At 43.9% G+C, this 72,089-nt stretch overlaps 1 long non-coding RNA gene across 6 annotated transcripts; it reads right to left on the bottom strand.

Moving 5' to 3' along the window:
• Window positions 1-41,494: 41,494 nt before the first annotated feature.
• Window positions 41,495-52,162, bottom strand: LOC109744676 (uncharacterized). 6 transcript variants are annotated; one of them, XR_012188505.1, is made up of 9 exons: window positions 51,408-52,162; window positions 50,655-50,885; window positions 45,250-50,409; window positions 45,058-45,152; window positions 43,428-44,607; window positions 43,193-43,317; window positions 42,912-43,021; window positions 41,835-41,902; window positions 41,495-41,760 (listed from the first exon to the last, which is right to left on the bottom strand). It is a non-coding gene; the product is annotated as an uncharacterized lncRNA (long non-coding RNA). The 6 variants fall into 6 exon arrangements; XR_006666860.2 differs by lacking the exon at window positions 51,408-52,162 and having other exon boundaries at window positions 43,428-43,819; window positions 44,262-44,607; window positions 50,655-51,296; XR_012188507.1 differs by lacking the exon at window positions 51,408-52,162 and having other exon boundaries at window positions 43,428-43,819; window positions 50,655-51,297.
• Between the last annotated feature and the right edge of the window lie 19,927 nt (window positions 52,163-72,089).

Below are 72,089 nucleotides of genomic sequence, written 5' to 3'. Positions count from 1 at the left end.
CGGAATGCGGTGATTTTTTCGACCACCTCGAAATCACCTCAATTTTGGCACACATGATCTCTTGCACAAACAAAGCTAGGTTTCCAAGGTTTTATATTTTTTGAATTTATACTGCCCTCTAGACTGACTGATCAAAATATCGGTCTATACCTAAAGGGGGCATTGTAAAATATTTTTTTTCCAAATTTCTTTCATAGACATGTTTGGCACATGTGGGTCACCGTGTAAAAGAAAATTTGGATGATTTGAAGGTGGTGAATAATCACCTTTGTTCAAAAAATGGCTTAAGTTAGACCAAATGGTCCCTCCGGAATGCGATGATTTTTTTGACCACCTCCAAATCACCCAAATTTTGGCACACATGATCTCTTGTACAAACATAGCTAGGTTTCCGAGGTTTTTCTTAACTTTTTGAATTTATACTGCCCTCTAGACATACTGATCAAAACATCGTTCTATACCTCTAGGGGGCACTGTAAAAGATATATTTTCAAAATTTTCTTTGATAAACATGTTTGGCACATGTGGGTGACCATGTAAAAGAAAATGTGGGTGAGTTGGAGGTGGTGGAAAAAATCACCTTTGTTCAAAAACTGGCTTAAGTGACCAAATGGTCCCTCCGGAATGCGGTGATTTTTTCGACCACCTCAAAATCACCTCAATTTTGGCACACATGATCTCTTGCACAAACAAAGCTAGGTTTCCAAGGTTTTATATTTTTTTGAATTTTTTTGAATTTATACTGCCCTCTAGACTGACTTATCAAAACATCGGCCTATACCTCATGGGGGCATTGTAAAATATGTTTTTTTCCTAATTTTGTTTCATAGACATGTTTGGCACATGTGGGTCACCGTGTAAAAGAAAATTTGGGTGATTTGGAGGTGGTGGAAAAAATCACCTTTGTTCAAAAAATGGCTTAAGTTAGACCAAATGGTCCCTCCGGAATGCGGTGATTTTTTTGACCACCTCCAAATCACCCAAATTTTGGCACACATGATCTCTTGTACAAACATAGCTAGGTTTCCGAGGTTTTTTTTTAACTTTTTGAATTTATACTGCCCTCTAGACATACTGATCAAAACATTGGTCTATACATCTAGGGGGCACTGTAAAATATATATTTTCCAAATTTTCTTTGATAGAAATGTTTGGCACATGTGGGTCACCGTCTAAAAGAAAATGTGGGTCATTTGGAGGTTGTGGAAAAAATCACCTTTGTTCAAAACCTAGCTTAAGTTAGACCAAATGGTCCCTCCGGAATGCGGTGATTTTTTCGACCACCTCGAAATCACCTCAATTTTGGCACACATGATCTCTTGCACAAACAAAGCTATGTTTCCAAGGTTTTATATTTTTTGAATTTTTTTTGAATTTATACTGCTCTCTAGACTGACTGATCAAAATATCGGTCTATACCTCAAGGGGGCATTGTAAAATATATATTTTTCCCAATTTCTTTCATAGACATGTTTGGCACATGTGGGTCACCGTGTAAAAGAAAAGTTGGATGATTTGAAGGTGGTGGAAATAATCATCTTTGTTCAAAAAATGGCTTAAGTTAGACCAAATGGTCCCTCCGGAATGCGGTGATTTTCTCGACCACCTCCAAATCACCCAAATTTTGGCAGACATGATCTCTTGCACAAACATAGCTAGGTTTCCAAGGTTTTATTTTTTTGATTTTTTTAATTTATACTGCCCTCTAGACATACTGATCAAAACATCGGTCTATACCTCTAGGGGCACTGTAAAATATATATTTTCAAAATTTTCTTTGATAGACATGTTTGGCACATGTGGGTGACCGTGTAAAAGAAAATGTGGGTGATTTGGAGGTGGTGGAAAAAATCACCTTTGTTCAAAAACTGGCTTAAGTTAAAAGACCAAATGGACCCTCCGGAATGCAGTGATTTTTTCGACCACCTCAAAATCACCTCAATTTTGGCACACATGATCTCTTGCACAAACAAAGCTAGGTTTCCAAGGTTTTATATTTTTTTGAATTTTTTTGAATTTACACTGCCTCTAGACTGACTTACAAACCATCGGTCTATACCTCATGGGGGCATTGTAAAATATGTTTTTTCCTAATTTTCTTTCATAGACATGTTTGGCACATGTGGGTCACCGTGTAAAAGAAAATTTGGGTGATTTGGAGGCGGTGGAAAAAATCACCTTTGTTCAAAAAATGGCTTAAGTTTAGACCAAATGGTCCCTCCGGAATGCGGTGATTTTTTTGACCACCTCCAAATCACCCAAATTTTGGCACACATGATCTCTTGTACAAACATAGCTAGGTTTCCAAGGTTTTTTTTTTAATTTTTTGAATTTATACTGCCCTCTAGACATACTGATCAAAACATTGGTCTATACATCTAGGGGGCACTGTAAAATATGTATTTTCCAAATTTTCTTTGATAGAAATGTTTGGCACATGTGTGTCACCGTCTAAAAGAAAATGTGGGTCATTTGGAGGTTGTGGAAAAAATCACCTTTGTTCAAAAACTGGCTTAAGTTAGACCAAATGGTCCCTCCGGAATGCGGTGATTTTTTCGACCACCTCGAAATCACCTCAATTTTGGCACACATGATCTCTTGCACAAACAAAGCTAGGTTTCCAAGGTTTTTTATATATATTTTTTTGAATTTATACTGCCCTCTAGACTGACTGATCAAAACATCGGTCTATACCTCAAGGGGGCATTGTAAAATATATTTTTTTTTCCAAATTTTGTTTCATAGACATGTTTGGAACATGTGGGTCACCATGTATAAGAAAATTTGGGTGATTTGGAGATGGTGGAAAAAAATCACCTTTGTTCAAAAAATGGCTTAAGTTAGACCAAATGGTCCCTCCGGAATGCGGTGATTTTTCGACCACCTCCAAATCACCCAAATTTTGGCACACATGATCTCTTGCACAAACATAGCTAGGTTTCCAAGGTTTTATATTTTTTTGAATTTTTTTTGAATTTATAATGCCCTCTAGACTGACTGATCAAAACATCGGTCTATACCTCTAGGGGGCATTGTAAAATATATTTTTTCCAAATTTTTTGATAGACATGTTTGGCACATGTGGGTTACTGTGTAAAAGAAAATTTGGGTGATTTGGAGGTGGTGGAGAAAATCACCTTTGTTCAAAAACTGGCTTAAATTAGTCCAAAGGTCCCTCTGGAATGCGGTAATCTTTTCGACAACCTCCAAATCACACAAATTTTGGCACACATGATCTCTTGCACAAACAAAGCGAGGTAAGTCAGTGAGCATGTGTTAAATTTCGTTGGTGATATGAAAAAGATCAAAACTAATTTCATTATGCAAAAAAGAAATGCCCACCTACCAGAGGCAGGAGATTTCATACACCACGGCCTGTATACGACTAGGAACCCAACAGTTTATGGGCCAGGATGCAGGCCCGTGGTGCAAATTACTCTTCTGCTGGTAGGCCCAACGAGGCAGAGAGCATGATGATTAGGCAAAGTACTGCCTGCATATGAGAGGAGCTTGAGTGGGGAGGCACAGCCGGGTATATAAGCTGGTGCGTCTCCCTCTCGCTCGGCGAGGTGGGACTAAACTCCCACCACAGTCTGCTCTGCCCTGGTGCGCCCATGCGGTGGGCCAGATTAGATGGGCTTTCACACGCCAGCCAGTCCCGCGTGCTGGACCACGCGTGGTCTAGATGTCTAGGTTGGCTCATGCTTTTCCTTTTGTTTATTTTTTTCCTTTTCCTTTTGTTTACATAAAAATTACCAGACCACTCAAAAAATAACATAAAAATTACATGACGCCTCGAAAAATAACATACAGAAAATTCAAAAGGTATTTTTATCAGACACAGCTTTTTAAATATTTATATTTTCTTTTCTTATAAATAAGTGACATTTTCAAAATTCTAATAAATAGGATAATATAACTTTATTAAAAATATATATTACATCTTATTTCAAATTCTCCTTTTTGCACACACTATTTTTAATAGTCCACACCCTTGTAACAGTATGAGTTTGCAATATTTGGTTTGCATTTCTATAAATCCGAAAAAATACATCAGTCATCCATGCTCTCCAATTGAAGAATATACATGATGAATACAGATGATTAATCATACTCATCCTACATATCCTCCACGTAGAGTGCAAGGAAGACGAACGCTTGTAATAAGCAAATAGATGAAGGTATTGAAGCCGGTGCAGCACTTGCTCGGGGGGCGAGGTGGGACTAAAAATATTAAGACGTGATCCTGGCACGAGATCGGCGCGACGTGGGCCGGCTCGCGCTGAATTGCTTGAATGGGTTGGGCTTTGGGGGAGGAGGCGTGGCGGACGTGGGAAACCTACGTGCATGCATGGAACTCCACAGCAGGCGGATCGTGCGGGATTATTGAACTGGGCCCGACAGGCATACATGTGGGGGGGCCGCACCGATTAATTTGGTCGGCCTGTCTCCGGGTGACGACGCGCGCGCGTGCGATAGCCCTTTCTCATGCGCTTTGGCGGGGATCCGCCTGCGCTTCGATGCGCCCTGACACCGCACCGATCCCGGAGCAGATCTCGTCAGGTCTGACTCCGCGGATCCCGATGACGATTCGCCAGCAGTTTTGTCACGTTGTGCCACATAAAATGTCCGTTTGGTTTATTTCCTGCACCGTTTTGCAGCAAAAAATTCCATCGCAGTTGTACATGATCCTGCAGCACCTGCTCACTAACAACTACTCCCTCCGTTCGTAAATATAAGTATTTTTTGAGATTTCAGTATGAAATACGTACGGAGCAAAATGAGTGAATCTACACTCTAAAATACGTCTATATACATCAGTATGTAGTTCATACTGAAATATCTTAAAAGACATATATTTAGGAATGGACGGAGTGTACAGTTGGGTATAAACACATGCATGTCGCGTCGGAAATGGAAATCACATTCTAGCAAAAATGTTGTTACAAGACCTCCATCGTGAATGAATTGTTCCATAACTGCAAACATTCATAAAAAACAAAAAAATGTTGTCTCCAGCTTAAAACATTTCAAATAACATTAGCCCTCCTACGGAAGCTCATCTCCGGTGCCAAAATCCAGTGACTTCTTCGTATTGGTCATTGGAGTTTGCGTCAGTATTGGCGACGACCCACCTTCTCCCATATTTTTACATGGTACATCAATCTAACCTAAGGAGTTCAGTTGTTCCTTTGCCTCTAGCTCTCTATCCAGAGCCTCCTCATGCTGCATGTCTTGGATGCACAGTTCCTATAAAATCATACGAACGTATTAGGACAAACTTAAGGATGATGAAGCCGTAAAATTGATGTAACATGAAGAATAGGAACCTCTGAATCCATGTCCGACCACCCCTCATAATCATCTTTCGGTGGACGATTATACACCAAATACAAATGACATGTCTTGCTGCCGTTCAGGCGGGAAATCATCTTTGCAAAATCACCGGTCCTGAAATCAGGAACATTCCTTCCGGTAGGTTGCACGGATGCTCAGGTAAGAAGTGGTACAAATCCGAATCTTTTTTATGACCATATCCAGCCACTTCTTTCATGAGAAAATCATAGTCCAATATGCCGGGTTCAAACAATCTCATCTCAATGGGTCTTTCGTCAAAGTATCCTGTCGGGACATGCGAAAGCTCACAATCCCTATGAATGTAAAATTACATTACCAGCACCTACATACGAGTATCTCACGTCAAATTTAATACATTGCAATCACCAAAGTTCCACAAATAATTTTTGATGTGCGTAGCAACATCGCGACAAAGTTACCTCGTTATTATGTGGGATGTAAACTTCATCTGCGAGGATTCGGGATTGTTCCGTCACTGGATGCTTAGCCTACGTATGAATCGCCGACATAGAGTTACACACGAATTAAATATGGTCATACAAAATGTTGGATGTGAATGTTTTCCATGGGTGCAAGGTACTTACAGGGGGAGAATTGAAGACATGTTCTTCGAGTGGAGAACTGTGGCATTCAACGGGTGACACCGACATCACTAGGCCTTTAGTGCTTGGAGATTGTGCCGCGTAACGCTTCTTGGACTGCATATGAATAGCTTACACAAAGTTACTCACAAAAAAACTATTCATACACAATATCGGTCGTGATCGTGACTGAATAGCATCGTTGCAAGGTACTCACAGGGGGAGTACTGAAGACATGCTCTTGCGGTTGACAGCTGTGGCATTGAACGTGCGATTGAAACATCGCACGGTCTTCCAGCATCTTTCCTTCCATCATGACCTGCTCCACCATAGCCTTGTAGTCCATGTCCTTGCGCTCCTGTTGCAGCCTAATGTCCATATTCGCACGTGCCTGCAACACATTCGCGTCCATGTTGACACGCTCTGACTGTATAAGGCAGTCGACAACCTTCCGGTCCTTTTTCAATTTAAGCTGCATCTCCTTGTACGCCAGCTGGAATTTCTTTCCATGACCTCGCGGTCCTGATTTAACTTTTTTTCCATCTCTTCACGCATCTGCTTAATCTTTTGAGACATATCAGCACGCTCATCCTTAAGCATCCTATCGACATACGCACGTTCTTGTTTGAGTGCCCTGTCCATCTCATCATGTTCGTGTTGGACCTTCGCGTCGATCTCCCGGCAGGCTTCACGCAACAACCTGTCGTACTCCGCCCGCTTATTGCCATGCACATGTGAATCCATGGTGCCTACAACACCAGATAGTAGAATGCGATTAATGAGATCCAGATTGTCAAAATATACGGATTCTCACTAAAACATAGGACTATTTAAATACCTCGTAATATAGAATAGCATGGTATGTGTGAGACAAACTGAATCATGAATTTCTAGCAAATGCTCTAATCTCCTAAAATCCGTATTCCTAATTTGGTATGAACAACCTCATCCAAATCAGTCCTAAATAATCCAGCAACTCCTTCAACAGCACCTCCTTTACTGTAGTATTGAGAACAAGTCTTTGTACGCCACATCTAAGTGGCTAAATCAAACATCATCTAAATCATTCCTACTAATGCAACATAGCCTAAAGGTCTTGTAAAGAAAATTCAACGACAAAAAAATATATCCATAACTAGATCGTATGATCAGGATCCCCTAACAACCAATCGTAAAGCTCTTGCATAAAATTCTTCACTCCAACCTTATGCAAATCATTCATAGTAATCCAGTATAGCAGAAAGGGCTAGAAAACACTAGTAGAAAAAGGACCTAATGTGAGACACATTAGTCCCGGTTTGATTTTGGCCCGGTACTAATGGTACCATTAGTGCCGGTTCGAACGGCTATGAATTAATGCCGGTTCGTGTTGAACCTTTAGTACCGTTTCGTGCCACGAACCGGTACTAAAGGGTGGTGGCAGGCTAGCGTTAGGCCGGGGCCTCACGATCAGCTTTAGTACCGGTTCTTGGCACAGACCGGTACTAAAGGGCTAACCTTTAGTACCGGTCTGTGCCACGAACCGGGACTAAAGGGGTCTAACCTATAGTCTCGGTTGGAGACACAAACCGGGACTATAGGGCAATTTCCAAACTCTACCCCCCCCCCCCCCCCCCCCCGTGTATCGCCATTTCAGTTTTGAAAAAATCAAATGAAAATGATAAAAACTTCAAAAAATAAAATCCTTCGGGAGGTAGTTATATTACTACATCTACTAGTTAGGAAAATTTGAAAACTTCAATTTGGACATGTTTTGCAAAAAGTTTAGGGAAAATGTAAAACGGCTATAACTTTTGCATACGATGTCAGAAAAAAAGTATAATATATCAAAATATTCAGCACGAAAATCCGCATACGATTTTGACTGCCTACGGCTTGTTTGCAATTTTTTAGAATCCTCAAATTCCAAAAGGAAAAAAAGATATGCTCAAATTTCAGTTTTTTTGGTTAAATCTGGTCAAACTGCTTATTCAAGAAGTATTAATGTTACTACATAATTATTCAAGAATATTAGTGTTACTAAATAATTATTCCAATTTTTTGAATTTTGGTCAAATCTGGTCAAACTATGGTCAAACTGTGGTCAAACTATGGTCAAACTTATTCAAAAAATATTAGTGTTACTAAATAATTACTGTTTTTTTAGAATAATAGTTTCAAACTCAAACGGTGAAACGCATGACCTAATGCTCAAGCTAAACTGCTGAGGGTTAATAGGATTGTCAGCTTACATTTGTCAGGAAAACAACAAGTGCAGACTTGGAAAGTAGAGGGAATAGAACACCGAAGTTAAGCGTGCTCAGGCTGGGGGAGTGAGAGGATGGGTGACCGGCCGGGAAGTTAGACGATTTGGAATGAGTGATCCACACTTGAGTAGTTAAGAGGGGTGATTAGGGACTAAATCATCAAATAATTCAGAAAATCGAAAATAAAAAAATTCAATTTTTTTCCAAAATTTTCAGAAAAAAATTCAAAAAAAACCTTTAGTACCGGTTGGTAACACCAACCGGTACGTCGTGGGCCTTTAGTGGCGGTTCGTCCCGAACCGGTACTAAAGGGGGGGCCTTTAGTCTCCACTCTTTAGTGCCGGTTGCAGAATCGGCACTAAAGGCCCTTACGAACCGGTGATAAAGCTTCGTTTTCTACTAGTGAAATTAGCTCCACCAACATAATATTTCCATAACCAGATCGTATTATGAACTACTGTGAACTTGCAATCACATCTAATCTCATAACGGCCTTTACTCCAAGTAAAGACAAGCACACACAATCTTGCACCAAAATAGTACCGTCGACGAAAAACTAATCCGCCAGGAACAAATACCAAAGATCTTGCACACAAATATGGCATCTCTAATCTCATCACAACCTCCTTTTTGGTCCAATCAACAGAAAAAAGTATGAATGTTTCAAGAGATGGGAGGAGACGTGGAGGATGATACCTTTTTCTTTTTACTCCGGCGTCGGCGTGGGCTTCCGCAGAGCGTTGGCGAATATCCCGCCGACGGCTACCTCTGGACACCAAAACTTTCTAGGCGGTTAAGGAGCGATATGCGGAAAGAAAAGATGGGAGGGATATGCGGTACGATGGAAGGGTACATATCTCCCGTGATATCTGACGATATATTTACAAGTAATGCGCATGGATGGCCCGTCTGTGATTTTAGGGTGGGTTAGTCGGTTGGAAGATTTGTTAGTTAGCCTATTTAGAGGGAGCACGATGCTCTAGTGCTGGTATTAGGGTTTGTTAGCCCAGCGGATGAGTCCCTAGTTCTTCTCTTACCAAAAGGATTACGACCATCGTTTGTCATTGCCGCAGTCGCCTGACACCATATCAACCATGTCGTCGTCGTCGGGAAGTTAGATGATTTGGAATGAGTGATCCACACTTGAGTAGTTAAGAGGGGTGATTAGAGATTAAATCATCAAATAATTCAGAAAATTGAAAATCGAAAAAAATTCAAATTTTTTTCCAAAATTTTTAGAATTTTTAAAAAAAACCTTTAGTACCGGTTGGTATTACCAACCGGTACTAAAGGTCCCCCATACCACAGCGCGAGCTCACGCCACGTGGTGGGCCTTTAGTGGCGGTTCGTGCCGAACCGGTACTAAACGGGGGGGGGGGGGGCTTTAGTCTCCACTCTTTAGTGCTGGTTGCAGAACCGGCACTAAAGGCCCTTACGAACCGGTGATAAAGCTTCGTTTTCTACTAGTGAAATTAACTCCACCAACATAATATTTCCGTAACCAGATCGTATTATGAACTACTGTGAACTTGTAATCACATCTAATCTCATAACAGCCTTTACTCCAAGTAAAGACTGTTGGGGATCGTAGCAGAATTTTAAAATTTCCTATGCATCACCAAGATCCATCTATGGAGTATACTAGCAACGAGGGGAAAGGAGTGCATCTACATACCCTTGTAGATCGCGAGCGGAAGCGTTCCAATGAACGAGGTTGATGGAGTCGTTTCGCCGTGATCCAAATCACCGATGACCGAGTGCCGAACGGACGGCACCTCCGCGTTCAACACACGTACAGAGCAGCGACGTCTCCTCCTTCTTGATCCAGCAAGGGGGAAGGAGAGGTTGATGGAGATCCAGCAGCACGACGGCGTGGTGGTGGATGTAGCGGGATCTCGGCAGGGCTTCGCCAAGCTTCTGCGAGAGGGAGAGGTGTTGCAGGGGAGGAGGGAGGCGCCAAAGGTTGTTGTCTTGCTGCCCTCCCCCCTATATATAGGCCCCCTGGGAGGGGGGCGCCGGCGAGGAACCCATCTGCATGGGGAGGGCGCCGGCCAGGGGGAGACTTGCCCCCCAAGGCAAGTGGGGCGCCCCCCCCCCCCCACCCTAGGGTTTCCAACCCTAGGCGCAGGGGGGAGGCCCATGGGGGGCGCCCCAGCCCACTAAGGGCTGGTTCCCTTCCCACTTCAGCCCATGGGGCCCTCCGGGATAGGTGGCCCCACCCGGTGGACCCCCGGGACCCTTCCGGTGGTCCCGGTACAATACCGGTGACCCCCGAAACGTTCTCGGTGGCCGAAACTTGACTTCCTATATATAATTCTTCACCTCCGGACCATTCCGGAACTCCTCGTGACGTCCGGGATCTCATCCGGGACTCCGAACAACTTTCGGGTTTCCGCATACTCATATCTCTACAACCCTAGCGTCACCGAACCTTAAGTGTGTAGACCCTACGGGTTCGGGAGACATGCAGACATGACCGAGACGCCTCTGCGGTCAATAACCAACAGCAGGATCTAGATACCCATGTTGGCACCCACATGTTCCACGATGATCTCATCGGATGAACCACGATGTCGGGGATTCAATCAATCCCATATACAATTCCCTTTGTCAATCGGTATGTTACTTGCCCGAGATTTGATCGTCGGTATCCCAATACCTTGTTCAATCTCGTTACCGGCAAGTATCTTTACTCGTACCGTAATGCATGATCCCGTGACTAACTCCTTAGTCACATTGAGCTCATTATAATAATGCATTACCGAGTGGGCCCAGAGATACCTCTCCGTCATACGGAGTGACAAATCCCAGTCTCGATCCGTGCCAACCCAACAGACACTTTCGGAGATACCCGTAGTGTACCTTTATAGTCACCCAGTTACGTTGTGACGTTTGGCACACCCAAAGTACTCCTACGGTATCCGGGAGTTGCACGATCTCATGGTCTAAGGAGAAGATACTTGACATTGGAAAAGCTCTAGCAAACGAACTACACGATCTTTGAGCTATGCTTAGGATTGGGTCTTGTCCATCACATCATTCTCCTAATGATGTGATCCCGTTATCAATGACATCCAATGTCCATAGTCAGGAAACCATGACTATCTGTTGATCAACGAGCTAGTCAACTAGAGGCTTACTAGGGACACGTTGTGGTCTATGTATTCACACATGTATTACGATTTCCGGATAACACAATTATAGCATGAACAATAGACAATTATCATGAACAAAGAAATATAATAATAATCATTTATTATTGCCTCTAGGGCATATTTCCAACAGTCTCCCACTTGCACTAGAGTCAATAATCTAGTTACATTGTGATGAATCGAACACCCATTGCATCCTGGTGTTGATCATGTTTTGCTCTAGGGAGAGGTTTAGTCAACGGATCTGCTACATTCAGGTCCGTATGTACTTTACAAATATCTATGTCTCCATTTTGAACACTTTCACGAATGGAGTTGAAGCGACGCTTGATATGCCTGGTCTTCCTGTGAAACCTGGGTCCTTCGCAAGGGCAATAGCTCCAGTGTTGTCACAGAAGAGAGTCATCGGGCCCGACGCATTGGGAATCACCCCTAGGTCGGTAATGAACTCCTTCATCCAGACTGCTTCCTGTGGTGCCTCCGAGGCTGCCATGTACTCCGCTTCACATGTAGATCCCGCCACGACGCTTTGCTTGCAACTGCACCAGCTTACTGCTCCTCCATTCAAAATATACATGTATCCGGTTTGTGACTTCGATTCATCCAGATCTATGTCGAAGCTAGCATCGACGTAACCCTTTACGACGAGCTCTTCGTCACCTCCATAAACGAGAAACATATCCTTAGTCCTCTTTAGGTACTTCAGGATATTCTTGACCGCTGTCCAGTGTTCCATGCCGGGATTACTTTGGTACCTTCCTACCAAACTTACGACAAGGTTTACATCAGGTCTGGTACACAGCATGGCATACATAATAGACCCTATGGCCGAGACATAGGGGATGACACTCATCTTTTCTCTATCTTCTGCCGTGGTCGGGCATTGAGCCGTGCTCAATTGCACACCTTGCAATACAGGCAAGAACCCCTTCTTGGACTGATCCATATTGAACTTCTTCAATATCTTGTCAAGGTACGTACTGTGTGAAAGACCAATGAGGCGTCTTGATCTATCTCTATAGATCTTGATGCCTAATATATAAGCAGCTTCTCCAAGGTCCTTCATTGAAAAACACTTATTCAAATAGGCCTTTATACTTTCCAAGAATTCTATATCATTTCCCATCAGTAGTATGTCATCCACATATAATAAGAGAAATGCTACAAAGCTCCCACTCACTTTCTTGTAAACACAGGCTTCTCCATAAGTCTGTGTAAACCCAAACGCTTTGATCATCTCATCAAAGCGAATGTTCCAACTCCGAGATGCTTGCACCAGCCCATAGAATGAGCGCTGGAGCTTGCATACTTTGTTAGCATTCTTAGGATCGACAAAACCTTCCGGCTGCATCATATACAATTCTTCCTTAAGGAAGCCATTAAGGAATGCCGTTTTGACGTCCATTTGCCATATCTCATAATCATAGTATGCGGCAATTGCTAACATGATTCGGACGGACTTCAGCTTCACTACGGTTGAGAAAGTCTCATCGTAGTCAACCCCTTGAACTTGTCGATAACCCCTAGCGACAAGTCGAGCCTTATAGATGGTCACATTACCATCCACTTCTGTCTTCTTCTTAAAGATCCATTTGTTTTCTATGGCTCACCGATCATCGGGCAAGTCAGTCAAAGTCCATACTTCATTTTCACACATGGATCCTATCTCGGATTTCATGGCTTCTAGCCATTTGTCGGAATCCGGGCCCGCCATCGCTTCTTCATAGTTTGAAGGTTCACCGTTGTCTAACAACATGATTTCCAGGACAGGGTTGCCGTACCACTCTGGTGCGGAACGTGTCCTTGTGGACCTACGAAGTTCAGTAGTAACTTGATCCGAAGCTTCATGATCATCATCATTAACTTCCTCCCCAGTCGGTGTAGGAACCACAGGAACATCTTCCCGCGCTGCGCTACTTTCCGGTTCGGAAGGGGTGACTATCACCTCATCAAGTTCCACTTTCCTCCCACTCAATTCTTTCGAGAGAAACTCTTTCTCCAAAAAGGACCCGTTCTTAGCAACGAAGATCTTGCCTTCGGATCTGAGGTAGAAGTTATACCCAATAGTTTCCTTAGGGTATCCTATGAAGACGCATTTCTCCGACTTGGATTCGAGCTTTTCAGGTTGAAGTTTCTTGACATAAGCATCGCATCCCCAAACTTTTAGAAATGACAGCTTAGGTTTCTTCCCAAACCATAATTCATACGGTGCCGTCTCAACGGATTTCGACGGAGCCCTATTTAAAGTGAATGCGGCAGTCTCTAAAGCATAGCCCCAAAATGAGAGCGGTAAATCGGTAAGAGACATCATAGATCGCACCATATCCAATAGAGTGCGATTACGACGTTCGGACACACCGTTTCGCTGAGGTGTTCCAGGCGGCGTGAGTTGTGAAACGATTCCACATTTCCTTAAGTGCGCACCAAATTCGTGACTTAAATATTCTCCACCACGATCTGATCGTAAGAATTTTATTTTCCTGTCACGTTGATTCTCAACCTCACTCTGAAATTCCTTGAACTTTTCAAAGGTTTCAGACTTGTGTTTCCTTAGGTAGACATACCCATATCTACTTAAGTCATCAGTGAGAGTGAGAACATAACGATATCCTCCGCGAGCCTCAACACTCATTGGACCGCACACATCGGTATGTATGATTTCCAATAAGTTGGTTGCTCGCTCCATTGTTCCGGAGAACGGAGTCTCGGTCATCTTACCCATGAGGCATGGTTCGCACGTGTCAAATGATTCGTAATCAAGAGACTCCAAAAGTCCATCTGCATGGAGCTTCTTCATGCGCTTGACACCAATGTGACCAAGGCGGCAGTGCCACAGATATGTGGGACTATCGTTATCAACTTTACATCTTTTGGTATTTACACTATGAACATGTGTAACAACACGTTCGAGATTCATCAAGAATAAACCATTGACCAGCGGGGCATGACCATAAAACATATCTCTCAAGTAAATAGAACAACCATTATTCTCGGATTTAAATGAGTAGCCATCTCGAATTAAACGAGATCCAGATACAATGTTCATGCTCAAAGCTGGCACTAAATAACAATTATTGAGGTTTAAAACTAATCCCGTAGGGAGATGCAGAGGTAGCGTGCCGACGGCGATCACATCGACCTTGGAACCATTCCCGACGCGCATCGTCACCTCGTCCTTCGCCAGTCTCCATTTATTCCGTAGTTCCTGTTTTGAGTTACAAATATGAGCAACCGCACCGGTATCAAATACCCAGGAGCTACTACGAGTACTGGTAAGGTACACATCAATTACATGTATATCACATATACCTTTGGTGTTGCCGGCCTTCTTGTCCGCTAAGTATTTGGTGCAGTTCCGCTTCCAGTGACCACTTCCCTTGCAATAAAAGCACTCAGTCTTAGGCTTGGGTCCATTCCTTGGCTTCTTCCCAGTAACTGGCTTACCGGGCGCGGCAACTCCCTTGCCGTCCTTCTTGAAGTTCTTCTTACCCTTGCCCTTCTTGAACTTAGTGGTTTTATTCACCATCAACACTTGATGTTCTTTTCTGATCTCCACCTCCGCTGATTTCAGCATCGAATATACCTCAGAATGGTCTTTTCCATCCCCTGCATATTGAAGTTCATCACAAAGCTCTTGTAGCTTGGTGGAAGTGACTGAAGGATTCTGTCAATGACCGCGTCATCCGGGAGATTAACTCCCAGCTGAGACAAGTGGTTGTGCAACCCAGACATTCTAAGTATGTGCTCACTTACAGAACTATTCTCCTCCATTTTACAGCTGAAGAACTTGTCGGAGACTTCATATCTCTCGACCCGGGCATGAGCTTGGAAAACCATTTTCAGCTCTTCGAACATCTCATATGCTCCATGCTTCTCAAAACGCTTTTGGAGCCCCGGTTCTAAGCTGTAAAGCATGCCGCACTGAATGAGGGAGTAATCATCAACACGTGATTGCCAAGCGTTCATAACATCTTGGTTCTCTGGGATTGGTGCTTCACCTAGCGGTGCTTCTAGGACATAATCTTTCTTGGCAGCTATGAGGATGATCCTCAGGTTCCGGACCCAGTCCGTATAGTTGCTGCCATCATCTTTCAGCTTGGTTTTCTCTAGGAACGAGTTGAAGTTGAGGACAACGTGGGCCATTTGATCTACAAGAGATATTGTAAAGATTTTAGACTAAGTTCATGATAATTAAGTTCATCTAATCAAATTACTCAATGAACTCCCACTCAGATAGACATCCCTCTAGTCATCTAAGTGAAACATGATCCGAGTTAACTAGGTCGTGTCCGATCATCACGTGAGATGGACTAGTCAAGATCGGTGAACATCTCCATGTTGATCGTATCTTCTATATGACTCATGCTCGACCTTTCGGTCCTCCGTGTTCCGAGGCCATGTCTGTACATGCTAGGCTCGTCAAGTCAACCTAAGTGTATTGCGTGTGTTCCGATGCCATGTCTGTACATGCTAGGCTCGTCAACACCCGTTGTATGCGAACGTTAGAATCTATCACACCCGATCATCACGTGGTGCTTCGAAACAACAAACCTTCGCAACGGTGCACAGTTAGGGTGAACACTTTCTTGAAATTATCATAAGGGATCATCTTACTTACTACCGTCGTTCTAAGCAAATAAGATGCAAAATATGATAAACATCACATGCAATCAAACAGTGACATGATATGGCCAATATCATTTTGCTCCTTTGATCTCCATCTTCGGGGCACCATGATCATCTTCGTCACCGGCATGACACCATGACCTCCATCATTGTGTCTTCATGAAGTTGTCACGCCAACGATTACTTCTACTTCTATGGCTAACGCGTTTAGCAATAAAGTAAAGTAATTTACATGGCGTTATTCAATGACACGCAGGTCATACAAAATAATAAAGACAACTCCTATGGCTCCTGCCGGTTGTCATACTCATCGACATGCAAGTCGTGATTCCTATTACAAGAATATGATCAATCTCATACATCACATATATCATTCATCACATCTTCTGGCCATATCATATCACATAGCACATGCTGCAGAAACAAGTTAGACGTCCTCTAATTGTTGTTGCAAGTTTTTACGTGGCTTGTATAGGTTTCTAGCAAGAACGTTTCTTACCTACGTAAAACCACAACGTGATATGCCAATTTCTATTTACCCTTCATAAGGACCCTTTTCATCGAATCCGTTCCGACTAAAGTGGGAGAGACAGACACCCGCTAGCCACCTTATGCAACTAGTGCATGTCAGTCGGTGGAACCTGTCTCACGTAAGCGTACGTGTAAGGTCGGTCCGGGCCGCTTCATCCCACAATGCCGCCGAAACAAGATAAGACTAGTAGCAGCAAGAAGAATTGGCAACATCTACGCCCACAACTGCTTTGTGTTCTACTCGTGTATAGTAACTACGCATAGGCCTGGCTCATGATGCTACTGTTGGGATCGTAGCAAAATTTTAAAATTTCCTACGCATCACCAAGATCCATCTATGGAGTATACTAGCAACGAGGGGAAAGGAGTGCATCTACATACCCTTGTAGATCGCGAGCGGAAGCGTTCCAATGAACGAGGTTGATGGAGTCGTACTCGCCGTGATCCAAATAACCGATGACCGAGTGCCGAACGGACGGCACCTCCGCGTTCAACACACGTACGGAGCAGCGACGTCTCCTCCTTCTTGATCCAGCAAGGGGGGAGGAGAGGTTGATGGAGATCCAGCAGCATGACGGCGTGGTGGTGGATGTAGCGGGATCTCAGCAGGGCTTCGCCAAGCTTCTGCGAGAGGGAGAGGTGTTGCAGGGGAGGAGGGAGGCGCCAAAGGCTGTTGTCTTGCTGCCCTCCCTCCCCCCCCCCTATATATAGGCCCCCTGGGAGGGGGGGCGCCGGCCAGGAACCCATCTGCATGGGGGGGCGCCGGCCAGGGGGAGACTTGCCCCCCAAGGCAAGTGGGGCGCCTCCCCCCCCCCCACCCTAGGGTTTCCAACCCTAGGCACAGGGGGTAGGCCCATGGGGGGCGCCCCAGCCCACTAAGGGCTGGTTCCCTTCCCACTTCAGCCCATGGGGCCCTCCGGGATAGGTTGCCCCACCCGGTGGACCCCCGGGACCCTTCCGGTGGTCCCGGTACAATACCGGTGACCCCCGAAACGTTCCCGGTGGCTGAAACTTGACTTCCTATATATAATTCTTCACCTCCGGACCATTCCGGAACTCCTCGTGATGTCCGGGATCTCATCCGGGACTCCGAACAACTTTCGGGTTTCCGCATACTCATATCTCTACAACCCTAGCGTCACCGAACCTTAAGTGTGTAGACCCTACGGGTTCGGGAGACATGCAGACATGACCGAGACGCCTCTCCGGTCAATAACCAACAGCGGGATCTAGATACCCATGTTGGCTCCCACATGTTCCACGATGATCTCATTGGATGAACCACGATGTCCGGGATTCAATCAATCCCATATACAATTCCCTTTGTCAATCGGTATGTTACTTGCCCGAGATTCGATCGTCGGTATCCCAATACCTTGTTCAATCTCGTTACCGGCAAGTCTCTTTACTCGTACCGTAATGCATGATCCCGTGACTAACTCCTTAGTCACATTGAGCTCATTATGATGATGCATTACCGACTGGGCCCAGAGATACCTCTTCGTCATACGGAGTGACAAATCCCAGTCTTGATCCGTGCCAACCCAACAGACACTTTCGGAGATACCCGTAGTGTACCTTTATAGTCACCCAGTTATGTTGTGATGTTTGGCACACCCAAAGTACTCCTACGGTATCCGGGAGTTGCACGATCTCATGGTCTAAGGAGAAGATACTTGACATTGGAAAAGCTCTAGCAAACGAACTACGCGATCTTTGAGCTATGCTTAGGATTGGGTCTTGTCCATCACATCATTCTCCTAATGATGTGATCCCGTTATCAATGACATCCAATGTCCATAGTCAGGAAACCATGACTATCTGTTGATCAACGAGCTAGTCAACTAGAGGCTTACTAGGGACACGTTGTGGTCTATGTATTCACACATGTGTTACGATTTCCGGATAACACAATTATAGCATGAACAATAGACAATTATCATGAACAAAGAAATATAATAATAACCATTTATTATTGCCTCTAGGGCATATTTCCAACAAAGACAAGCACACACAATCTTGCACCAAAATACTACCTTTGACGAAAAACTAATCCGCCAGGAACAAATACCAAAGATCTTGCACACAAATATGGCATCTCTAATCTCATCACAACCTCCTTTTTGGTCCAATCAACAGAAAAAAGTATGAATGTTTCAAGAGATGGGAGGAGATGTGAAGGATGATACCTTTTTCTTTTTACTCCGGCGTCGGCGTGCGCTTCCGCAGAGCGATGGCGAATATCCCGCCGACGGCTACCTCTGGACACCAAAACTTTTTGGGCGGTTAAGGAAGGAGCGATATGCGGAAAGAAAAGATGGGAGGGATATGCGGTACGATGGAAGGGTACATATCTCCCGTGATATCTGACGATATATTTACAAGTAATGCGCATGGATGGTCCGTCTGTGATTTTAGGGTGGGTTAGTCGGTTGGAAGATTTGTTAGTTAGCCTATTTAGAGGGAGCACGATGCTCTGGTGCTGGTGTTAGGGTTTGTTAGCCCAGCAGATGAGTCCCTAGTTCTTCTCTTACCAAAAGGATTACGACCATCGTCTGTCATTGCCGCAGTCGCCTGACACCAAATCAACCATGTCGTCGTGGAGCTCGATTAGGTGCGCGCTAAGGGGCCGATCAGTTGATGTGCCCCTAATCCCTTGCCCTGACTGTGGCGAAACGGTTAGATTCTATCTCTCCAGTACCGAAGAGCACGATGGTGATTTGAGTTCACTTGATTCATAGGATCCGTGTGATTTTTGGCGCTGGGAACTAGAGTACGTGGATCATCTTGTTGGTACAAGTGTCCTTGTTGGTGCTTATGCCCTTGATGCAATGGTTGCGACACAGGATAGAAGGGAACAGCTACAACGCGCAAAAAATAGTGGGAAAAGAATGCATGTACCAAGAGTGGCAACATTGGAGGCGGGACAAATTACAGTCAGTGCAATGTGGCAACCATTACGAAGCACCAAGCTTATACGATGTTAGGACTAGGGAGACAAATTGCTTTCGTGCTGAAGCTGTTGACGGCTAGTGTAATGGTGTTGTGTGTGTTGTGTGTGATGTTGATTGTGAAGAAATAATATATCTGTGATCGTATCAAGGCGATTATCATGGTCACATGTAATAACAGGTTAATAAGAAGAGGTGTTCTAACATGATACCTCTTACACCCCCACCCCTCTTTTAACATGACAGGTAAGAGTAAGAAATAAATCTTACACGATGATTGCATGAAATAGTTGTTTTGATTATTTCTTACCTTCTTGACTATTATGAGAAAATAAGGGGTAAGACGGAGCATGTTAAAATTGCTAAAAAATAATGAATAAACCGAGTTGCAATGAAGGCAATCGAATGGAAAAAGGTAAACGACCATTTAAATTCTTGCCCACTATGTTGTGCACGAACACAAGAGTACCATGAAATAAAAATAAAGTACGCCATTACAGCAATGACTTAAAAATCCCTTAATTTATTTTCGCACACTACGTTTTACCAAAACTATTCTAGAGGCACATCAGGAAGATGGGAAACAAATAGATAAATCCCATGATCTCCCAGGTACAGCAACATCAGCACCTTCTGTCCTAACAGCAAGATTTTTTCCTTCTTCATGAACTCGTTCCATTTGTTGACGCAGACACGACTGTCAATATTAGAAATTGTGTATGTACTTGACACAGTACTGTGTGGATTACAAACAATGGTTATGGCACCATAGTCCTCCATTTCTTCGGGGACAACACGATTAGGCAGTTTCTGTTTGAAAACAATATTTGTTACATCAACGCGTGGCAACTTATTGTTATGTAGTAAAGGAAGAACAATTAATTTGGAACAAAGTTAAAAACATACTGAAATGACACAAAGTAAATGAAGAACTGAAAGATGGTTACCGAGAAGTTCTTGTTGCAATCTGACCATGTCAACGTATGGAGGAATGCATATGCTCTTCCTTGATCATAGTTTCCAGCATCATGACGCTCCACTAACTTGTCAAGGTCCATCACTTGGCGTATGACATACTCCATCATTCTCTAGTTTAAGCTTGCCCCCTCAGTTACAGCGACATTGTCAATAATATCTCTTTTCTCATTGGACAATTGGTAGTATGCTACAATATTATAGCAAAGACAATCTAATTTATTATATATGGTATATGATAAAGTTAGAGTAATAAAACTTGCAGGAGCAAAAAAGTATCTTACTCGGATGTATGATAGGAAAATTCCCAGTTGTCACAACGCTACTTGGTACTTCTGAATTGTCAGTACTGAACGTAATCTCCTGACCCACATGTAGCGTGTAAACTCTAACAAATTCCTTCCAAGACTCCCCTGAAATGTATGTCAACTCATTGTTATTGGTAATCTCACATGGGAATTCAAACCCTTCATTGGTACTGAAATTTGCTTCAAAGTTCCCATATTTTCCCAAGGGCACTCCAAATTTCTGCGTGAAACTGTATCTGTCGTAGCAGGGGTTTACCTGAGTAGCATATGTACGATTGTTAATATATATGAACTGCCTGTTAATCTAAAGAATTTGTCCAATCATAGATGACTAGCATAGTATAGTTCACTACTTCTTAACAGTATTATCATATAACCCCATAGAATATTTAATTTTACATGCACGTACACAAAACCATTTTATCATCTAAGAAATCAACATGAAATATAACTCTTTTTGCAGTAAACATTACAAACAACTGACTGAGTACAAAGGGTCCGAGTACAATATTCGTTCAATATTACTGCCTCCGTCCAAAAATTTGTGGACAAATTTTTGTACACACGGATGTATCTATGCAGAAAACATGACTAGATACATGCGTATCTACATGAAGCTAACACATTAATTTTGGATCGGATGGAGTACTAAATTTCTCATGATATTTGCTATGGGTCATGTCAGACTGGATCTTACTGTCTTGTTTGCAAATCCCGCACGCAGGGTGGCGGTACAAAACTCCCTCATACGATGCTCACCGGGGCACAAACCCTTGGTGTCCAAACAAACGCCACACTGCGAATCGAGATTAATTTCATTACTAGTACGTACAGTCTTAAAGATTAGTGCTAGCAGTTGAATTCAGATCTGACAGATTCTATAGTGCAAATATGTACCGCGCTGATCTCCTTAACCATTTTCGCTCGATAGAGGGACGTGAGGAGGAGGGGGCGAAAAGAGCAGTCACTTCCGACCCCTAAGCTGGCGATGGCGGCGGCGGCGGCCGGAGATTTTGAAAAGCGCGTACGCCCGGCGTCTCCGATCTTATATTGGAGCGGTCGTGGCGGTGGTAGGAGGCCCCGATGCCACGGGTGGTTAGGAGGAAGGCGGTGCAATCATGAGAATTCGGGAGGGGTGGCGTGCGTGAGTTATGGGATCTTTTAACATATATCATCAAGATTAAAAAAGAACATTATGTTGTGCTAAAAAATACATTTCATAAGGGTGAACTAGGTTTTTGGTTCGAAACAAGTATGAACGATATATAATTCCAAAATTGGCCTTGTCCATTTTCCAAATAAGTTTCACAACTATACATGCCATGACCAATGCAAGCAAGCATGCAAAATGGTTTTTAGTTTAGCAAAGTTTTTCATTTTCGGACGAAAATGACAGAATGTGGCCGCACGTGACAACACTTGCAATCACTGCCGAAAATGGTTCAAACTAGGAATGGAGGCGTACAATGGCCATGAATTGTCACCGCAAAAAAGTTTGGTTGACTTAAGATATTGAACAAACCATCGGGCATTTTTGGAGGGTGCCAGGCTAGCCCGGAAGGGCGAGTCCGGGAGCACCTCCATGTTAACACCACATACAAATGATTCCAACTTTTTTTCATGCCCTCCCATGAGCAAATCATGCAAACATGCAAATATGGTTCTCAGTTTCGACAACTTCTCCAGGTATTGGGATTTTTTTATCGAAAATGCCCGAAAACTGGCCCCACGTGACATTAGTTGCAAACTTTACTAAGAATACTTCAAACTTGGCATGGAGGACTAACATGACCATGAGTTGTTACCCCAAAATTTTTGTGTTGATTTAAGAAAGGTCAACAAACCAGCATGTGTCTTCTCAGAGGATGCCATGTTAGCCCAAAGGAAGGGAGCGTATTGGAGCACCTCCGTCTTTACAATATCCACAAATGATGCCAACTTTATTTCATGATCTCCCATGAGAAAATCAATAATGCATTCACAATGGTTTTTAATTTGGCCAACATTTATAATCCTTCTGCAATTTCGAAGCGAAAAAGAAACATCGCCTGCATGGTCTACCCCCCTAGCCACACATCGAAAGCAGGGGGCACATGACGCATTACACTTTGTTTGTCTTATGGTGGAACTAGTTGACACACCAAGCCTAGTTGGATCATTGGCCTACACCGGATTCCATGTCGTATGAAAGCTCGGGCACATCAACTGCTCCCGTCTAGAACCTTCGAACTGCACTGTCCACTTTGTGAAGCAAGTACAACATGAAATTTGTGAAATTCCCCCAACCTTTTAAAGTGCATCTCATGACAAAATCAAGCAAGCATGCAAAAATGCTATTGAGTTTACACAAAATTTTGCATGTACGGTAATTTTTTCGGCCGAAAATACTCGAAAACTGGCCACACGTGAATCATATTGCAAACTTTACAAAAAAATGGTTCAAACATGGCATGGAGGCCTAACATGGCCTTCAATACTCACCCCAAAAAGTTGGGTCGATTTCATACATGTCAGGATAGTACTACAGCATCTGCTCTCAAAGGGTGCCAGGCTCGGCCGGAAGGGCTTGTGTCGGGGAACCTCCATGTTCACACCATCTTCATATTTTGTCAAATATATTTCATGGCCTCCCATGACCAAATGAAGCATGCACGCACAATGGTTGTAAGTTTCTACTAGATTTTCCATTTTCTTCCATTTTTCGGTCATAAATGCCTGAAAAGTGGCCGCAATTGCCAAAACTTGCAAATTTTGCTGAAACTCATTTTAATGTTGTCATGGAAGCCTGTAATGTAACATTTTCCATTGCATGTCATAACTTGGGTTCATTCCACATGAAGCATGATCTACTTGGTTTGTACATTCGACAGTGTAGCACGAAGGTTCTCGACGGAGGCAATGCGTGTACCGCATCGACTCCATGGATGGAATCCAGTTTGAACCAATGTTCGCACTTGGTATGGTGTCAATTAGGTCTACCCTTAGGCAAACAAGGTTGAAGGCATCATGTGCTACCACTTTCGATGGTTGTCTAGGGGGGTAGACCGTCTGGGAGGAAATGAAAAAATCATGAAAATCATTAGTAACCTTGAACGCAATGTGCATGCATGCTTGATTTGGTTCATGGGATGGCATCAAAATAACTTGGAATCCTATGTACATGGTGTATTGAAGGAGGTGGCCCGAGACGGGCCCTTCCGGGCTATCCTTGTACTCTTCGAAAGCACATGTTGGTTTATTGACCTATATTAAATGACCGCCAAGTTTGTAGGGTTACAATCTATGGCCATGTTAGGGATACATATGCCAAGTTTGAAAAAAATTCATCTAAGCTTGCAAGTTTATTCATGTGTAAATCTTAGTCTAAACTGAGAAGCATTTCGCATGGCAGCTTGTTTTGGTCATGGGATTCCATGGGAAATACTAGACATCATTTTGTATTGTAGATGATCTACTAAACATGGGGGTGCCCCTTGCGGCCTTGACTGGCACCCTCCGAAATCACATGCTGGTTTGTTGACCTACCTGAAATCAACCCAACTTTGCAGGGTCGCAAGCCATGGTAATTATTGGGGTACGTTCAAATTTCAACCATTTTCAGCAAAGTTGCAAGTTTTGTCACGTACGACCAATTTTCGAGCATTTTCAGAACAAACAACATATTTTACCACTTAAAAAATGCATTCCTTTCTCGACAGCACATTTGTTTTTTTTGGAACATTACATTTGTTTTGGCCAATTACATGCTAATGTTTCAACCTCCCATAACTCACGCCGCCCAGATCTTCCGAAATCCCACGATTACAGCTCCTCCCTCGTAATCACCCGCGGCATCCAGGTCCCGTACCACCTCCCACGACCGCTGCAAGATCAGATTGTAGCCGCCGCCCGCCGCCCGCCGCCCACCGCCCACCGGGAACGTCGCCTGAGGGGTCAGACGACAGTGGTGTTGTCGCCGCCTCCTACGCGCGTCAACGCGCCGTTGCTCCTGTTGCTGCCGTCGAGCGGCACACATCCACATCTAGTGTCGGACGCACTATCCGCGTGGAGCATTGGGCCTCCACCGTCGACGACAGAAGGTTACGTGATCATAGCTCTTTTTAATCTTTCTCAGACACGCACGTCTACTAGTAAAGCCCTAATAGGTTTCCCACAAGTTATTCCAGTCGTCAAGATTACCTGATCATAGATCTCCTTAATAACTATCTTGTAATCAATCTTGGCACACTACACGAACGTCGGAAGAGGTAATACCACAATAAGGGTATCTCTTTCATGAAATAACACGTCGTATGTTTATGCAATCCCAAAACCCTAGTTGAACTGTCCCAATGTTATGCATGACCAAAATCTGTAGTGTGCTTAACGTTACATGCAGTTCATATTATTTAATAAACTCATCCGTGCCTGCGTATAAGATTTTATTTTTGTTACACATTTCTCAACATGAAGGTCAAATAAATTGAACCGGTTTTGCTTCTGTTCCATAGGTGCCAGTAAAATTGAAACTACTGTTAAAAGTGCTGCTAATGGACAAAAACACATCTCCCAAATGACCGATGAGGTACGTAAATGACATTTCGTTTGAAAACTGTACTTGCAGACCCTTCTTTCATACTCGATAAAATCTATTGCCACTTTTGCAGGAAATCTTGAGGAAGCACGGCCATATGAAGTTAGTGTGCTCACCGTCAAGGCTCGCCAAAGTCATGAAATTGTTGTCATCAAAACACATAGAGAAAATCATAAGCGATACCGGTCTTGGGTGTCTAAACATGATTCGTGAATTTAAACTCCAGCGCATTATGTTGATAAGACTAGCAAAGAGCTTCAATAGTGAGACATCGTCCATTACCATAGGTAAAACACCCATTCCTATCACCGCAGAAGACGTGCACTATATATTTGGCCTTGCGATAGAAGGGGAGGATATTGATGAAAAGCTGGAAAGCACACTGGATCCAAATTTGTTTAACACATTTCAAAACAATGGGAGCATTGATCTGGCTGACCTTGAGACAAAGATCTTAAGTTCCAAAACTCCGGACAATGATTTCCTGGCGTGGTTCGTTCTATTCGCTATTGGCACATTTTTAGCACCAACAGGACAATGTTATGTCGACGCGAAATACCTTAAACTTGTTGCGGATACTAAAAGCCTTCAGAGATTGAACTGGGGATGTTTCACAATGAAACACTTGTTCAAGTCCATACACAAATTTAACTCTCTTGATCAAGTATCTCTACGGAGAAATCTACCTCTGCTTCAGGTTAGTGCAACATCACTAGTTAACATTATACAATTGTTTTTCTTTTCTATATCTCTCTATATTGACGAAGTAATTTATTGAGAAGATTTGGTACTAGGAGCACATGCGTTCCGGCAAATTGATGTATACCCCTATACCCCCACCATTGGTCGCACGATGGGACGAATGCACGTGCGTAATAAGAGCAGAAGCTTACACCTCAGGAGGTCTTCATAAAGGACTGGTGTGTTTCTAGATTTGACCCATGTATATATCCGGTTATTTATTTGCTACTACTGATTCATTGTACCTGATTCAAAGGTCGTGATGGAAATTTGTGCTCGACAACCAAAGGCCAACAATAGAAAGGATCCAGGAAGCAAAAAATTTGTACGTGTGGATGAAGGTGATTCATCTCGAGCACAATCACTAGCTCAAATTATGAGTAGCCACCAAGTAAGCCCAACAAAGACAATTTTCTTTTTCTAAGATCAGTAAAAGGTCGCACCGAAACTCATTCATTTTGCTTTCTTCTGAATGGGGTGTTATTTCGTTTGCACGGGTGGAAATGGTAGTTGCAGCCCTGAATGCACGTTGTGCTGAGCAAGAAAAGAAGATAGGCAGACAATTAATGGAATTTCAGCATAGATTTGACGCGAAATTCCTCACCCTGAGCAAAGAGTTAATCAACATTAAGATAGGCTCTCGCTGCTCGAGGACGAAATTAAGGACTTAAGGAGGGAACTGAAGGTATGTCATGTTGTGCATTTTTTATTGTTATGAATATGTTCCTCCATATTCATTATTGTTATAATTGTTACAGGAATTAAAAAACCAAACTAAAGTCAGCCGACAATCCGAGTCACAGAAAGCAGGTGTCGAGATAATAATTATGGCCCACCACATAAGTAGTATTACCAAACTAATTATAATGGAAAACCCTTCCTATCAGAAGTCTAATAGAAGGTATTGCACGTCCCACCAATAATTCCTCCCGCATTAATCTCACATGTCCCCGTCCCCATCTCAGCTGCTCCCGATTCATCTGCATCCCCGAGCTCAATACTTCCCTGGTCGCTCAGATCTCTCTGCCATGAACTAGCCATCCCCGCAGCGGCCATGAGATCCCGCAGGTGGCTATGCCTGGCATCATCTATGACGCGCACAAGTGAGCTCCCAACCCCCTCGCTACTCTGGTCGTCTCCATTAGGTTCGAGCCAATCCTTCAGTCCACCACGGCGGAGCGTTGTTTCGGTTGAAGGACGAAACCAGCATGCGAGGAACATTGCAGGATGCACCCGCCTCCTTAGCATGCAGCATACACTCATTGGACCTAGGGAGTCCTCTAATCTTTGATTCTTTTGTTCATATCATGGTTTACCTTGTCTGATCCGATCCTGTTGGCCGCTCGCCGCTTCAATTCGCTCCGCCAGGATCAATCGACCATGATGCACGTGCCTGGCAACCAGTACTTCTGTTCTGCCATCCTCGTTCGCCGATGCTACCATGGCTACACCACAAGATGTGCCTCCCTCGTCACAGACCACGACTACATCATGGCCACCGCCATGGTCTCCTAAAACATGTCCCTACCTGGCCGTCCGAGCGCCTTCCAGCACGCCCCTATCATGCCCCTATCACCTACGCTACATCACGTCCTTGCTTGTGTCGTCGTCCCTCCCCCGTTGTCCGTAGCATTCGATTGCTCATGGGAACCTCTAGGGAAAATAGTTCATCAGCATCCATTGCATGAAAGAATGCTTCCATAGCGTGAGATAATGTTTTACGTGTGCTTCCTAACTTTGCTCCTATAATGCTTCTTTGGTATTTTGCTAGTACTGTACTCCTATATAATGCTTCGATAGTAATCCTAGCATATTTTGGCTATCATGCTTCCTATTTTCGTTAGGTGCAAATTCTATTAAGTTTGGAAGCAATGGTTGATGCATAATCTTTGTATGTAGGAAGCAATTTCTTTGGAAGCAATGTTTCTTCAACAATGCCATGAGAAGCAGTGGAGGTAGTGAGAAACATTCTTGTACTCTTTTTTACTTGCTATTGCATTTTCAAGAGATTTGTTTGTATTTTAAGATCGTCATCACGCTTCCTATATTTCATATATATATGATGATTGGCTTTTTTTTCATTTTCCTTGTTGAGTAATTCTAATCAAATCCAATAAATATCCAAAATTGTATATGCTTCCTCTCAAGATGAATTGGTGACACCACTTTCATCATGCTTCCTACTTATAGAGCTTCCGCATTATACTATACTAGTAGAATGCCCGTGCGTTGCTACGGGCAAGCTATGGGCGAAATATAGGAACATGAATCAAATTGATGACAAAGTGACATGAGTGAAGTCCTTCGCCTTCTATCATTTTTAGTGGAAACTATGAGAGCAACTATGCATTAGTCGTCTAATTTTGTCGGTTGTAAAACTTGATCAGTTTCTTCTTCCTCCTCTTCACCTTCCTCCTTCCGACCCCACAGCCCATCCTCGGACATTGGTCGCGGCCAGTGTCAATGTTGTGCGCCACCCTACCCGAGCTGCCTTCTCCATCGGTTCACGTTGCCCGACACTGGTCACGACCGGTGTGGATGCCACCCTGCCCGAGCTACCTTCTCAGTTGGTTCACTATTGCCCCTGATCCACCCTCCGACACTGGTCATGATCGATGTCGATGTCGCGTGCCTCCCTGCCCAAGCCGTCTTCTCCGTAGGTCCACTGTTGCCCCTGACCATCCCTCTATCCCCACCCCTTCTTCTAAAATTTCATGGTCATTGTCAACTTCTTGCTTTCGTCCCCATGACCCACCTTTTGACAGTGGTTGCAACCGGTTCCAATGTTGGGTGCTGCCCTGCCCGAGCCGCCTTCTCCGATGGTCCATCGTTGCCCCCGACCATACATCTACCCCCCCCCCCTCTAAGGTACTGGTGAGCACCCACACTGCATGATTGGTAAGGATACCTTTTTGTTGTCAAATTTTCAAGGAAAAAACTTAAGCATTTTGACTTATGCAAAAAAATAAGTCGAACGCCAAATGCTACACTTAATTTTATTTTTTTCACCGACGAAGCATTGCTATCCCGTATCGCATGAAAATTGTCGATCACACTTGCTACACTAACGTCAACATCTACAAAAGAATATCAGAATTTTGGCTTTTTATTTACTATTTATTTTAATTTTACTGTTTATTAGGGACCATATGCTCCCCGTAGCCAAAATTCCGTGTCCAGATCAAGTGCCAAAAATGTCAGTACCATATTAACGCATTGGTGTTCTTAATCCAAAAAAAAACGGACACGTACTTGTACAGGCAGTCACCTGAGATATGATTATAGGTGGTACTAAAATCTGTCTTCTTGCAAAAATAGTAAACGAACGTTACAAAGGTCATTATACATGAAAAATGTTCTGTACATTACAATACATCATCGTATATGAAAATGTTTAGTGGAAGTATTTGGGCATCACATTATGAGATGCTAAATTTTGAATGACTAACCATGATATGTCGTGAGAATTTGGACCATCACATCGCTCTGTACTCTGCCAGCTTGAACTGAAACATAACGTGCTACACACAGACTGAAAGAATCCGACCACTTGCATCAAAATTGGGACATGAAATAACATGACCAAAGCCCAAACAAAACTGGTTGTCTCTAGTAAGTTTTACTACAACGTACGATGTAAACTCCTCTACAATTGAGGCGTCAAAAGAAAAATGCTCCCAGGATCTAATCAGATCCAGCGAAACCAAGAACCGTCTGCATCACAGTTCAGGGGTCAGGGTATTAACCTCACCTAATAAAAAGATGAGCGTAATGCCCAAGTAAAATTCCTCCAATTCATTTCCCTAGAAAAAAACTTTCATTTGAACAATGGGCCTGATATCATACAAACTGATTAGTTATCACGAAATTAATACAGAAATATTACTTACCAACAAAACTTAAAGAGTACTTCTCAAAAACCAAAACCATGGTCTGAAACAATCAGAAAGTTTCCTACTCATAGCTGTATAAAATTATATCTCCTCCTCGACAAGTTCAGAATAGAACGTACTCAAGTACAGTTGTTGTTCACCAAGCAGAACACGAACTCACTATCTCAAACCATGCCTCAAACAGGGACATACCAATCGTTGTAAACTTGTCATACTAATTCCATGGATATTCAACAATTAACTCAGCATATCATGGAAACATATGCCGATTTGGAAGTAGTATTTCAGAATTTTTGCCTGAACTACCCAGGAGAACATGGAAATCTGGTATTCATGAGATGATGAGAAATTGTGTTCGTGAGTTCCCCAGATTGGGAGGTTCTTTACGGATGCATCCTACCGGCCCGGTCATTGGATTTTGCTCACCTCTTGGCCATGGTGGGTAGAGAGAAGCTCTACCGGGATTGGCAGGCAGTCGCCCGCGTTGGATCAGCCAAGCGGAGGTGCACGGGGATGCTGATTGGAAAGGCTAGGGCAGGCCGGCTCCACGGCGTGTGAGGCTGTGAGCACAGCAGGAATAGCTGCAGCGGTGCTCGTCGTGGATGGTTAATTATGCAGTCCTCGTCATTGCTGCCGCCACACCTCCACGCAGCCCGCAACCTGTACATGTGACAACCAGAGGCAGAAGTGCAGCACAAAACAAATAAGGACAATTGTGAGTTGCTAGGGTGGCGTCCATGAAGTGGAGCACGATAAGCGCTAGGCCAGCGCTCCAGGTCATGTTCAGGCAGAGCAGCAGTGCTGCAAGCATGCTGAAAGTCCTTACTCAAGAATCATGAGTTGTACAAAAGTACAAATAGCGACAAACCGCCGCCTCCCCTCGGCCAAACCCATCCTAACCTTCATGGTTTTTTCCAGCACCGTGATGTTGAGTTTTCTCGACGAACATACCTTTGCCCGCAACAACCCATCTAAGGTTTTGGAATTGATCACCTGGCTCGTCCTCAAAGAGCATCCCTTGGTCTTCCTTCTCCATCAAGATGAGCCCTCTCAGTCCCAGCCTTGCTGCGTGGCCTGCATCCTCCTCCTCCTCGCCTTGCCGAGTGGTCTGCATCCTCCTCCGCGTCATATCTCATGAGGATCGGGACACCCTTCATAGGGGATGCATTATCTTGTGCGTCGCCATCGCCCCCGTGCGACAGCCAAGCAAGAGTGAGACGACCAACACACGATCTGGCCAGCCAATGGATCACGCCGTCGTAATCCTTACGGCCGCCAGCAAGAAACCGTCCCTGTGAGCGAAACCCTAGCAGCCGTGATCGCCTCCCGATCGCACATGTAACGCCTTGACCTGGTGCACGTTGGCTTGGTCTAGCGACAGTTGGGGATCGTGAGTTCGTGAGGGGTGTGTGGGGTAGGGCTGTTTAGTTTTGTGGTTTTTTCCTGTAAACCGGAGGTGGAAGTGGGACGCACCATGAAAGAAAATCGGTGACCTGGGGCGATCGATAGGAGGAGGTGGTCGTAGGAAGGGAGGTGGGGATCGAACGAGGTCGAACCATCACGACGTTCGATCCCCCTTTAATAGTAGAGATATGGTTCGTCGGTCTAGATAGTTGCTTCCATCTCTCAACCAAGTTCTGTGAATTTTGAATTTTGATGATATAAACATGCATCCCCGTTTTGGTTGCAGTCTTAGTTGGTTTTCATTTCCAATTGTCCATGCTTCCAATTTAAATGAGCCATATTGTGATAGCACATTTGTATGCTTCCTACTAGTTGGGGTTTAAAACCGTACTTCATACTCTTGATTATTTCTCATGCATGTTGCGCACAGTCAATCCTATGTTTCTTGCCCGTCATGCTTCTTAAAAATGCTGCTATAATATGATTTTGAACATGCTTCCATACTTAGAGATGTTTGTATTAGCTGATTAATTGGCACTTTTGATTTCAGCTCATGGCTTTGTCATCATGAAGTAGCTTCATATAGATTGTCACTACTAGGGAAAAGGCTAGCAGCAGCACGGGTTATAGGTATATCAATAGCGCGGGGACAGGCGCTACTAATAAGGTGCTATAGCTAACCCGTAGCAGTAGCGCGTGCACACCCGCGCTACTGCCATACAAGTGTAGCAGCAGTGCGCTTCGTGGAAGCTCGCTACTGCTAATAGCTCTAGCGCGCTTTGCCTGGACGCGCTACTGCTACCGTGGCGCTGCTGCTAACTTTTCTCCACTCGCTACTGCTAATTTTAGTAGTTTTTTTTCTGCATATTTGTTTTGTATTTGAATAGGCTTTATACAAGATTCTTTAGCAAATACAAATGTCATCATGATACACATACAAATGGCTGCGAGACCATAAATATAATCATAGCATATACATACAAATAGTCTCATCATAATCATCATCCAATACAAAAGTGGTATCTCGTCATCATCTCGAAAATAGCGATACATGCAAGTCTCGAATACTTGCAACTACAACGTCATGCATCTTAACAATGGTATATGGGAGAAGAGCTATCACTATGAGTGAGAGCGGAACTATGCAGTACATGAGGCGGCGGTTACGAGTCCTCTCTCGCGCTAGCGTGAACCTCAAGTAACTAGCTAGCTTCTCCTTCTTGTCTGCTTTTGAAGCCTTTATGGCTGGCGCCCGAGTCCCCATTCACTTGCGCCTGGCACTCAGGCCACTCATTGTACACCCCAGGAACCTTCCCTTTGTACACGGCATAGCACCGCCATCTCGCCATCAAGAAACTAGGTACCTGTTAGAGATGCATGTTCATCAAGAGGATGTACAATCATACGCAACAAAATATATTAGAGCAACACGAAAAAGAAAGGGTTAATTAGCAACTAGATGCAACATACAGTACGCAAACTAATTAACTAGAGGTACGCAGGTCATCGTACCCAAACAAACAAAGTAGCGTTACGCAAGTTCGGCAGGGACCGTGGACATCACAAAGTTTCATTGCTACAAAAAGTATACAAGTTCAATCGACACATATCATCATCATCGGCATCGTAAATCACTAGAAGTTCCATCCTTCCATATCATCAAGGACGGACCCTAGCTTCTTGAACGGCGTGAGTTCTTGACGTTGCATGCCTATGAGAGTTCGGACGTCAGCTTGCGATATAGGGCCGTGGTGGAACATCCCCTTCTCATCGACAACTTCTTTCATGATGATCGTCGCAATGTCCCTTTGGATGCGAAAGAAGTCATCTCTAAGTTTATAATCCGCTTCTCCATGAGATTCTAGCCACTTGTGGATATGTTCATCATTTCTGCTTGTCATGCGAAGCTTTTGGTGATCCATGTTGAACTCAATCATGAGATGGAGGATGTAGAATCCATCCTTCTTGCTTGGTTTTGGGACATGGATGCAGCTGAAGTTAGTTTTATGCGCGAAACTCATCTTCTTGTTCCTTTGTTTCCTGGTCTGCATGTGGCCACCTCTAATGCTGAAGCCTTGGAGAGCATCATCTAGAATATTCATTATGTGGGTGTAGTCCTTCTTATCGTAGTCTCTGGAAGGGTCGAAATACACGGCGTGGGAGACTCGTGGGTAAAGAACGATAAGGACGGCGCGCCCGTTGCTGCGGGGAAAAGACACCTCAAATTATTCTCCATATGAGCGAGAAGGAATGATTGAAATGTACGAAAGGGTTGTCCGGAACTGACTTACTTTGGATGATAAGGCAGGAAGACAATTTCCTAGTCCTTATTCTGTACCATGAAGTTTTGGAGGTAGTCCCTAGCAGTTTCACGCTCAAAGTCGCCGAGACTCAAGAAAGACTCGTGCATGTAGTACGGATCCGCCACACAGATTTGTGAGACTTCTTCTCTCTTCATGACGGAGCTCATATGTAGCGCAAAAAGGCGGATGATTGTAAAATCGAGCCGCCTTGTTAGAAACATCTCAAAGATATGGTCAAACCGCAGGAAGAACACCTCCGCGGGCCGTGTGTCGACGTAGCAGTTCCTCTCAGGCACACGAGCCGCGTATGTCGGATATCCTGGATTCTTCGAGGCTAGTAGGCTTTTCAAAGTCGACGGCACATGGTCGTGCAGTCTCCTGAGATCCCCTGATAGTGCCTCCAGCAGTTTCGACGGTAGCATCGACTCGCCCGTGAGATGGAACATGGCCGCACCTTTCACGGGTACACGCTCTTCAGAATCCATCATCTTGCTGCTATGTGCTCTGGCTTGTTTGGAGGCAGCTATCTTCCCCGATCTCTTCCTCTCCTTTTTCTTGGGCACACCTTCCAGACCCTTCCTTAACCCCTGCCCCAGTGTTCCCAGGCTAAGCACTGTACGACCCTCGGCTAGTTGAGCCTGTGTTGAGGCGGCATCTTCAGGCGTGTCCTGTGAGGATTTCATGAAGAGAGACTTTTTGCAATCCCTGCTACGACCTTCCTGCTCGGGCAGATCATCCATGTCCTCATTAGCATGCTGATAGCCCGATTCGTCATATGGTTGACTCATCATATCTATGTCACAGTCATACGCGTTTGTATTGAGGAAACCCATTGGGTCGACCTCCGTCTCATCATCCATTATATGTTCTACAGGACCGATTACATCAGCCAGTACTATTGCACCCCCTTCATCACGTCGTCCGCCGCTCTCACCCGACACTACAGGAGCTGGTAATTGCGTAGGCGGGGTGGTGGTCTCCGCACATGGTTGTTGATGTGTGGTTATTGGTGTGCTCTCGGCCGGCTCCAGACGAATAAGATTCTTCGGCCATAGCAGCACCCAACCCTTGCAGCTTCCAATCCGCAGCGGGGTCTCGTCGTCCTCTCCCACAGGCTATACTGGAGGAGGCAAATGCTCGTGCCCCGATTTTACACTGGACAAGTTAACTCTGAAGTGCCCAGCGGGGATCGGGTGGTTGTGGAACGTGGGTTGCAAGGGGTTCATTATCATCCCCTTTCCCACGTCCACCTTCTGGCCTTTGATCAAGTAGAGTATGGTGCACAGGGTTTCTTCGGCCTGCAAACACATGTCTGTGGCGTAAAACATCCGAAAGGCAACGAAAATGGAATATTCTATGTTGGTGCGACATGTAATTACCGTGATGGCGTCGAGCTCAGCCAAAGACGAAGGCCCACCTAGCGCGCCAGAGACTGAGGATGGGCTGCTATGAGCGGGAGCGACTGCGAGAGGAGGCCTGGTTGCGTGAGCAAGTGATGGTGCGGTGTTGTTGTTGTTCACGGAGTTGCTCCCGACGAAACTGGGCAACAGGAAATCATGTACCGTCTTGTCTGGATTTTCCTTCGTCCAGTTGATGATAGCTGGAACCAAGTTAGTAGCGAAATCATTTATGCAGGCAGTTACAGATGCATTGACTGCCTGCAGTAGCAACTCATGTTTCTCCTCGGCTGTTTTTTTCGCGTCCTGAGCTGCTTTTTTCTCGACCGCAAGCTTCACCTTCTCGTCGATGTCCGCCTGACTAAACTTCTTTTTCTGCTTCTTGGCCTCTGGGCCCTCGTTGTAAAACACCTTCCACATGGCGCCGTCTCCAGCACCATGCACACGACCATATTGCGGCCGCTGGCCCAAAGGGAGTCCCTTAAGTTTGTTCAAGGCCCGGTTGAGAGGGTGTCCCACTTGGGCCTCATAGGAGAAGTAGGGCTTTCGGCTGCAAGCTGGTGTTGCTTCTCCTGCAGAAGGAGCGTGAACCGTTTAGGAATGTGTAGTCGACTAGATCTGGAGCTAAATGTAAGGTGGTAAAAGAATAATTACCAGTAGTCTAATCAATTTCCTCATGATCTAGTCCATGTAAAAAAAACCTTCTTTTCCTTGTCCAACTTGTAGCGGGCCCTGATGAAGTCACGCTCCAAGGGGTTGGTGAACTTGGTGAAGGGGTCTGGAATACCCGCGGCTTCACGTTCCGCGTCCTCCTTATCCCATATGGGCCTTTTACCGAGGTAGCCACGGTTTTCGAGGCGATGCTTCCCCGTGTTCCTTTGCTGAAGGCTCTTGAATTTCGCAGCCTTAGACTTGGCTGGCTCGGTAGCGCAAGTGTCCTTGAACTTTTCGAACTCCTCTACCGTAAGTGTCGGATTTTCCTCCAGAATCTTGGACAGGGGTTCCCCAGCCTCAATAGCTCGTTTCACCCTCCCTTTCCAGGAGGCCAAATCATTGCTGAACATGCCCATGGCGTGATTGCTAATCTTTTACATCTTCGGATCATCCCACGGTTCTTCTATGTTATCATCCCGGTCGGGGAACTTGAATCTCTTGTGCAACTTCATCAGGAGCAACTGCGTCAAATGTTCTTTACTCCTTAAGTCATCGTCGTTGATGCTCGCGCATTCCCGTACGATGCATCCTACTTGGTTCCCATAGCACTTGCGAGGTTCTTCCGGCTCTAATGGCTCAAACTTGCCAGGTGCCATCTTTGTGATCACCAGTCGTCCAATCCCTAGTTTGTTAGGTTTTCGTATCCTCAGCTTCTTCTGCTTCTTCTTTTCGGTAGCGGCATCGGCGCCGGTACCTTCCCCGCCGGTCTCGGCGCCGCCATCGGCGCCGGCGCCGTCGGTGTCGATGTCGGCGTCAGTACCATCATCGAGGCCGACCTGCAAACCTTGACTTTGCATTTTCTTAGCAGTCAAATAGTCAAGGTACTCTTGTTCACCCTCATAATCCATCTCGTCTGCATCTAGGTCAGAAAGCCCAGTTTCTTCGTTGTTCGACATGTTTCCTATGATTAAGTCTCCTCGTTTAATTCTAAAACTATGAAAAAATGAGAAATGACATAAAAAAGAAATCTATGTTTGCCGGAATGTCGTTTCCGAGCACTCGATATGCGTACTATCTAGCACAAATCATGCCAAAATTCACGAAAAATTTCGGCATGACCTTTGCTAAAAAATGGACATATCGAGCGCCTGAAATTCACCGGAACGGAAATGAATCAACAGTCCGGCGTAACATAGGCCACTCGGATCATTTACCCTGCACATAATCATCATGTCCAAATGACATGTCCAAATTTCCAAATATGACATGTCCAAAACATCACATGTCCACATATATAACCTAATTAACCATCTGCCCTAACTAAAACCTAACTAAATTAACCAAAAAACCTAGCTACCAGAGAGAGGAGGAGAGGTGGGGGGCTTACAGAGGGTGCAGACCCGACGACGGCCGACGTTGGGAGGGGTCGGGGTCGGGGTTGAGCGCCGGGGCCGGAGCCGGGGTCGGGGTCGGGGTCGGGGCCGGGGTCGTGGGCGAGAGCCGGGGTCGGGGCCGGGGCCGTGGGCGAGCGCCGGGTTCGGGGTCGGGGGCCGGAGCCGGGGTCGGGGTCGGGGGCCGGAGCCGGGGCCGTGGGCGAGTGCCGGAGCCGGCGCCGGGGTCAGTCGGGGTCGGGGGCGAGCGCAGAGGCGCGGCGAGGGCTCCGGCGGCGCGACGGGGGAAGAGAGAGTGTGGGGATTTGGGGGAAAAGAGGCGAGATGAAGAGAGGAATGGGGATTTTCGGGGTTAAGTGGGCATAGTAGTAGCGCGTTTAGGCAAAACGCGCTATAGCTACTCGAGGTAGCTATAGCGGTTTCGTGTAGAAACCGCTACTGCTACCTTGACTAGCTGTAGCTCTTTTCTGAAAAACGCGCTGCTGCTATAACCAGTACCTATATAACAGTTTTCCCGTTTGTTCCTTCTATTTTCTTTTCCTTTATTTTCTCTCACTTTTTTCCGAGAGCAGTTAACTAAGGGAATTGAAGGCGGTATATATTGCATCATTTGACGGTTAAATATGTATACAAAATAGGAACATATATATTACATCATTGGACCCATGCATAATAATGGCTAAGTGTGTATACAAAATAGGAACATATATATTACATCATTTGACCGATAACATACGGTTCCTCAGCGTTGACGTTTTCGTTTTTGAGTCAGCTTCTTTCCCTTCTTGTTCATTGAAGAATAATTGAGCCCCTCATTGTGACTTTGCCTTTTCCATGGAGTATGATTTTTCTTAGGTAATGTAGTATTGATTCTTCCTTTGACGTATACTTCATCATCATCATCATCTTCCCTCACTGGGTTGCCGTACTGATCGTAGTCTTCCTCGTTGGTGACTCCATCCATTCCAATGATGTTCCTTTTGCCTCTCCTCACGACAACACGGCTGGGATTGCGCGGGTCGGTTATGAAGAAGCATTGTGTCACGTGCTTAGCGTGTACCCATGGCTCATTTTTTGCGATAGCGTTCATGGTAGCGCTCTTGGCGTCGGGTATAGTCATGGTAGTGAAAGTCCGGTTTTCTCTTTCGACATTCTTAGCCCATCTAACACGGAACATCATCGTGTTGCGCAGTCCAGAGTAGTCAAGCTCCCAGATCTCCTCGACCCTTCCGTAAAATCTTTCAGTTGCGCCGTTGTCGCTGCCGCCGGTCATGCATTCCATCGTCACCCCTGAGTTCTGATCATCATTGTCCATATCTTTGGCCTCCATGTAGAACGTGTATCCGTTGATATCGTATGCCTGATAGGTTAGGAGGTTGGGCGAGGGGCCATGTTCTAAGGCGTATATGAGCAATCTGTCCTTAGAGCCCTCCTCTGGGGGATTGGCAATAATATGCTCTTTGAACCAATGCAGGAAAGTGGAGTTGTGCTCTCTAGTAACTTCAGCGTCCGTCCTGCATACCCCCCGGTCACGATACTTCTTTGCGATAATTTCTTTGTGCAGTGCCACGAAAGGATCTACCTCGTCTAGGTGTTGTAGCACTACCAAGTTTGCTATGTCAAAGTCGCTGCGTCGATCTGAGTATGCCACGTGCAGTTCCCTACGACCGTTGGAGTGACCTTCTCCTTCGATCCTCCCATCGTGCATGTTAACGGGCAAACCAACACTAACATCAGGCGGCTGGTCTGCGCCATATAGAAAATTCTCGCAGAAAGAGATGCACTCTTGTGTCAGATAGCCCTGGACGATGCTTCCATCCGGGCGGGACATGTTACGAACGAATCCTTTGATGATCCCATTCATCCTCTCAAACGGCATCATGTTGTGCAGAAATGACGGCCCCAAGTCTATTATGTCGTCCACAATATGGACACACAGATGCACCATCACGTCAAAGAACGCGGGCGGGAAGTACATCTCAAGTTCATTCAGTATCACAACAATCTCTTCCTGTAGCCTTCGGAGCTGTTTCAGACTGATCGACTTTCGAGAGATGACGTCGAAAAAGTTGCAGAGACCAATAAGCGTGTCACGGACGTGCTTGTCCATTATCCCTCTAAGGGTAACAGGTAGTATCTGCGTCATCATCACATGACAGTCATGGAACTTCATCCCGCTGAACCTTTTCTTGTCCGTGTCTAGATATCTGCTTATCTTGCCACAATAACCGGAACTAACTTTGACTCCGGTAAGGCACTTAAAGAATTGATCGATCTCAGCCTGACTTAAGGTGAAGCAAGAAGGGGGGCAATAATCCTCTTTCTTTATTTTCTTGCCCTTCTTCTCCCGCGCCTCTGTCTCCGTATCTGTCTCGTCTGACTATTTACGGGGCGGCATGTGCAGATCTTCCCTGATTTTCAAATCTTGCAAGTCTTTTCTTGCCTTCGGCCCATCCTTGGTCTTATCCGGCATGTTCATCAGTGTCGTGAGCAAACTCTCAAGGACATTCTTACAGATGTGCATTTGATCAAGGCAATGAGGTGTATCGAGTTTGTGCCAGTACTCCAAGTCCCAGAACACAGACCTCGTCTTCCATACCTTCAGCAGCGGCTCCGGCGCCTTTTTCATCGTCTTTCCCGGCGCGGGGCACTCCTTCCAGTTTTTCAACAGCTCATCAATTTCGGCACCGCTCCGCTTACGTGGAGGTCCTCGATGCTCAGCGTGACCATTGAATAGATCTCCACGGTTTCTCCATGGGTCGTCCTGTTCGAGCCATCTTCGATGCCCCATGTACACGATTTTCGCAGACCCGCCATCTTTCCTTGACGTTAGCTGCTGAGACGTCGTATCATCCATGCACCGCGTGCATCCGCAATATCCATGCACACCTGGCCTGCGACATATCCGTAACCGAGATAGTCGTGCACCATCGTGATCAACGCGGCTCTCATGTAAAAATACTCGCCTTTGCTGGCGTCCCATGTCTTGGCCGGTGTTTTCCATAAAGTGTCTAACTCCTCTTGAAGTAGCCCTAAATACAAATTAATATTATTTCCTGGTTGTTTCGGCCCTTGAATAAGCATGCTCATGTGAATGTACTTCGACTTCATGCCCAACCAAGGGGGAGGTTGTACATCCAGACAAACACGGGCCATGTACTATGGTTGGTGTTCTGGTTGCCAAACGGATTCATGCCATCGGTACACGCGCTGAGCACGATGTTCCTTGCATCACATTCAAAATACCGATAGAAGCTGTTCAACGCTCTCCACTGGCTTCCATCCTTGACGTGTCTCAGCTCCGGATCATCTCCATCGTCGGGCTAATTCCTGTCTGCATGCCAGCGCATTAGCTTTGCTTCCTTGGGATCTACGAAATACCGCTGGAGACGGGGAGTGATTGATACGTCTCCAACGTATCTATAATTTTTGATTGTTCCATGCTATTATATTATCTGTTTTGGATGTTTATGGGCTTTATTAAACACTTTTATTGAACTTATGCATAGGGGTTGGCACACGTTTTCGTCTTGACTCTCGGGTAGGAACTTTGGGGCACTCTTTGAAGTTCTTTGTGTTGGTTGAATAGATGAATCTGAGATTGCGTGATGCATATCGTATAATCATACCCACGGATACTTGAGGTGACATCGGAGTATCTAGGTGACATTAGGTTTTTGAAAGATTTGTGTCTTAAGGTGTTATTCTAGTACGAACTCTATGATAGATCGAACGGAAAGAATAGCTTCGTGTTATTTTACTACGGACTCTTGAATAGATCGATCAGAAAGGATAACTTTGAGGTGGTTTCGTACCCTACAATAATCTATTCGTTTGTTCTCTGCTATTAGTGACTTTGGAGTGACTCTTTGTTGCATGTTGAGGGATAGTTATATGATCCAATTATGTTATTATTGTTGAGAGAACTTGCACTAGTGAAAGTATGAACCCTAGGCGTTGTTTCAACAGATTGCAATACCATTTACGCTCACTTTTATCACTTGCTACCTTGCTGTTTTTATATTTTAAATTACAAAAACCTATATTTACCATCCATATTGCACTTGTATCAACATCTCTTCGCCGAACTAGTGCACCTATACAATTTACCATTGTACTAGCAAAAGGGCCCATGCGTTGCAACGGGATAATAAAATCGTGGTCTTCAAATCAGGTTTCAAATATTCGCACTCCATGCATATACCCGTATTTGAATATTTGCACCAACGGGCACGCACGCAGACGTAAGACACGTGCGTTCTAACATGCTCACAACGTTTGATGTTAGACTTGATCCTTGATGCGTGTATTATTTTTTTAAGTACATCCTTGATATGTGTATGAGAAGGAAAAGAAAAGGCCAGTCTAACAATGAATGAAAAACTTAAGGGCCCTGTGACGTACAAATAATTCGAAGGAACGCTTGTTTTTTCTTTTACGGGCAGCTTAAATACAAAAATGATATGTGAATTATCATTCTAAATGTCACTCGCGTAAGCTATCAATCCGAGCAGATTGAAAAAGATACATTCGAAAAAACTGACTTTCATGTTACTTCATATTCAGATGATAGTGGGCACTCGGAATATCAAGTGACAAATAGACAGAGCAGAAACATGAAATCACTCAGAAGAACTTTCCTAACAATGCACCAAAAGAACTGTTGCCTCTGTTACCTGCACAAAGGAGGCGTTCAGATACTGATGCAACACAAGAATATATAGCAAACAAAGGCAAACTGTTGTCTTACTTGCTGCTGGCCACCACTGCTCTCGTACATCCCAAAGTTCTTGGTTTCATCTAACCGATATGGTTACCCTGGTGGACATGTAAATAGGATAAATGATAAATTTCTAACCACTAATCATTGGCAGAATGCTAAGTACTCCCTCCGTTTCAAAATAGATGACCCAACTTTGTACTAACTTTGTACTAAAGTTAGTACAAAGTTGAGTCATCTATTTTCGAACGGAGGGAGTATTTCTCAGCTCAACCGCTCCACACTTTTGATCTTCTGATTACAACTAATGTTAACTAAACACTAAACGTTTTGAATAACTACTACTAATATAATCTCTCAGGTAAAGTTTTGCATAGACACAACCATCTGAAAAGAGTCCAAAGAGTTTAGGTATGTATTGAATCAGAACTATTTGGTCATATATGAAATCTCAAGAGCCTTTTGTTTATTTCAAACGCTTGAGACTGAAGCCCATTCAAAATATCACACATCTGCTTGTATTCTTTTTTATGTAACTTTATATAGAAGTGGTTTAAGTCACGGGAAGTTAATAGCCGAAAGTGATTCTAGATATCCCCCGTGGGTTTGCATAAGTAACCTCCTATCAGATCCGATAATGTATCAGGATCGGACCCCCTCTCTGCTGGTTGCCAATCTAAGGGTTTGCAAAGCATCGGAAGATTGAGTTTGATAGGGAGCAGATTTATGTTCAAATTGCACATAACATAACAAGAATTCTCTATATACCCTTGACCTTTCTTAAGAACCTAGTATAAAAAAACAGTAAGTCTATCTGTTTCACACCAATGTTTCTTCCAACGAAGGATCACTCCATTGCTATACCAAACTGAGGCTCTTTCTCTTTGCTCTACAGAATAACGAAAAGGGCTCTACGCCCCGCTTTATAAATAAAGCATCACACCACACAATCTTCCAAGGATGCTATACAGAATAAAGCATTACCTTACGAACAATTTTAGAGGAGGACACTGACCAACAAATATTGCAGTTAAAAATTTCAAGTTGTGACCGCTGGCACTCCCCGGCTTGGTTGTGATGGTTGTGCACAAGAGAAGACCAAATTACCTGTAGTAGATCGGACAGATCATGTGAAATATTTTCTTCTTTCTCGAGCCAGAGTGGTTTCGGGGGGCTGGTTTTAAGCTTTCCAATACTCCTTTTATCTCCTCTTTGTACTACACACACATGAATCAAGAAATCAAAATCAATTGAAATTGGAGGAAGCAATGATATTGGTACGTAAAATAATGACCGTTTATGTGCCTTAGATTGAAAAACAACATAAAGCCTTGAGTAGCCCATATGTTCGAATATTATGGAAAGAGGCACCCTCATGCTTGCATTACCTCATAGTGTTGTTTTTATACTCATTCAGAAAGTTGGCTGGAATAACTGTCCAAAAAGATCCAAATTTCTCCTGAAACATAATGGAAACACTGCTGGCACCCTGATCTTTACTGGAAAAAAAATTCTGAAACAACATTTTAATAGGGTCACCTCCATCATTTCCTAACGGATATATGGGCAGCTCATCCGCTTAAAATGTATAGGAATTCTAGAGAACAAAGCAAGTATCTATACCTGAAGGTGTGTATGAAACTAAGAAATTCTTCAAGTTCGTGTATTTGGAGATGGTTGTTGGTATGTTAGACTGTCAGGCCATCCAAGTTCATCAGCTTCAGAACCCCCTTTTGAGTCACATCTGCAAGTGTTGGATGCCATGATGAAAGCAGTCACATTCCATGGAACATGCCAGCGGAAAATTGTGTTGGACGGTGCTCATCAAAGATGACGACGAAGCAGCAACGCCGCCGACCCTCGATCATCTTCTTGCATAGTCACGAACAACCATGACTCTGCCCATGATGAATAATTGTTTTTTGACGTGAAGTCAACAATGAAAAGTTGGGACTGCAGGAACCATGCTGAATCCATTTTCAAGTGTCTTCTATAATATACAGGCACCAATTTAGCTGCAAAGTTCTCAAATAGACATTTACAAGAAATATGGTAAACATATTATTAATATATCAAGCTGAAAACATAACTTCATATGGAATAGAAAGTTTCCGGAAAATACTGATCCATTGACTATTTGCTGAATGTGCACTAAATCATAATGCATATTCAAGTGTTGATAAAATACAATATTCAAGTGTAGATAACGTCAGTACATATTTTGATTTACTGAGAGCTTAAGGCAAGTGGCATTCTTTTAAAACTAAAAATATTAATACCATGCCATTTTAGATGCAGTAGTTTTATGCATCGGTACCAACACTCCAGAACAAAACAAAACACAATCTGTTTTAGAAACAAAACTACAGAACACCCCAGGTAGTAAAATAAGTTGGCTAAGTAAATGTGAAATAAATAAGTAAATGAGGAATAAAAAGACAACAATTTTCGACATACTTGACATCGACAGCACTACGAAATGTCACCTCACTGTCACCATTGCCTATTGTCTTACTGGAACCGTCGAGCTCGGAGCATAGACGGATGGGGACGTCGACCGGGGAGACTCACGGTGGCCGTTGGGACCATGCTGGCGGCGGCGGCGCATCCCGTAACTCTAGAGAGGGACGGGGTATCGAGAGCGAGCGAGACGGGATTTTGGAATTAGGCATTGACGACATTAATAGATGGCTTCTAAATATCATGATAGAGACGGAGATAGAGATAATTGAGAAAGAGGCGTCCCCAGTAGCTAGCTCAACCAATGTCGAACCCTGTCGTCGCTTGTTGATGCCTCAAACACCTGCAACATGTAGCAGAAAAATCTGAGAAGGAAGCGCAGCAGCAGCTCCACCGATGCAAGTGTTGGCTACCGTCGCCGGGGGGGTGCAAGGGTGGGATGCAACAGAGCACGGATCAATTAACACATAAACTGTACCAAAAAATGAGCTCAAACAGTAGCAAGTTGGTGAGCACGGGAGGCACATGGACCTCAAAGAGTACCATTTTTTTTTTCATCTTTCAGTAGCAGCTCCCTAATTCAAGATTGAACAATTCAACTAACAACTGCAGTTCAGTCAGGCATCAATTCAACTTACAAATTTATGGTTAACCTTGCTGTTCACTTCAAGGAACAATCAACACATAACAGTATAAACAAAATTGACTCAAACAGTAGCCAATTGAGCCCAAACAGCGGTAAAATGCCTCAGTGGCCACGAACAAGAGCAGAGTGAGGAGGGGGCGAAATCACCTGAAGACAGAAAGGAGGAAGCTCCATGGGTGTTGCGTCCCGAGCTGCAGCAAGGCAAGGTCGGCCCCTCCTTCCTCAAACATCCAATCCTTGCCCTGCACATCTCCCATGGAGGATCAAACCAGATATTAGAGAGAGGGGGGGGGGGGGGGGGGGGGGGGGGGGGGGAGATAGGGGAGGGTATGAACTCACCCCATGGCCACCGGGAGGAGGAGCATCATCCTAGAGAAGGAGCTGCGTGTGGGGGCGTGGTGGGCGTCGGAGAGGAGCCGCCAGAGGCGCCGGAGCCATGCCAGTATGGAGGCGCCCGAAACCCTAGCCATGGTGAGGGGGCCTCGCCGCCGCCGCCCCCATGCGTCTCCTAGACTTGGGAGGGGAGGAAGGTTGCCGGGGAGGTCGAGGCTCGAGGGAGAGGGAGGAGTTGGAGAGATGGAGACCGCTACTCCCGGCGTGGAATTTGGCCGCGGACTCCACGAGGAAGGCGGCGCCGCCGCCGGCGGGGGTGCGCCCGCTCTTGCGTGCGGATGATGAAGGGTGATGCGTTTTTTGAAGGACTGCGGGGTGAATATACAAAACTATAGGGAGTTTAATGCAAAATCGAAACATTTTTCAAGATTCACTAAAATAGGGACTGCGGGTTCAGTTATCAAAAACTACACGGGTTTTTCTGTAAAAACTCAGCGACGGTGAACCCGACAGCTCAATCCGTGCTTTATTATTACTTAGCAAAAATGTCCGTGCGTTGCATCGGGAAAAAAAATCATCACACCCCGTAACCATAGCCAATTACACGAATAATTTTTTGACTCATGACCCACATGAACTAATCTCAACATGAAGAATTATGCTTTCGGCCGAACCATCTTTGCAAAATGGCTAACAAATGTTTGCATTGTTTGGTTTGCGGGTTTGTTAGTTTTATTACCACATCCACTGTAGCAGGTGTACTTATTGTCCACTGTTAATGCAAGGCATATGTAGTCTGAGAAACATAAGGACCCGGAATCTATTGGGTTAAAAAAAATAAAAAATAAACATTGTGACCAGCTTATTAACCAAGAACCCAAAAATGGATAATTAATTTCCTAAAGTTAGGACATTTTCTTGTGGATCTGTAACAATCTTCCCAAAATCTAGAACAATTCTATCCTAAACCCAAAACTTTTTTTTCTTAAACCTAGTACATTGTCCGGCTTAATAAAAACATGTCTTTTCTTAATAGAGAAATGTTCTTAAAAATGTCATATTTTTGGGGGGTTCAAAAAATGTCATCTAATGAAAAGAGTCGGTGCATTGCAACGGGGCAAACATCTCACTTTCTCCTAATTATTCTTTGTAGAGGTTCGTGTTGCCTGGGGTTGTGGATTAAGGCATCTTATGTTCCTAGTCATAGATGTATACTGAATGATGGACATATTCAGGTGTTGTAAGAAATGTTTAAATTTTGAATTAATCAGTGGTCAGTAATTGTGGCTACCGGGTAGTAACCACGAAAATAACATAGACCCCCCAAGATCCATGCCCTCTATTTTAACACGGCACCCCACCAGTGTTGCCACTTAACCTTCATCCAAGTCTACTTTATGGTGTAGTCCAAAGTGAGCAATGAAGCGCAGTCCAAAGTGAGCAATGAAGCGAAAACAGTGTCACTGTGAATAGCACTTGTTTATGGAATCAACAGCTAGCTAGTGGTTGTAGTTCAATATTGTAAATCAGTATGTTATTGAAAAGGTCGTTCAGTCTCACTGGAACTGGAATATTATCAAGGATTAGTCTCTATGTCTACTAAATTTACAGCCCCGCAAACTACAAGAAAAATGAGGCATTCTAGTGAGCATGCATCTAATTAGATTAGTATCGGATGTAATGTAATACTGGAGGGGGCACATTCCCCTCACCTTGACCAACCTGATTATTTTCTTTATTGGTAGGATTTCTCTTAAACCTTATAGCTTATTTAAATTACTTCAGTATAAATTAGGTGTTAGGCCTACCACATAAAGTTAACCTAAAGGCTACAGCAAAAATCCAGAATCAAGCAATGATGAACCTGGCAATAAAGCTAGAACCACCTGTCCTGAAACAGATCTCAATAGGCAAAATAACTAACTTATGGTGTACACAAGATTTTATCAGATCAAACAACTTAGGTGGTAAGCAGAGTTGTTAATCCAAATTTCCAGAATTTTACATGATTGAATGCTGTTGTATAGACTAACCATGACTTAAATAAAGCTACTCGGTGTAAAACGAACCTTATCAAGCGTTGGAGAGAGAGAGATCTCATCCCTGCGCCTCTACCACGGCTCGTCAAGATGAGCTGCTTGAGATCAGACACAGCTATAAAAGAATAGGGCAACAACACATAGTAAGTTTCCTCTGCACTCATATTTTTAATATATAACAACACCCATGATGGAGTCTTCGAATCGCAATAATGGAGCGTCACAACACCCATGATGAATTCCCAACATTCCGGTGAAACCATCTAGCCCGGGCACCTTTTCAGGATGCATATCAAATACGGCCTATTTTATTTCCTCTTCGGTGAAGGGCGCTCTAGTTCCAGCAGCTTACAAGGTTGAAAACCAAGAGCGTCAAAATTCAATGTAGCGGTCTTCTTCAGAGAGGGCCTGCAACATGGCATTGGGTGCAGCCTCACACCACGGTTGGTTATACAGGAATCAATTAAGCCTGACAAGAATTGTGTTGAATTGTTCATTTCTCCATGTGTATCAGACCCCTGTTGAGATTACCATTGTTCTTATCCTTAGCTGCAGCAATCATATTGAAATCGCCAAGAACAAGAGCGGGCCAGGGCAGTTAATCCCAATTTGCTGCAGGTCAGCAAGAAAGTCCATCTTGTCAGAGAAAAATTGGGGGCCATAGACGTTAACCATCTGCCAAACTAACCCGTTTGCTCTGCTTTCACATATAGCAGAGTTGAAAATTTTGGAACATTGGATAGAGGAAACCACAACGTAATCTGCCCAGGCTATTAGCAACCCTCCACTTGCTCCATCAGATGGGGAATAGGCAAATCCCGAGAAAGAAGCACCACAAATCTCCTTCACCAAATTAAGATCAAACACGGACATTTTGGTTTCTTGCAAACAGATCATACACACATCATTATGACTAACAAACACACTGACAGCCGCTCTTCTCGCCGGGGAGTTAAGCCCCCTGACATTCCACACAAGGAAATTGCCACTAATAAAAGAAACACAAACGACATGGGTACAGGCTGAGACAAACAGTGAACTGAGACTCAGGCGATTGTATTCTTCAGAATCTTCTTACCCCCAATGGCATGAGTTGAAAGCTGTGTCAGGGCGTCGATCTGGGAGATGGAGAGGGGATCTTGAAGCAGTCAGCATAGCAGGAGAGGAGATCCGCGGGGTTGGCGACCGGCTCCTCAAATTGGACTCCAATGCGGCGGCACATGAGCCGCTTTGCCTGAGTGAGCGACTGAGAGAACATTTTACTACCCACGAAATCCATAGGAAGAAACGATCGAGAGAGGATCTAGTAAAACGACGACTCACATCTCTTGACGGAATTAACAGTCCAGATTGGACCAAAGAAGAACAAGCGATGGATTCTGGGGAGCTAAGACCTGCGGATGTAGATGACGTCTGGTAGATTGGCCCGGTGCCTTCTTCGAAGTTGCAGGAGCAGCGCCATCTCCGCCTAGACCCGTGTCCAGAAAGGATGACCTCGAAGTGCAGCCACAAGCCCAGGACGAGCCGCAGGGCAGGATACGGGGGCTGACGGGGAGGGGCAGGGAGGAGGCCGAAGGGCTGGAAGGAGGAGGCAGGGCGGCGAAACCGGATGGAGGAGAGGGCGGGGCGGGAGCGGTGGGGAGGTGCGCGAGGTTTCGAGAGGATGGCGAGAGAAGAGATTAATCCAGAGAAGAAGACCGGCCGCTGCCACCGGCGCCATGTCCATACGGATTGAGCAGAGTAGGCATCGAAGAAACTGTGGGCCAAGGCCCAACTGGATCGCAGCCCAGCTAAGCGATCAAGAAAGAAGGTAGCGGTCAATCGAAGAGACAAAATTTAGTACCACCTCGAATATGTTTTAAATTCAAACTGAAAGCGTAAAATCACCGGAAAAAGCGTATTGTGACGGTGAACCCGACAAAGTCAATCCGTGCTTTACTATTACTAGTACAAATGCCCGTGCGTTGCACCGGGCAAAAAATAAAATATAACAATGTATTATTGTTTTAAATCCAATTATTGCAAACGTTTTCATCCAATTTGCAACATTTTTAAAATCTGAAGATACACTATGAAAGGATATAAAGGAGCATGCACAACATGCGAACAGCTGTGCGAGAAGATGCAGCAAGAAGAAAAGGATGGATCTGAATCTGATATGTCGCACCGTGTAGCCAGTCTCAGAAAATCTAGATAGGTGCCTTCCTAACTAAATACGACTTAGAAAAAGAAGATTCGCTAATGGAGGAAAAAAAACATCACTGTCTTGCGTGCTTGCATATTTGGTTCGTTGGATCCAGGTGCTGCTCTTAAAAGTGAGGATTTGCAAGCATTTAAGACCTTCTGCTCTCTGTGCCACATTTTAAAGATATACATAACCTTGTGAACCCTTCTAGATGTTAGATAGATACTACTCCCTCCGTTCCTAAATATTTGTCTTTCTAGAGATTTCAACAAGTGACTACGTACGGATCAAAACGAGTGAATCTACACTCTAAAATATGTCTATATACATCCGTATGTGATAGTCCATTTGAAATCTCTAAAAAGACTAATATTTAGAAACAGAGGGAGTACAACCTAACAAATATTCATCGATCAATTGCAGTAGTTGATGTCTAGTATCATTTGTTTGAGTTAATCAATGAATTATATGTATCAATATTTAAAATGCTGCTTTGAACGTATCAGCATACCATGGAGACAGAGAAAAAATGACTTTACATCATTCCACTTATACGCCCTTGTTCCGATGTTGATTTGACACCAACCTCTCTAGTAGACAGAGAATCCCTGTAAATAACAGCCTCTCGAGTCTCAAAGTACATACACATAAAATCTTTCTCGAGTAATTTTATTGTTTCCATAATCAATCATGAACCTACTGTATCAACATGAACAGTCAATAGATATTAGTAGTGTAGACAGAAATACATATCACGTACTCTTGCCATCTCATCACATACTCTTGATATCTCTCGCACACATGATGATCACATATTGTTGCTTCTGATTGCTTCTCCCTCAAACAAATACATCTATACGAATTGGGCTGCATATAATTAGGAGAATGTTATGGACCTCAAGGTGGGTGCAGGAATTTATCAGCTCAATCTACCTTCCATCACTGAAAAGACAGAAGAAAAAATTGCTTAGTTGTGAATTTCTTCAAGCATCTAATAAATAATTCAGACTAAAACTTGAGAACACGACATCATGTAATCAACTCGTACAGGGGACCAAGTTGAAAATCGTGGATCAGGAATATAGTAGTAAGGGGACCAAGATGACATTTGTGGATCAGGAATATAGTAGTAAGGGTGATCTGTTGGATATTCCTTGCATGTTCATCATATCCCCCTACAGTCGTACCTTTTTTTGCGTGGACGGTCTATAAGAAAAGACCCATCCGTGGCCCAGTAGGGCAGCGAAGACCGGGCGAGGCACAAGGAATTTTTTGCCGTACGATCCCGCAGCCGTAGCTTCAAAAGAATGTATTGTCTGCAGGAGATTGTTACTCGCGCTCACTCCAATTCTGGTGGCAATTCCGTGAATCAAATCTATGCCCCCTTTCATAGCAATGAGCTCTAGAACCTTAACCATCTAAGGGAAGATAATTTTTCATCAAAGTTATGAACATACCCAATTTGAATGTACCTCATCAAATGAAAGGTGCATAGACGTTTAACAGACTCAAGGTATGAAGAATCATAGAATTCAGAAGATGGCTATGCATACTATGTAGTAATGTCGCATGTCTTCAGAAACCTCTATCTACTTTTCAGTAGGAAAATTAGCTACTTTCCAGACTTATGTGCTCGACTTGATAACTTATAAACACTCTCGGTCATTAATCTATTTCGCAGACTTCAGCACAATACCTGTATAAAATTTATAGAAATTCTGTTCAAAAAATGTTAAGCTAAGTCGGCAATGCATATGTTACCCATCTTATTCTTCGACCAAAAGGAAGTAACAAACTCCTATAAGTATAGATGAAAAGTATGTTATGAGCACCATAAAGACAAAAATTATCAAAGGGAAGCGTAGTTTTGCACAAGTTACCATTCATGCACCTTAAAGATAAAAAATAGAGCTAATAAAGGATTGAGTCGGTAATATCACCATCATCTCAAGGTTCTTCCACTATCTTCGTCCTTCCCACCTACTCACGAGCAAACCCACTGCCCCACCCAAATCCATGTCATGTCTTCATCGACCTCACAACCAAAGTACAAATCATCAAAAATTGAATCACCACTCTGGCTGGATGCTATAAATCTCGTTTTCCCTTTCAACTGAGCTCTACAATGTTGAAATTTCTAAATCCACGTGCTTTCCTTTTTCTGCGTTTCCACTGTCTTCGTGAAAGTGAAACTAACTTACTGAAACCGGACATGTCCTCCACAAACCCAAGGAAGCTCTAAGTATGCTAGTGACCTGTTTATCATTCAGCTTCTTAGAGTAACTTTGCCCTTCAACAATGTTGCACGCCTGCGGTCAATTTGTAGAATACACTGAACATCCGATGTCTAATTAAAATATGAGCATCCAATGTCTAATTTGTAGTAAACAGCGAGCATGGATACAATGCCTACGTAGGCAAATATACAGGCCGTGAATCACTTCTAGACTGCAGGTGCCAAGTAGTACTGCAGATTGTAGTTGTATCTTTGCATGAAGTACTGAACAACCGACATTCTGTTCCTCTCTCATCAACACGAAATCTAACAACAAAGAAAATGATAGAATAAAAATGAAATTAGAAAGAGAATAATAATCATGAATTGATAATAAAAGGGACTATGTGGTATGACATTCGTAACAAAAATGTGAACATGAGCAGGGATAGATCTTTGCAATGTTACAGAAATCAAATGCATGGGACTTAAAAGAATGTTCTACACAAATTATTTATCTAATTGATTCCAATGTCACACCAACATCAATGAGACAATGAAGAAGAACAAGCCAAAAATCTATAGGCAAATCTTTCTAATGTTCCACAACACTGATTAGTCGCCCCAGAACATAGTGATAATTCTGAACAAACCAAACAACACCCAAATCAAAGCATGAGATGCAAGGAAGAGAGATAAATGTCACCCATCCTAGCAGGTCACCACATCGTGAAGCTTGATGCAAATCTAAAAGTAGAGACTCCAATTCCTCTTAATCCCCGAGGCTGACACTACCAGTCCACATCAAACGTCGCTGGTGTATTTGGTGCAGAGACTTATTCTGCTCTGCAGGACTGCCATCTACCGCTCAATCTAGCTCTATGCTGTGTGAGTTGGCGACCCCGGCCATCGCCTTGGCGGAGGCGGGCGCTCCTCTAGACCCCGCCCTGGCCGCTGCTTGGATGAGGTGTAGGAGTCTAAGCTAGTGCAGTGCAGGAACCAAGTCTCCACCTCCTTCTCGAGTCCCTTGACCATGCGACCGCGATGGCCGGCAGCCAGGGCAGCAATGTACCAGAGGTGTTGCGGGTGGAGACGCCGTGCTGGACGGTGTAGGCAGCGAGGCCGCTGGTTTACTCGTGGCCTCGCCTGATCCTACCTCACCATCTGTAGGTGCTCCGTTTGGAGATGGAAGGATCCATGGGAGGAGGGAGGGGCGTCGTGTAGGAACGATGCCACATCATCAGCGAGGCGGCCGCGGAACCCCAGCGACGGCCGAGAGCAGTTGGGCGGCGGGCACGGCGATGCGATGGGGTGCCGAGTGCGGGGTGGGGAAGATGTCAGCGGCCGCGGAACCCCGGCGACGGCCGAGAGCAGTTGGGCGGCGGGCACGACGATGCGATGGGGTGCCGAGTACGGGCTGGGGAAGATGCGGGTGTTTTTTTAGCGGGCAAGAGTCCCGGTGGATGCCGCGGCGGCCATGACGCACGTGCTCCACGTCCGAGCAGCGGCGAGCGGTGATGGCGGCAGCGGCGAGCGGTGATGGCGGCACCGGCGGCGTGCGGGCGGGGTGATGGCGGCGGCGGTGGCGTGACCTTAGCCCTCTTCTCAACCGGGGATGTTTGATTTAGGATCGCGGCTTCAATACAGATGAATAGAGGGGTTCAACGACAGAACGACCGCGGAGCAATAGTACCATCTCGGATGTAGAAAATAATATAGGTGAAAAAAACTGAAAGTGCAAATTCACGGAAAGAAAGCGTATTGTGACGGTGAACCCGACAAAGTCGATCCGTGCTTTATTATTAGGGAGAGATTATTACTAGCACAAATGCCCGTGCGTTGCAACGGGAGAAAAGTTTATATATATATATATATATTCAATTATGTGCAAAATACATCTATTGTTCATGAAAATTGTGCACGCAAAAAGATCCCTTGTGTTGCAATGGATATTATAAAAAAAATTGAGAGTTTCTGTTACTCAATAGTTTACCTCGTTGTGCACAATCCGCTTCTGCCTCCCTTGTCTTTACTTTGGTGTGAAACTGCTGGCATGCAATGCTGATTCTTAAAAAATAGAAAATGATACAATTTAGATATACATGTGACATTGTCCCATAAAGTTTTCACCATATTATCGATCAAGTGTATGCCACTTCCATATATTTGCACGAGCAATTGAGGGAAAAAAATCATTGGGTTTGGATCAAACTCTACTACCTTTACTTTCCAAGAAAAGAACTTCCTTTCAAAATTCAAATGCATAATTACCACTCACATGATGCTCAATGTGAGCAAATCTTTGTATAAATCTATGCAAAGCCAAATCACTAAAGTTACTCATCAGGATGCAACGATGCAATTTCAAAGCAGAAAATGAAATATAATTTTGTAGCACTTGCTTGACAAAAAATAATCGGCCGCCCCAACAGGTTTTTGGAGCTGTTATGAAACCGGGTCCCTTCTATGTCTTGCATATTACATAACCGGGGTCCTGCTATCTGCATATCTGTCTCTTGGTGAATAAATGGAACTGATATAGCAACATCCTTTTTAGGCCCTGATTATCCGCGTGCACATTATTGGCAGAAGTGTTCTAGCAAAAGAGCCCGTTTGTTGCAACGGTTATAAAATAAATATCAGAGTTCACGTGATATTTGAGAGTTTATCTGCTGTGGTGAAATACTGAGCTATATCTCTCAATCCGTTAGATTCTTCCTCGTCTTATCATGAATTCATATTTTATACTTGCCCACTTTGAATATAAGATGACCGGTTAGACAGTAAAGAGTTTACAATGTTTGGTGCTCTTTTGTTCATACGCTGTCGTCAGCAATAGGAGCGCACCGATTGCGCCAACGCAACAACTTCCCTTGAAACCATCATCAGGGCTCAAGGAGGATCAGGATTGAGGCACGCAGAGCTGCGGGAGAGTTGGTACAACGAAGGGGAGTAGCCACATGAAGGACCAAGGAAATGGTAGTCGTAGCCATCACCACACGCCTCTCTCCCTCTCTTTCTAGCCGACGATGGGGGCGAAATAGGACGCGGCCCCTCCTTCACCCAGTTCGTGCAACATGGACCGTTGTCGTACTCTCTCAACTCTTCATCCATCCCTCTCTCCTCTATATCTCACCAACGGCACCGGTAACATCTAGGGCGGAGGAATGTATTGATGACCAGCTAGTCCACAAGAGAGCTCCAAATATAGTTTCCTTTAAGAAATATTTCTTTCTAATATTCCAGTGAAACGTATTTTAATTACTGTAACTACTAATGCATTTGTAAGATATGATAGGCATGAACATTAACGAAAATCCGTTGGTGCTCCCGGGAGCGCGTGCTCCTGCACGCGAAAAAATATTTCAAAGCGTGAAAAAATTCCAAACAAAAATTTGACGCATACATCTCGATATTATATGTGTGCACGTCAAGTTTTAGAGAAAACCGATATTTTTGTGGCTTGTGTAAAAAGACAAAAGGATGTCTTGTGAAAAACAATTTTTAACACCGGATTTTGTCTTTTTCACATGCGACACATAAGTTATCGGTTTTTCGCAAAACGACTTTATGAGCATGTACAATATCGAGATGTACGTGCCAAGTTTTTGTTTGAAACTTTTTGACATTTCAAAATATGATTAAAACACATTTTAAAAATCAGGAGCACGCGCTTCCATGTGCCAAAACGCCACTCTCTGAACATTAAGCCTTAGTTGTACAAACAAATAGCAGCCAATCCAGCTTTTAATCGATAAGAAAAAGCAGTAGGCCATCGGCAAGTGCGTGCCTTATCTAATCTACAAGATGGTCATCGCGCGGCCTCTTCTCCATCCGATTAATCTCTCCATCCAGCCTACGACCTGCCCTGCGCTTCCGTCGGCGAGCTCCATCTCCTCCGCAGTTTGTCTCGCCCCCTTCTCCTACCATGGTCCTCCTCGCCTGCGTGCGCCCTCAGTCTCCTGTGCCTCCCCTTGCTCGCCGTCGCCCAACGGGGTTCACACCGGCGAGGTGAGTGAGCTCCGCAGCCGCACGCCTCTCTCCCCCACTCATCTCTGATCCCCCTCTATCGTCTCCGACCTGCCGGAGCGGCATGGACGTCCCGCCGCATCCTGTTGGCTATGGGTCGTCGCATCCTGCTGTCCAGCACCACTACCCGGCGCCGTCCTACTCCGCCATGGCCTCCCCCTCATGCCGCTGTTGTGCTTCTGGCCATTGCTGCCAGCCTCCACCTTGCCTATGCACCACCGAGCCGCCCTGTTTCTGCCTTTCATGGCCGTTTGTTGATTTCCTTTTCCCTTCCTTCGTTCCCTTCTCGATTTCCGGCCACTTGTTGATTCTCTAGGCCGTAGGTATATAAACCGGCGAGATTAGATGTAAAAGAGCAAGGTGGGATTATTTTGACTGTAGAAAGACCCTCCTCTAGCGTAACTGTAGGCTAGCACAATTGATTGCGGCATAGACGGGCCGGGAAGTTGCACAGGGATGGGCCAGGTCAAAGCAGCCCAATGCAGCGAGCGTGGACGTGGAGGCAAAAAGTTGAAGCGGCTTAAGAAAAATCAGTCGGGAAAGTCGGCAAAACCAAAAAACCGAGGAGGCAAGTTGGAAGGGAAAGTGTCGATGAAAGGGGAAAAAATCTACTTTTTGTCTCCAGCGCAACATAATTCTTTTTGGACCAAGAATAGAGAGGCAGTCCAAGCAGGGAAGAGAGGATGAAAAAAAGTAGAGGCATACCTATATATTCTTTCTCTCTATGATAAAAAATATAATCATTCTCGCTGATGTTTCAATCCTTTATTCTCGTCATATAGTGAAGAACATTTCACACCATAAATGAAATAATTTTTGATTGCAATCAGGCAATGAAAGCTAACCCACCTTCCTGCAATTTATGCCCTTGATCAAATAGCATGCACAAGCAGATTTTTATTGTAGCGTTATGAGCGCACAATTTGAGGCCGTGTAGGCGGGCAATGGCATCAAATATCCACAACAAAAACACATATAGTAGAACTTAACTAAAAATCGATGGCCAATGATTGACTTGAATGATCAGGAAATCAAATCTACATGGCGCAAATCAAAAGAGATCATTAATCTTCTTAATGTAAGGCTGTCCTAATAATCAATTAACGCACGATAACCGATCAAGAACAGTTAACTCATTATGTACAGAGCCAAGCTCCCTGCTTGCTCTCGGCAGCAATTACCAATAAAAAACACGGCCCCATCCATCAGTATGCATATATATGATCGTAAAAAGATCTATCAAGATCCACCGTCCCAAGAGCTTGCATGTAGCATTGGGCATATGAATTTTTACATCCAGTGGCACCTCAGAAGTCAAGAGTATGCACCCAATACTGACTGCACAAGATACTATGAATTTCAGAGTGCATGTGATGTACAAAACATGGCACCACACAAAAATTCAGAGAAAGAAATTATCAGGGAACATGGCAGCACTTGGGTCGCATGCAGAAATTCAGAAAACAACCTAATTAATAGGCAACACATAATTTAGAAATTCAGAGTAGGGTTGCGCACAGAGTTAGAGAGAACGTGGTTACTCCAAGTTGTTAACTCCAATTAGCCTACAACCAGAAGAGGCAACACAACCAAGAGAGATTAGGAGGGGGCGCCATGGGTGATGAGCGAGGGGAGGGGTGGACGTGCAATGTTCAGAGGGTCGTGGAGCGGTCAGGTCGAGCAGGCTGTACGTTGCCGTCTTGAGTGCGCAAACTGGGGAAGGGGAGTGCCTGAAGTGCGGCTCGCAGGCAGCCATCTCTGCTCGTTGTCCTCGACCACGGGGATGCTTGGGCATAGGACAACAGATGCGGAGCTGGTCTGAGCGCGGCGCATGGTGCATGCATTGAAGCCCAAGGTCCAGGCAGGCCATGTTCAGAAGCTCATGCACTGCCCGGCTGCCCCAACAACCGACCAAGAATGATCCGATTTTCTCCCCACAACTGCGACGAATCCATCTATCCATCCAGCAGTCGTGGCGCGGGTAGCCCGTGAGGGAGGCGAGGACCTTGAGCGGGTGTAGGTAACACGGTCGGGCGTGGACATGGACGGGGACGGCATCAAGGCAGCCTTACCAAAGCACAGTTCCGCCCCAAACTCGACAACCCCGTTGCCGGTAGCATGCACATACACTTCAAACGGGTGCTTACGTGCCGTGCGTGTGCCTCGTAGGTACAGCGCCACGGGCAAAGTTGGGAACCACCATTGGGCTCAAGCGTCGGCCATGGCTGTACCTCGCATCTGGCGCTGCCGTCTCCCTTCTCGAGATCAGCGGCGGTGAGCCTCGGGTCGACCGTAGATGGCCTTGAGGATGCGTCCCCCGTCGGCGCTGTAGCACGCGAGGTCCAGTAGGAGCCGCTCCGTGTTCTCCTCGTTGAACGCGTCGGCGGCGAGCCTCCGGCAAGCGGCTCGAGGATGCGTTCTTTGATTTGTTTGGGTTCTAGTCTCGTGGTGCGATGGGAGGAGGAAATCATGGGTATTTGTGAGAAGGAAATCGTAGAGGCACCCATGGCTTCGTGTTGGAGAAGGTCTCGTATGAAGATCCGATCCAAAACGGACAGACATTTTTTTCCACTTATCCCCCTGCCATCTCTCCTTCCCTCCGCCCTCTCTCTCCCCTACGCCCCACTGCCGCCCGACCTCGCCGGACGCCATCACCGGAGTAACCACACAGGCCGCCCCCTGCCATCTCTCCCTCCCTCCGCCCTCTCTCTCCCCTCCACCCCTCTGCCCCTACTCCTTTTCTTCTACTTCCTTCCCCTCTCTGTCCCCTGCAACTTCCTTTCTCTCAATCCCTCTCTCGCTCGCCGCCGATCTACAGGAGCTTGCCGCCGCCACCAGATCCCGGCCCCACCGCTTGAACCTGCCGCTTGCCGGAGATTATGCCACCGCCGTGGCAGGTTCCCCCTGCTCCCGTGCGCTGCGGAGTTGGAGGGATGGGGGCGTGGCGGCGGAGGGCGACTGGAGTCATGCGGGAGACAGGGCTCGTTGAATCGTGTTTATATTTATATTAGTACCACTTTGTTTATATTACGATTACGATTTTGTCCATACAAATTGTAAAAGCGTATTATGACATGAGAAGAAAGCGTATTGTGGCGGTGAACCCGACAAAGTCAATCCGTGCTTTATTATTAGGGAAAGATTATTATTAGGGAAAGATTGGGTGTGTTGGGGACACAAGAGACTCTTTGTTATTTGGTTGCAGGGTTGTTTAAGAGAGACCATCTTCGACCTACGTCTCCCACGGATTGATAAACCTTTGGTCATCCACTTGAGGGAAATTTGCTACTGTCCTACAAACCTCTGCACTTTGAGGCCCAACAACGTCTACAAGAAGAAGGTTGCGTAGTAGACATCAAGCTCTTTTCTGGCGCCGTTGCCGGGGAGGTGAGTGCTTGAAGGTATATCTTTAGATCTTGCAATCGAATCTTTTTATTTCTTGTTTTATCACTAGTTTAGTCTATAAAAGAAAACTACAACAAATGGAATTAAGGTTGCCTCATATGCTTCATCTTTTTAATGTCTTTCGTGAAAATGATTGGAAGGAAAATTGTGCTCAAGTGCGAAAAGAAGATTTACATAGAATGCTTGGCATAAAATATGTGACTGATGAGCATGATTGCAATGTTGTTAGTATGAATTCCTTGAATACCCATGATACTAATGATATGCAAAGCCACAAGCTTGGGGATGCTATGTTTGATGAAGATGATATTTTTAGTCCCCCAAGTTTTGATGAGCAAATTTATTATGATGAAAGCATGCCTCCTATTTATGATAATTATTGTGATGACACGTATGCTATAAAGAATAAAGATAACCATGAAACTTGTCGTCATGATTTTAATTTTCACTTGGATTATGCTTCACATGATAGTTATTATGTTGAGTTTGCTCCCACTATTCCGAATGAGAAGAATTTTGCTTATGTGGAGAGTAGTAAAAATTCTATACTTGTAGATCATGAAAATAATGCTTTAGGTGCTGGTTATATTGTTGAATTCATTCATGATGCTACTGAAAATTATTATGAGGGAGGAACATACGCTTGTAGGAATTGCAATAATATCAAGTTTCATCTCTATGTGCTTAAAGTTTTGAAGTTATGCTTGTTTTGCCTTCCTATGCTAGTTGATTATTTTTCCCATAAGTTGTTTGCTCACAAAATCCCTATGCATAGGAAGTGGGTTAGACTTAAATGTGCTAGTCATATTCTTCATGATGTTCTCTTTATGTTTCAATTCTTATCTTTTATGTGAGCATCATTGAAATCATCATGCTTAGCTAGGGGCGTTAAACGATAGCGCTTTTTGGGAGGCAACCAAATTTTATTTTAGTTTATTGCTCTTTGGTTCTGTTTAGGAATAAATAATCCATCTAGCTTCTGTTTAGATGTGGTTTTATGTTTTAATTAATGTTTGTGCCAAGTAGAACCTTTGGGAAGACTTGGGTGAAGTCTTTATGATCATGCTATAAAAAACAGAAACTTTAGCGCTTACAAGATTAGCTTCAACGTTTTACTGGAGAGTTCTATTTAGTTGATTCTTTTTGCAGATGATTACTAGACAAATTCCCCAGGTCCACCAATTTATTTCAGAATTTTTGGAGTTCCAGATGTTTGCGTTAGTTACAGATTACTACAGACTGTTCTGTTTTTGACAGATTCTGTTTTTCGTGTGTTGTTTGCTTATTTTAATGAATCTATGGCTAGTAAAAGAGCTTATAAACCATAGAGAAGTTGTAGTACAGTAATTTTAACACCAATATAAATAAAGAATGAGTTCAATACAGTACCTTGAAGTGGTGTTTTGTTTTCTTTCGCTAACGGAGCTTACGAGTTTTCTGTTAAGTTTGGTGTTGTGAAGTTTTCAAGTTTTTGGGTAAAGATTCGATGGACTATGAAATAAGGAGTGGCAAGATCCTAAGCTTGGGGATGCCCAAGGCACCCCAAGGTAATATTCAAGGATAACCAAGAGCCTAAGCTTGGGGATGCCCCGGATGGCATCCCCTCTTTCGTCTTCGTTCATCGGTAACTTTACTTGGAGCTATATTTTTATTCACCACATGATATGTGTTTTGCTTGGAGCGTCATTTTATTTTCTTTTGTTTTGCTTGCTGTTTGAATAAAATACCAAGATCTGAAATTCTTAAATGTTAGAGAGTCTTCACATAGTTGCATAATTATTCGACTACTCATGGATCTTCACTTATACCTTTCGGAGTAGTTTGTTGTTTGCTCTAGTGCTTCACTTATATCTTTTAGAGCACGGCGGTGGATTTATTTTGAAGAAATAGATGAACTCTCATGCTTCACTTATATTATTTTGAGAGTCTTTAGAACAGCATGGTAATTTGCTTGGGTTATGAAATTAGTCCTAATATGATGGGCATCCAAGAGGGATATAATAAAAACTTTCATATAAAGTGCATCGAATACTAGTTGAAGTTTGATTCCTTATGATTGTTTTGAGATATGAAGATGGTGATATTAGAGTCATGCTAGTTGAGTAGTTGTGAATTTGAGAGATACTTGTGTTAAAGTTTGTGATTCCCGTAGCATGCACGTATGGTGAACCGTTATGTGATGAAGTCGGAGCATGATTTATTTATTGATTGTCTTCCTTATGAGTGGCGGTCGGGGACGAGCGATGGTCTTTTCCTACCAATCTATCCCCCTAGGAGCATGCGCGTAGTACTTCGTTTCGGTAACTAATAGATTTTTGCAATAAGTATGTGAGTTCTTTATGACTAATATTGAGTCCATGGATTATACGCACTCTCATCCTTCCACCATTGCTAGCCTCTCTAAATACCGCGCACCTTTCGCCGGTATCATACACCCACCATATATCTTCCTCAAAACAACCACTATACCTACCTATTATGGCATTTTCATAGCCATTCCGAGATATATTGCCATGCAACTTTCCAGCGTTCCCTTTATTATGACACGCTCCATCATTGTCATATTACTTTGCATGATCATGTAGTTGACATTGTATTTATGGCAAAGCCACCATTCATAATTCTTTCATACATGTCACTCATGAGTCATTGCACATCCCGGTACACCGCCGGAGGCATTCATATAGAGTCATATTTTGTTCTAAGAATCGAGTTGTAATTCTTGAGTTGTAAGTAAATAAAAGTGTGATGATCATCATTATTAGAGCATTGTCCAAGTGAGGAAAGGATTATGGAGACTATGATTCCCCCACAAGTCTGGATGAGACTTCTGACGAAAATAATAAATAAAAGAGGCCATAAAAAAGAGAGAAGGCCCCAAAAAAAGAGAGAAAAAAACAGAGAAGGGGCAATGCTACTATCCTTTTACCACATATGTGCTTCAAAGTAGCACCATGATCTTCATGATAGAGAGTGTCCTATGTTGTCACTTTCATATACTAGTGGGAATATTTCATTATAGAACTTGGCTTGTATATTCCAATGATGGGCTTCCGCAAAATGCCCTAGGTCTTCGTGAGCAAGCGAGTTGGATGCACACCCACTTAGTTTCTTTTTGAGCTTTCATACACTTATAGCTCTAGTGCATCCGTTGCATGGCAATCCCTACTCACTCACATTGATATCTATTGATGGGCATCTCCATAGCCCATTTATACGCCTAGTTGATGTGAGACTATCTTCTCCTTTTTGTCTTCTCCACAACCACCATTCTATTCCACCTATAGTGCTATGTCCATGGCTCACGCTCATGTATTGCGTGAAGATTGAAAAAGTTTGAGAACATCAAAAGTATGAAACAATTGCTTGGCTTGTCATCGGGGTTGTGCATGATTTAAATATTTTGTGTGATGAAGATAGAGCATATCCAGACTATATGATTTTGTAGGGATAACTTTCTTTGGCCATGTTATTTTGAGAAGACATGAATTCTTTGTTAGTATGCTTGAAGTATTATTGTTTTCATGTCAATATTAAACTTTTATCTTGAATCTTATGGATCTGAATATTCTTGCCACAATAAAGAAGATTACATTGATAAATATGTTAGGTAGCATTCCACATCAAAAATTCTGTTTTTATCATTTACCTACTCGAGGACGAGCAGAAATTAAGCTTGGGGATGCTGATACGTCTCCAACGTATCTATAATTTTTTATTGTTCCATGCTATTATATTATCTGTTTTGGATGTTTATGGGCTTTATTAAACACTTTTATATTATTTTTGGGACTAACCTATTAACCCAGAGCCCAGTGCCAGTTTCTGTTTTTTCCCTTGTTTCAGTGTTTCGCAGAAAAGGAATATCAAACGGAGTCCAAACGGAATGAAACCTTTGGGAAAGTTATTTTTGGAACGGAAGCAATCCAGAAGATTTGGAGTATACGTAAGGGAAGCAACGAGGAAGGCACGAGGCAGGGGGGCACGCCCTCCACCCTCGTGGGCCCCTCGTGGCTCCCCTGACCGACTTATTTCGCCTATATATATCCATATACCGTAAAACCATCGGGGAAACAGAATAGATCGGGAGTTCCGCCGCCGCAAGCCTCTGTAGCCACCAAAAACCAATTGGGACCCTGTTCCGGCACCCTGCCGGAGGGGGATCCCTCACCGGTGGCCATCTTCATCATCCCGGCGCTCTCCATGACGAGGAGGGAGTAGTTCACCTCGGGGCTGAGGGTATGTACCAGTAGCTATGTGTTTGATCTCTCTCTCGTGTTCTTGATTTGGCACGATCTTGATGTATCGCGAGCTTTGCTATTATAGTTGGATCTTATGATGTTTCTCCCCCTCTACTCTCTTGTGATGGATTGAGTTTTCCCTTTGAAGTTATCTTATCGGATTGAGTCTTTAAGGATTTGAGAACACTTGATGTATGTCTTGCATGTGCTTATCTGTGGTGACAATGGGATATTCACGTGATCTACTTGATGTATGTTTTGGTGATAAACTTGCGGGTTCCATAACATTGTGAACTTATGCATAGGGGTTGGCACACGTTTTCGTCTTGACTCTCCGGTAGGAACTTTGGGGCACTCTTTGAAGTTCTTTGTGTTGGTTGAATAGATGAATCTGAGATTACGTGATGCATATCGTATAATCATACCCATGGATACTTGAGGTGACATTGGAGTATCTAGGTGACATTAGGGTTTTGATTGATTTGTGTCTTAAGGTGTTATTCTAGTACGAAGTATATGATAGATCGAACGGAAAGAATAGCTTCGTGTTATTTTACTACGGACTCTTGAATAGATCGATCAGAAAGGATAACTTTGAGGTGGTTTCGTACCCTACAATAATCTCTTCGTTTGTTCTCCGCTATTAGTGACTTTGGAGTGACTCTTTGTTGCATGTTGAGGGATAGTTATATGATCCAATTATGTTATTATTGTTGAGAGAACTTGCACTAGTGAAAGTATGAACCCTAGGCCTCGTTTCAACGCATTGAAATACCGTTTACGCTCACTTTTATCACTTGCTACCATGCTGTTTTTATATTTTCAGATTACAAAAACCTATATCTACCATCCATATTGCACTTGTATCACCTTCTCTTCGCCGAACTAGTGCACCTATACAATTTACCATTGTATTGGGTGTGTTGGGGACACAAGAGACTCTTTGTTATTTGGTTGCAGGGTTGTTTGAGAGAGACCATCTTCAACCTACGCCTCCCACGGATTGATAAACCTTAGGTCATCCACTTGAGGGAAATTTGCTACTGTCCTACTAACCTCTGCACTTGGAGGCCCAACAACGTCTATAAGAAGGTTGCGTAGTAGACATCAGTGATCGGTAAGTACCATACAACTTTCTGGGGACATTTCTTCCCGGCCTTCTTGTATTGAGAAGCATTGCACACCGGACAGCTTGTTTTTTTTCGCGTGCTCCTTCCGAAATTATGCAATCGTTGATGCATGCATGGTATCTAACATGCGGCAGATCAAGAGGGCACACGATCTTCTTGGCCTCATCAACACTAGTAGGACATAGATTCCCCGCGGGAAGAACATCCTTTAGGTACTTGAGATGCTCATCGAGGCTAGTGTCGGTCCATTTGTTTTTAGCCTTCGTCTTCAGGAGTTGGAGCGTGAAACTCAAGCGGGTCACCTCAGGATTCCAACCATCATACAATGGAGTGTTCGAGTCTACCACCAGTTGCTCTAGCTTAGCCTCCTCTCTAGAAGCAGCTCTCTCAGTACTCGTCTCCTTGCGAAGCAATGCTAGAACATGAGGGCCCCGCACGATTGAACTTAGTACCGACGAACTCTACTGCGTGGAGTCCACATTCTCTCCGCCGCCATGTCCGGCCCCTTCTACTCCGCCATGTCCGGGCCCTTCTCCGCCGCCATTATCGATCATCTCTTCGTCTTGCCCCGTGTCGTCATTGCCTGCCCCGTCGGCGTCCTCAACATCGTCATCCTCATCTTCAATTATCCACCGAGTATAGCCATCCATGAAACAAGTCATGAGCAGGTGCGCTTCGACACGACCATCGTCATAGGGGTCGAGCCAAACTATTCCTTTGCATTTTCGACACGGACATAAAACCTCTGTCCGGTTGTTTTCTTTCATGTCCTGCACCGCCGACCGGAACCACCTGTCCACTGACCATCATGAACGTCTGCACGGTAATACTAAACAAATTGATTATAAAAATGCGTGCATGCATCAAAGTCATACAAAAATTCGGCATGACCTTCCCTAAAAATAGGACATATGTAGATCTAGAGTTTGCCCGGAATTCGCCGAGACGGAAATAAATCGACATTTCGGCAAAACATAGGCAACTCAAAAGCACAATTTGCCGTCTACACATGCCACACACACAATTTCCATCATATTGCCCAATTATCATATCACACACACATACACATATTTCCATTTTGCAAAAGCATGAAATTTTAATCACCTCTATCTGGAGATTGAGCACACGGTGGAGATGATGATGTAGGGAGATCAAAATTGCACAAAACTCTTCTTGACAAAGAAAGATCTAGTTAGAGGGCAAATAGGTCACTTAACTAAATGCTACATCTACCTAGCTAGCTAATTTGGGAGGAGACAAGTTGGAAGGAAAAAGAGAAAGGAGATGCATTAATGGAGGTGGTGTAGTTAGCTAGGAGTAATGAAGTGAGAGAAAGGTAGGTAGAAGAGGGAGAGTAATGGGGGGAGAAGTATTGAGGAAGAAGAAGAGTGAGAGAGGGAGGATGTGGGAGGTAGGGGAAAGGGAGGAGAGGAGATGGGGAGAGGGGAGGTGGAAAAAGGTGGTGGGTGCTGCGTCTTAGCAGTAGCGCTGGAGGACAAATGCGCTACTGCTAAGAGCGTAGCAGCAGCGCGCTACTGCTAAACGGGCCAACCGTGTGGACAATTTCAAAATTAGCAGCGGCGACATGACTAAAAAGCACGCTACTGCTATTGCATTAGCAGTAGCGCGCTTCGTGACGCCGCGCTGCTGGTAAACTTAGGTCTTTGTGTTCTGTCGGTGGATTTTTGTAGCAGCGCGGTTTAGACATCACGCGCTACTGCTAAATTTACATCAGTAGCGCGCTTTTCCTAACCTCGCTGCTGCTAATTAGCAGCAGCGCCTCTTTTTGTGCTGCGCTGCTGCTAAGATTCTGTGTATAAGGTTTTCCCTAGTAGTGTGTGTCTGCAGGAGCTGCCATATGGTATTTCGTTTCAATGAGATTGTGAAACTGGCCAAGCCACAATGGAGAGCCCTTGTTCCCAGACATGGTTTTTGGAAGTTGAAAATATTTATGCGAAGTCGCATTGTTGTATGTTTTTGAAGCAAACAAGACTAATGCAGGAAACTAAGAGTTTGTGCGGTCGAAGCATGGTGTACAATGTGGCATTTCAAATTCTGATTGATAAAAGATTTGCATTAATGTAAGAAATTTCAACTATGAGCTCTTGCAACATGATCATAGTGGTAGTAACCAGAGGAGGGAAGCACATTTCTAGCATGTAATAGTTGTGAATACAAGGAAGCAAATCTGCAGGTCTTCGGAAACATGTTTATGAAAATACGAAGCCCTGTAATGTTGTTTATAAGGTACCAAAATATGTTACCTAAAAGGCTACTAGAAAATTGAAGAGTTGGTATGAATTTTTTAGGTCATACAAATCACATAGAAGAACGAGCGATGTGTTGTGATATTGGTGAATTAATTGGAAAAGCTAACTTAGTTCAAAAAATCAGGCCTGATTCTTGGTAGTAGTTATTCGAGACCAAATCAAACGGAATCAAATTTTTAGATGCATCTTTTTTATGGAAATAAATCTCAACTGCATGGGAAGCAACCTTCATTGCATCGGAAACAAAAATGTTGTGGATATATTCTCCCAAAAATAAGAGGGAATGGATACGCAACAGTGAAGAATAAAATGGAAGCACTTATTTCCAGAGTGATTTTTGGGAGAGTAGTTTGCTTTAGGAAGCAATTAATTGTCGCATTAGCTGGAAACAGCCTGAGGTGCACTCTTTCTTGGGGGAAATCCAACGATCCAGACTCTCTATATCTAACGGTAGAATACTAGTCTGATGGATGCTTAGGAATCACTAGTCTGATTCCTAGCGGCGCCCAATTATAATTGACCTTTTTTTGTTGTTGTAGGAACAAGTCAATATCTGCAGTGATCCCTTCATGGCGACTCCTAAGTTCGACGCATCCACGCCACGTACTTCGACTCCAACACCAAGTGCCAGACACGTCCTGCCAAACAAGGACGATCCTCGAATAAGACCGTTGAAGCCTCTGTTTGATAATGATTACGTGCTCACCGCTGAGGACAAAGAGGCAGCCATTTCCATCCGGGGAACACACGGCCCTGTTGAAGTCGTTCAAATCGGAGACATTCCCCTAAGAGCGGAACAACTGAAGCCAATTTACGATAAGAAATACATCTATGGTGATGTAAGCCCCTTGTACTCCATTGTACATCAACTATTTGAACTGTTGGCACATCATTATATGATTACAAATTTGGCAGGTTATTATGGCGTATGCTCACATCAGCGGAGTTGAGACTGATACTACCTCGGTCATATCCCTAATGAAACCAAAAAGCTTTTACAAACAAAAGGGGTTATTCCAAAGGGCCGTGGAAGCTCGTGGGTTCAGCGTATTGCAAATAAATTTGTAGGATGCCGGAAGGTACCCGTTTTCCTCACTTTCATATATCGTAATAGATAGTGTAGATGAAATATTTCAGGGGTCCCCCGAACCATAATTGTTACCTTATCTACATTATTCTGTGGAATGAGTCCTCTTTGACTTTACGGCAGGTCCACATCCCGTTGAATGTGCATGATAACCACTGGATGGCAATGGTATTCAATTTCGACAAAAAAGAGATTCAAATCCTAAACTCCTTGAAAAATCAATTTGACGAGTCCAAGGAAACTGCTCTTGTAAGCTTTATCTTGCTGCCTCTTTACTGTCGCATGGCACATGAACTCCCAAATCACCGTAACCCTTCGTAATACTCGTATTATGCTAGGTGGAGGCGATTCAGGCCTGCATGAACGAAGCGGTGAAGGATGGCTTGGTAACACCAGCTAAGCCCATCAAATTTACCGACTGGGAAGTAGTACGCTATGACGACATACCGCAACAGAATGACGGGTACGTATGACCTCCAAAATTATTCCTTGCCGACACGTCCAACTTCACTGAAACCTAAACTAAACACTGCAGGCATTCATGTGCGTTTTTCACACTGAAGTACATGTTGACATGGAACGGTGAAGTATTTACCGACAAAGTGGAGTAGGTGAGCCAAACAATATATTTTCTTGTAGAATATCTTATGACTGAACGCTATGCTGACATATGTGTCGCTTATCAAATGTAGTCACAGATAGATATATTTAGCTGGAAAATAGTTTCAAGCTTGCTGCGTTCAGATTGCAACAGTCTTCGCATGGAAACATACAAGTACCCCATAACGGTTAGCGAAAAAGCACGAATATTTTATTTTATTCACATGTGTCATGACGCTACCGAATGCACTGATGTCTGCTGTACAGGCAGAGACGTATGAAGCCCACGTTGCATCGCAACCTATGGCTTCACAAGACGATGTCCAAGAAATTATCAGTACTGTTGAGTGCAAGATATCAGACACGTCGAGCTCCCCAAAGGATCCTGACACCCCGAGCTCCCCAAAAAAGCGGAGAGCACGTGGACGCCCGAGGAAGCTTGTCGATGAAGAGCAAGCTAAAAAAACAAAAACGATGGAAGATCTCAGAGTCAGATTTGATAGCAAGACCATTGCTAAACAAGTGTCTTCTTCGATATCAAGACGATCACGCAAGCCATCACAAGCTATATCGAGCCCATTCAAGTTAACCAAATGGTACTTTAGGTACATACTGGGTAGCATTGTAGTTAGCAGTACTTATGATACATTTTTCATTTACGATTTGGTGATTGAAATTTATCAAACGTGCATCGACGAGCGGAGAAAGATGGCTTGCTAACACCAGCTAAGACCGTAACAAAGTAGGGTATGATAACATACCACAATATAGCAATCTCTGCTTTCGCAGTACATACTTTTGGCAATCACGAACATTATTTACTTTTGGCAATTAGGGATACATGCTCAGTTCTTTTGGTTGAACAACCAATAGGTCATTCTGCCAATCATTTGCATGATGTACTTTTGGCAATATCTTATAGTACAAACTAAGTGCATGTCAAAAGGTGGCAATAGGTACTTTTGGCAATCATGTGCATGCTACATTTCTGGCAATTACTAATGCATGCTCATTTGTTTTGCTTCAAATGGCAGTATGTACTCCTGGCAAACATTTGTGTGCTCTACTTTTGGCAGCTATTAATACAAGCTCATTTATAATGGTTTAACTGTCCATAGAAATAACTTGAATGTCATTATTTCTAAACATACCAAATTCAGTGCAAGATATAGCATTAGCATCTTCAGTTAGAGTCATAACATATATGTACCATATATCACCATAGTGGAGGTATTAGGCAAGGTTGACTGCAATGCACTTAGGGTAGGTGCTTACAAGATGAACAATAGTTTAATGAAGCAAAGACGCTTATTAGTACAGGGTAGACGCTTAATTAGGCGCCTATCATGTACAAATTGGCAATGCTGTTTCAGAAAACCATGTTTATTATTGTTAGCATGTACCTAAGCACGTAGCATTGGAAGTTGGCAATTACCAGAAATGAGCAATGTACTACTAAACACTTAAACATAGCATGTTAAACAGTCACAACCCAAAAGATAAACCGGCGCATAAGTTTTAGCAGTACGGTGGGGCAGAAGTATCACACGACAACCATAATATAAAAACAGTCTTAACTAGGGTGGGCCAGCAGTAACAACCAAGCAGCGCATCAGATCCTCGGCATCTTGGCTGGACGAGGAGGCCTCGGGAGGTAGAACGGCAGATGCCCCTTCGCGTACTTCCTGAGGAAGGCACCAAAAGCGGCATGTTTAGCCCGGACGTGGGGCTTGCGGTTCCTCCCATTACCACGACCGATATAGGTGCCATTCATGATCAGGCTGTCGTAGTCGTCCTTGATACTCGCGCAGCAGAAGGGGTAGGCTATGTTGCCGTAGTGCCTGTTGTGGCCGCTGCGGTATGGGATTTCCCCATTCCGTAGCCTCCTGAGGACATAGCGGCTCTTGCTGTGTACCTGTTCTCCCCTATAAAGAAGTACTCCTATTCTCCCCTATAAAGAAGTACTCCTATTTGTACAATCTAAGTTGACAATTAACTAAAGGGTTCAGGTTTTAGGGTATGAACAAATCAGTTTACTGCATTCAAGCACATATTTTATTTCATACCGAAAATAGATAATTCCAAAAACAGGATCATTTCTTGCCATTTCTTGCAACAATATTTTGTATGATCTGGTTTTATCATAAAGAGATACCAGATAATATCTAATTTAATGATATTCAAACTAGATGAGCACGTACTACAAAGTAAAACTACCACATCAACAAAGAAAAGATTACCCTCACTTGATATTTTGAAGACAACAAAACATATGAATCATGTCATGAATTATGTATAAAAAGAGAAATTTTGGATTGAGGTACATCGGTTGCGAACATAAGAAATTATGGCTTTAATTACTCATCCTTGTTGCTAATAATTACATAGGGTGCGTACATAAGAAACTCTGCAATGAATTACTCACTGCAATCAGAAAATGTCTTCACAATATAGCTGTAAGGCTTCATGATTTTCATCAAATAAACTAGTTTTTCTGACAACTAAATAAATGTATTGTTTACTAGGTCACAACAGATTTGGTAATCAGATTGAAAATAAGATGCATAGTCCACTTCATTATGTGGAAATCATGAAGCAGATAGAAAAAGTTTGCACTGTTAAGGTATGAAAGATTCTATAAGAAAGGAGAAAATGTGGTATCAGCTTTGTGCATATGGAGCATTATGATTACGCTTAGTAATGAAAAATTCTATATAGTAAGAATGCAAATAGAAAATCTTGTTGCTAGAAATGTACAGTTGCATGGGCTTGGCATGCATGAGTACTGATGTGGCATAGTTTCATGGATTGATTTGTGCAAGAGAAGAACTAATCCATGGTTGTTGTTAATGGCAGGTAGTGGCCGTAAATTGTTACTGCATGCATCAGTACTGACCAGATGCATGACTCGATGATGTGGCCCAGTTTCATGCATACCAAAACCAGATAATGGGTTGCCACTATTGAAGAACGGATCATAGTTTCAGGAATAGCAAAACCAGATAATGGGTTGCACAATTGAGGAACAGAGCATAGTTGTAACAGGGGTTCTACTGATTTAAACTCTCATCATTGATAGTCTTGTTGGTACTAGCGAGGCACACGTGCATTGGGCGTGAAAGCAACAGTTAATGTCAATTATTTCAGATGCACTTTACATTGCTATGCTACTGTAGCAATGGATTTTTTTGTGTGTGTTTTCTTTAATAAAGTGATAATGTTTGTGCATATTATGCATTCAGATTCACAAAGTTCAAATCATTAGCAATTCATTTAGAAGAAAAGAGTTTGCGCTGTTAAAGTATCCAAGATTCTAGAACAATGGAGAAACATAGTGCTATGAGGTTGTTTGTGCATAGGTAGCATTGTGCTTAAGCTTACAAATGGAATATTCTAGATAGCACGCATGATTGGAATTTTTCTTTTGTAGTAAATAAGATATCGAATGGCCAGCAATGCTGGGATTTCCCATCTGTCCACCGTTGGATTGGCTTCATCCAACAGCAAATATTCAAAGTTGTTTCCAGAGTGCATGTTTTAAAAGTTACCATTTATAGAAGCTCAAGCACCGTTGATAAACATTTACTGTTGCATGTCAACTTTTCATGTTCTAGATATTAATCATTGATCCTCTTGTTGACTGTC

This window comes from Aegilops tauschii, chromosome 7 (assembly GCF_002575655.3).
Source record: "Aegilops tauschii subsp. strangulata cultivar AL8/78 chromosome 7, Aet v6.0, whole genome shotgun sequence".
Taxonomy (NCBI): Eukaryota; Viridiplantae; Streptophyta; class Magnoliopsida; order Poales; family Poaceae; genus Aegilops; species Aegilops tauschii.
The sequence above is the reverse complement of the archived record's forward strand: the minus strand, read 5'-3'. Positions and strand labels throughout refer to the sequence as shown.